Raw genomic sequence first — 72089 nt, 5'->3', positions numbered from 1 at the left:
GCAGGATATGGTTCAGTTGGAAATTCGGGCAGAAAATAGTGGATGGAATTTAATCCAATCATGTGCGAGGTATTGCATTTGGGGAGGTGAAATGCAAGAGGAAAGTATGTAGAACATGGCAGGACCCGTTGCAGCATTGATGTATAAGGAGGTATTGGGGTGCAAGTCCAGAGCTTGCTAAAAGTGGCAACACAAGTGAACAGGGCAGTAAAGAAAGCCTGTGTCATGCTTGCCTTCGTTGATTGGGACACTGAGTATAAAAGTTGGGAACTCATGTTGCAGCTGTATAATAACTTTGTGGTACAGTTCTGATCACCAGATCATAGGAAGGATGCGGGCTTTGGAGAGGAGAAATTCACTAGGATGTTGTCTGGTTTGGAGATTATTAGCTATTAGGAGACATTGGACAAACTTGGATTGGTCAGATTGCTGAAGGGATTGGGAGTTCAGGCCAGGGCCAGTGGCAAGCTATAAAAGAACTCTCAGAGGCAGCTGAGCAAAGCAGCCACTGGTTATGGATGAAGAGGAGTGACAGCAGCCAGACCCTAAAATGACCCATGGGTGGCCAGATGGGGAGGGGAGTGCACCTGGGACACTGGGTTGCACTGTTGAGCCCCCGGCAGATGTGGTGGGCTTAAACTGATGAAACATCTAAGGGGGGAGGTGCCCATCTGATGACCCCTGGGAAGCGTCTGCCACCCACCAAGCCCCAACTCAAGATCTCTATGCTATGACCTGAGTTGGGATCTGTTTGTCAAAGGGATTGAAAATCTAGTCCTATGAGCTTGAACTCTGACCCCTGTTGAAGACTGAGTGACGACCTGCTAGAAGTATATGCAATTATGTAAGGCGTCATTAGGGTAGATGATCGGGGCATGACTGCACAAGTGCGTGGACGTCAGCCAGTGAGAACAGTGAGAAGAGTTTAAAAGCCTTATAGAGCGGGTGTCAGAGGAACGGGAGGCAGAGTAGGAAGGCTTTGGCTCAATAGGGCTTCGGCTATAAGGAGTCAAGGCGAGGTAGGTTATCTGTGTAGATTACAGACAGAAAGTATGCGTGTGAGGCCGGTTTTTTGTGCTCGGTGTCGAATGTGGGATGTCCGGGAGACTCCTGGCCTCCCAGACGGCCACATCTGCGCCAGGTGCGTCGAGCCGCAGCTCCTTAGGGACTACGCTAGGGAACTGGAAATGCAGCTCGATGACCTTCGTCTGGTCAGGGAGAGTGAGGAGGTAACACAGAGGAGCTATAGGCAGGTAGTCACACTGGGGCCTCAGGAGACAGATAAGTGGGTAACAGTCAGGAGAGGGAAGGGCAGGAGTCAGAGGCTAGAGAGTACCTCTGTGGCTGTACCCCTTGACAATAAGTACTCCTCTTTGAGAACTGTTGGGGGAGATGGCCTACCTGGGGGAAGCAACAGTGGCTGTGCCTTTGACACAGAGTCTGGCCCAGTAGCTCAGAAGGGTAGGGAAAGGAAGAGGATGGCAGCAGTGATAGGGGACTCTATAGTTGGGGGGCACACAAGTGATTCTATGGACACAGGAAAGAAACATGGATGGTAGTTTGCCTCCCAGGTGCCAGGGTCCGGGATGTTTCTGATCGAGTCCACGATATCCTGAAGTGGGAAGGAGAACAGCCAGAGGCCGTGGTACATATTGGTACCAATGACAGAGGTAGGAAAAGGGAGGAGGTCCTGAAAACAGACTACAAGGGGTTAGGAAGGAAGTTGAGAAGCAGGACCTCAAAGGTAGTAATCTTGGGATTAATGCCTGTGCCACGTGACAGTGAGAATAGGAATAGAGTGAGGTGGACGATAAATGCGTGGCTGAGGGAATGGAGCAGGGGGCAGGGATTCAGATTTCCGGATCATTGGGACCTCTTTTGGGGCAAGAGTGACCTGTACAAAAAGGATGGGTTGCACTTGAATCCCAGAGGGACCAATATCCTGGTAGGGAGGTTTGCTAAGGCTATCAGGGAGAGTTTAAACTAGGATCGCTGGAGGGTGGAAACTGAACTGAAAAGACGGAGGAAGAGGTGGTTGGCTCACAAATAAAGAAAGCTTGGAGACAGGGCAAAAGGGAGGATAGGCAAGTGATCGAGAAGGGACGTCCTCAGACCAATGGATGAGATGTGTCTATTTTAATGCGAGGAGTATTATGAACAAAGCGGATGACCAGTGATTGTTACTTCAGTGGTTGGTAAGTTGATGGAGAAGATCCTGAGAGGCAGAATTTATGAACATTTGGAGAGGCATTAATATGGTTAGGACTAGTCACCATGGCTTTGTCAAAGGCAGATCATGCCTTATGAGCTTGACTGAATTTTTTGAGGATGTGACTAAACATATTGATGATGGTAGAGCAGTATGTATAATGTATATAGAATTCAGCAAGGCATTTGACAATGTACCACATGCAAGGCTTATTGATTAAATAAGGAGGCATGGGATCCAAGGGGACATTGCTTTGTGGATCCAGAACTGGCTTGCCCACAGAAGACAAAGAGTAGTTGTAGATGGGTCATATTCTGCATGGAGGTCGGTGACCAGTAGTGTGCCTCAGGGATCTGTTCTGGGACCCCTACTCTTTGTGATTTTTATAAATGACCTGGATGAAGAAGTGGAGGGATGGGTTAGTAAGTTTGCTGATGACACAAAGGATGGGGGTGTTGTGGATAGTGTGGAGAGCTGTCAGAGGTTACAGCGGGACATTGATAGGATGCAAAACTGGGCTGAGAAATGGCAGATGGAGTTTAACTCAGATAAGTGTGAGGTGATTCATTTTGATAGGTCAAATATGATGACAGAATATAGTATTAATGGTAAGACTCTTGACAGTGTGGAGGATCAGAGGGATCTTGGGGTCCGAGTCCATAGGACACTCAAGGCTGCTGTGCGGGTTGACTCTGTGGTTAAGAAAGCATACAGTACATTAGTCTTCATTAATCATGGGATTGAGTTTAGGAGCCAAGAGGTAATGTTGCAGCAATATAGGACCCTGGTCAGACCCCACGGAGTACTGTGCTCATTTCTGGTTGCCTCACTACAGGAAGGATGTGGAAACCATAGAAAGGGGGCAGAGGAGATTTACAAGGATGTTGCCTGGATTGGGAAGCATGCCTTATGAGAATAGGTTGAGTGAACTTGCCCTTTTCTCTTTGGAGCGACGGAGGATGAGAGGTGACCTGATAGAGGTGTATAAGATGATGAGAGGCATTGATCGTGTGGATTGTCAGAGGTTTTTTCCTGAGGCTGAAATGGCTAGCATGAGAGGGCACAGTTTTAAGGTGCTTGGAAGTATGTACAGAGGAGATGTCATGGGTAAATTGTTTATGCAGAGAGTGGTGAGTGCATGGAATGGGCTGCCAGCAACAGTGGTGGAGACGGATACAGTAGGATCTTTTAAGACACTTCTGGATAGGTACATGAAAAATAGAAGGCTATGGGTAACCCTAAGAAATTTCTAAGGTAAGGACCTGTTTGGTACTGCTTTGTGGGCTTAAGGGTCTGTATTGTGCTATAGGTTTTCTTTGTTTCTATGTTGCTATGATCAGTCTTTTTCCCAGTGAGGTAATGTCAAATACTAGAGAGCAGAGCTTTGAAGTCAGAAGGGTAAAGACTAAATAAGAATTGTGAGTGAAGTTTTTACACAGAGTGTGGTGGGTGCCTGCAATATGCTACAATGGAAAAGCTGCAACAGGAATGTTTGAGAGTCACATGAATAAACAAGGAATAGAGGGATAAAGAACATGTACAGGTAGAGGGAATTCACCGTGCTCTGTTCAGACATGACAGGCTGAAGAACCTGTTTCCGTGCTGTTCTCTGTTCTATAACCTGAAAGATTAACTCTTTTTTTCTCTCACCACAGACGCCACCTCACCCCGAATGCTTCTGCCATGTTCTGTTTTATTTTCCACTTACTAGAAGTGACTTGAGGAAGAGGGAAGAAGTTGTGAGGTTCTAGCACGGTGGCAGCAGAAGCCAGGGTTTTCAGCAAAGGACACTGGAATATGGAAGTTGCCAAACATTTAAGATTAGATTAGCTAGGGTGACTGGTTCAAGCAGAAATGGGGAATTAACCATCAAACTAGTTACATGTCCCCTTCAAATTTACTTGCATTATATTAGTAAAAGCTTTAAATATCTGCCAATGTAACCAGTTAAAAGTTGTATCTAATTTTGCTTTCAGATGGAGAACAGTAGACCCCGATTTTCCCTGGTGAATATTATCTACAGCTGAGAATATTGGTGTCGAGAACTTGAGTTCATCTATATGGACCTTGGACGACACAGGGCATATTGAGACTTATTAGTAAACCAGTTTGGCTTCATAGAAAGAAACCTGTTATCTGACCATTTGGAAGGCTTGATGGCTGGGCCACTGGCTCAACAGGTAATGTTTATGTAATCCTTTTCCACCATTTGTTCACAGGCCACCTTGAATCCCACACCTCCTGTCCACTTCCCAGGGCCCCAAATTTCCTTTGAAACTTCCCTGGCACTGTTTCCACATTGCCCTTAATCTTACCGGCTTCACTGAAGCATTACCGTGAAACCTCCTTAAATATAATTAAATATGTGTAACATAATTGAAAGCATAAACACGAGATATTCCGCAGATGATGAAAATTCAAAGCAACACACACAAAAGCTGGAGAAACTCAGCAGGTCAGGCAGCATCTATGGAAAAAAGTTGACATTTTGGGTCGAAACCCTTCTTTGGCACTGGAAAGGAAGGGGGAAGGTGACAGAATAAAAAGGGAGGAGAAGGAGGCCTAGCTAGAAGGTGATAGGTGAAGCCAGGTGGGTAGGAAAGGCAAAATGCTGGAGAGGAAGGAATATGATTGGAGAGGAGAGTGGAACAGATGAGAAAGGGAAATAGGAGGGGAACTAGGAGGAGGTGATAGGCAGGTGAGAAGAGGTAAGAGGCCAGAGTGTGGAATAGAAGTAGGGAGGGTGAGGGAAATTCTTTTTTTAAATGAAGGGGAAATTGATATTCATGCCAATCAGGTTACCCAGATGGAATATAAGGTGTTGCTCCTCATTGTGGCACTAGAGGAGGCCATGAACCAACATGTTGAAACTAAAATGGGAGTTGGAATTAAAATTTTTAGCCACCAGGAAGTTCCACTTTTGGCGGATGGAGTGGAGGTGCTCGATGAAGGAATCCTCAATTTTTCATTAGAAGTATGTTGCAGATTTAATAAAATAACATTTGATAACCTAGAAAATCCACTAGTCCATCACTAGAAAGTCTCAATTTTGCCAGATTAATGGAGTTTAACATTACTGAATACAAATAAGGTAAGTTATTGTGAATCTTCATAAAGGCCTGGTAGAGCACAAGGAGTATATTGTGACAAGTTTTGGTCTCCACACTTGTGGAAAGATGTGAAGGTCTTTGAAAGGTGCAGAGGAAATCTACTGGAATGGTTCCAGAGGTGAGTGATATCAGGTATAGGGTTACACTAGAGGAGCAAAGGAGATGGAGGGGAGATTTGATAGATGATAGATTTAGGTGAAGCAGACAGAGAAGAGCTGTGCCATAGAAGCACACAGGACAGAGAGTTTTGGGCAAAGAGATGCAGAGAGGTTTGAAGAAGAACATCAACCACCTTAAAGAGTTGAACCTGTAACTGTGATGGAGCAGGAGAAAAGGGCTGAAGGGATTGCTCATAGAGAGCTGCCATGATCTGGTCTTATTCTGAGCCCTGATGACTCAACAAGTGGAGCCTCCTCACATGATCCAAGGCTGGAGAAGTGGTTTCACTTCTGTCACAAAACAGGAACAGGAACTGATAGTTTGAATCAGCAATAAAAACTGATAGGTGACAAAATTCTTGGATCTGTTGAGGTAGCAAATGAGCAAAGGGCGTAAACTATCTTGATTTGTTATTTTCAAGTTCCTCTCATTTTAAGCCAGACTCGCTCAAGACCTCAGATTGCTTCTCTGTTAGCTTGAAACATATAGGAGAAGTGCAAGAGTCAAATAACAGGAAATGTCTACCATTGGTAGAGCTTTAGGCAAGATAGTTGCAAGAGGAAGATGAAAACAAGCACAGTCAATCAATTTCACAAACAAGAGAAAATCTGTTTAATTTGATTAGAATAATAGAAATCTACAGCATATTACAGGCCCTTCAGCCCACAATGCGGTGCTGACCATGTAACCTACTCTACAAACTGTCTAGAATTTCCCTACCGCATAGCCCTCTATTTTTCTAAGCTCCATGTACCTATCTAAGTGTCTCTTAAAAGACCCTATTGTATCCGCTTCCACCACTGTCGCTGGCAGTGCATTCCACACACCCACCACTCTCTCTGTGAAAAATTTACCTCTGACATCCCCTCTGTATCTACTTCCAAGCACCTTAAAACTGTGCCCCCTTGTGCTAGCTATTTCAACCCTGGGAAAAAGCCTCTGGCTATCCACATGATCAATGCCTCTCATCATCTTATACACCTCTATCTGATCATCTCTCATCCTCCATTGCTCCAAGGAGAAAAGGCCAAATTCACTCAACCTATTCTCATAAGGCATGCTTCCCAATCCAGGCAACATCCTTGTAAATCTCCTCTGCACCCTTTCTATGGCTTCCACATCCTTCCTGTAGTGAGGTGACCAGAACTGAACACAGTACTCCAAGTGGGGTCTAACTAAGGTCCTATATAGCTTTAACATTACCTATGGCTCTTGAACTCAATCCCAGGGGTGATGAAGGCCATCACACCATATGCCCTCTGAACAACACAGTCAGCCTGCGCAGCAGCTTTGAATGTCCTATGGACACAGGCCCCAAGATCTCGCTGATCCTCCACACTGCCAAGACTCTTACCATTAATATTATATTCTGTCTTCAAATTTGACCTACCGAAATGAACCACTTCACACTTATCTGGGTTGAACTCCATTTTCCACTTCTCAGCCCAGTTCTGCATCCTATCAATGTCCTGCTGTAACCTTTGACAACCCTCTAGACTATCCACAACACCCCTAACCTTTGTATCATCAGCAAACTTACCAGTCCACTCTTCTACTTCCTCATCCAGGTCATTTATAAAAATTACGAAGAGGAGGGGTCCCAAAACAGATCCCTGTAGAACACCACTCATCACCTCCTCTACGCAGAACACAAATAATCTACAACCACCCTTTACCTTCTGTGGGCAAGCCAATCCTGGATCCACAAAACAGGGTCTCCTTGGATCCCATGCCTCCTTACTTTCCGAATAAGCCTTGCACGGAGAACATTATCAAATGCCTTACTGAAATCCATATACACTACATCCACTGTTCTACCTTCATCAATGTATTTTGTTACCTCCTCAAAGAATTCAGTCAGGCTCATTAGGCATGACCAGCCCCTGACAAAGCCATGCTGACTTTCCCTAATCAGATTATGTCTTGCCAAATGCTCATAAATCTTGCCTCTTAGGACCTTTTCCAACAACTTGCCCACCACTGAACTAAGACTGACTGTTCTATAATTTCCAGGGTTATCTGTACTCCCTTTCTTGAACAAGGGAACAACATTTTCAACCTTCCAATCCTCTGGTACCTCTCCCATCCCTATTGATGATACAAAGATTATTGCCAGAGGCTCAGCAATCTCCTCCCTTGACCCTGCAAAATAGCCTGGGGTATATCTCACCGAGTCCTGGCAACTTATCTAACGTAGTATCTTTCAAGAGCTCCAGCACATCCTCTTTCTTAATGTTTATACTCTGAAGTATTTCAGTCTGCTGTAAGTCATCCCCACAATTGCCAAGGTCCTTTTTTCTGGTGAATACTGAAGCAAAGTATTCATTAAGTACCTCTGCTACCTCCTCTGACTCCATGCACATTTCCACTATCACAGCTGATTGGTCCTATTCTCAGACGACTCATCCTCTTGCTCTTCACATGCTTGTAGAATTCCTTGGGGTGTTCTTTAATCTTGCTCGCCGAGGCTTTCTCATGTTCCCTTCCAGCTCTCCTAATTCCATTCTTGAGCTCCTTCCTGGCACCTGTCATTTTCTACAACTCGTTTCAGCACCTAGTTTCTTGATCCTTTCATAACTTTTCTTTTCTTCATAACTAGATTTTCTACATCCTTTTTACACCTGGTTCTTTTACCCTACCATCCTTTCCCTGCCTTAATGGAACATATCTATGCATATGTTCCCTGAACATTTGCCACACTTCTGCCATGCAATTGCCTGAGGACATCTGCTCCCAATTTATATTTCCAAGTTCCTGCCTAATAGGATCATATTTCCCCCACCCCAATTAAATGTTTTCACAAATTGTCTGCTTCTATTCCTCTCCAGCGCTATGGTAAAGGAGATAGAATTGTGGTCACTACCTCCAAAATGCTCTCCCACCGAGAGATCTGACACCTGACCAGGTTCATTTCCCAATACCAGATCAAGTACAGCCTCTCCTCTAGTTGCCTTATCTACATATTCAGTCAGGAAACCTTCCTGAAAACACTTAACAAACTCTACCCCAACTAAACCCCTTGCTCTAAGGAGATACCAGTCAATATCAGGAGATATTAGTGGTTTGTATTCAGCTAATATAAAGATCCAAGAGACTGGCTCAAATCTAATATCAATAATGGTCAGAAAATTTGCCAGTGTATTGGTGGTTGACTTAGAGAACAGCACTTGTTTCTACAGACTCTCACGGAAAGGAACTTGACAGTGACCTTTCAGAGAATCGTTGAGGTACATATACAACAAAAAGGAAGAAAACGAACAAAGGATTTGAATGACTTGTAATGATTTTTGGGTTGTTGTAGCCCAGATGACACTGTAGGTTCAAAGTACAAAGTAAATTTATTAACAAAGTACATATATGCCACCCGTAGTGGTGGCAGGGTAGCATAGGGATGACATGGTAGTGTAGTGGTTAGCATACTGCTTTACAATGGCAGTGACAGTTGCCATTGCCAGTGACAATGGCAGTTCAATTCCCACCTCTGCCTGTAAGGAGTCTGCACATTCTCCTCAGGACCACATGGATTTCCTCCAGTTGCTCCGGTTACCTCCTGTTCAGGTTAGTAGGTTAATTGGTCACATGGGGTAATTGGGTGTCATGTGCTCATTGACTGGAAGGGCCTGTTTCTCTAAAACCAATGTCATGATACAGTACCCTGAAATTCATTCTCTTGTCAGCATTCACGGTAAATACAGAGAAGCACAATAAAATCAATGAAAAACTGCACAGAACAAAGACAACCAATGTGCAAAAACAACAAATCGTGCAAATACAAAAAAGAAAAAAAACAAAATAATAATAATAAATAAATTATTATTATTGAGAGCATGAGTTGTAGAGATATTGAAAGTGAGTCCATAGGTCCATAGTAGACAACACTCCTTGTTGATGTACTCAGTGATGGGAAAGGCTTTTCCTGTGATGGACTGGGATGTATCCATTACATTTTGTCGTATTTTCTGTTCAAGGGTATTGTTGTTTCCATACAAGGCCATGATGCAACCAGTCAATATACTCTCCACTGATGAGGACTGGCTCATGGACCTCCAGCTTCCTTCACCTATAATCAATAATCAGCTGTTTGGTTTTGCTGGTGTTGAGTAAGAGGTTGTTGTTGTTGTGGCTCCACTCAGCCGGATTTTCAATCTCTATCCTATATGCTGATTTGTCACCACCTTTGATTCAGCCAACAGCAGTGGTGTCATCAGCGTTGCAAGAGCCGGCTATTTGGTACCCTCCTTCACAAGTTTAAACATGAAATTGCTCGTTAATTAATGCATAAAGTTCAATTCCAATTGTTATTCACAATTTCCCTTCTAAGTCAAATAACATTGTGGATACGATAGGGTCTTTGAAGAGACTCTTGGATAGGTACATGGAGCTCAGAAAAATAGAGGGCTATGGGTAGCCCTAGGTAATTTCTAAAGTAAGTGCGTGTTTGGCACAGCATTGTGGGCCGAAGGGCCTGTATTGTGCTTTATGTTTTCTATGTTTCTATATTTCTATCAATGTCAGATGCCACTCCTTCCCAATCCCCTGCAACATACCGTCTGTGGGGGCAAAGACTGTTGGAGTCCATGCATGTGGCCAGCACTATCTTCTCAAAGGAAGCAAAATACTATGGAGGCTTGTGGACTTAATCAGAAAAGGGTGGGAGGGAGGTGTGGAGGAATTTTCATCTGGAATGCTGTGTTTGGTGAATTTTGTTTGCTTCAGCTCTGTCTTATGGTGAGAATGTTGGAAGCTATGGGTGAAGATGGGCTTTTGGTATATTCTACTGGGGCCTCTGCTCTTTTCTCTGTAGGTGCAATAGCCCAGGAACTAGAAAGTGCTGTTGAGAAGCCTGTTTTTTTTAAAAAACATTTTTTTATTAGTTTTTCAAAACATTTTACAAATTAAAAACCCCAAATCCCAATGAGGAGCATTAATACAGTGCAAAATTAAGCGTACAATAACAATATGCTACAAAGGAAGAGAATTTAACAAAAAAAGCACCTAAATTAAAGACAGGTAAGCTTAGTATCCTCCCCAAGCCCCAAAACACAAGATAAAAAAACAACAACAGCTCCAGACCGACCACAACACAAAATAAAGAGATAAGGTCAGGACAGTCAAACTCCCAGACTGTGAATACACTTAGCAACAGCAGATAATAATGCCTACTACCAGAAAAAAAAAGGGAGCTGAAAGCAAAGAAAAGAAAAAGAAAAGAAGAAAAAAAAAACCCTAGTCAGGATGAAGGTTATGAAAGTACTCGATAAAAGGTCCCCAGACCTTATGGAACTTTAGATCCGAATTAAGAACTGAATAATGAATTTTTTCGAGGTCCAAGCAGGCCATAATGTCGTTAAGCCATTGCGCATGAGTGGGCGGGGCAACATCTCTCCATCTAAGGAGGATCAAGCGTCTCGCCAGGAGAGAGGCAAAGGATAGTATTCGGCATTTGGTCGGACCCAGACATAAATCTGTCTCGCCCCAAAAACCAAACAGAGCAATTAAGGGGTTTGGTTCTAGGTGCTGATTCAGAATACCCGATAATGTAGTGAAGACATCTTTCCAGAATTTCTCCAAGCTAGGACAGAACCAGTACATATGGATGAGAGAGGCAACGCCCCTCTTGCATTTATCACAGAGCAGGCTAATGCCAGGGTAGAATCGAGATAGTTTAGATTTAGACATATGGGATCTATGAACAATCTTAAACTGTAAGAGGCAATGGCGCGCACAAAGAGAGGTTGAGTTAACCGATTTGAGAATTGAGTCCCAGCTCTCATCAGATAAGGAGGTATTTAAATCCTGCTCCCAGGCCATTTTAATTTTATCCACAGGGGCCCGTCGTAAGGCTGCTAATTTATCTCGAATAGTTGATATTAAATCTTTACCTAGTGGATTAATGGAAAGAAATAGGTCCATAGCATTTTTCGCAGGCATTTCAGGAAAGTTAGGAATTAAAGGAGCAATAAAGTGTCGGATTTGGAGATATCTGAAAAAGTGAGCGTTAGGCAGGTTGAACTTAACAGAGAGCTGCTGAAAAGAAGCGAAGCGGTTATCGATGAAAAGATCTTCGAAATGTCTAATGCCCTTCCTATGCCAAACATGGAATGCTGAATCGTACGTAGTAGGTAAAAAAAGGTGATTGTGTGCGACAGGGCTAGAAACGGAAAACCCCTGGAAACCATAGCATTTCCTGAACTGAGCCCATATACGCAATGTGTGTCTAACCAGAGGATTAGCTATTGATCTGGGCAGACTGCTAGGGAGTGCAGAGCCAAGAAGTGCAGATATAGATAATTCTTTAGTGGATCTCAACTCCATTGCCACCCAGTTAGGGCACTCGGGTTGGCCGTGGAAGAAAGACCAGAAGGTAGCACAACGTATATTAGCTGCCCAGTAATATAAGCGAAAGTTAGGTAAAGCCATGCCACCCTCTTTTTTAGATTTTTGGAGGTGGATTTTATTAATTCTAGAGCGCTTATTCTGCCACAGATATGACAAAATAATAGAGTCTAAGGAATCAAAAAAAGATTTAGGAATAAAAATTGGGATAGATTGAAATAGGTATAAAAATTTGGGGAGAACATACATTTTAACAACATTAATACGACCTACCAAAGACATAGATAGAGGTGACCCTTGTACCCGACTCTGTTTTATAGCATATGAAAGGTTGACAAAGTTTTCGCGAAAGAGATCTTTAAACTTCCTTGTGACTGTAATTCCAAGATAAGTAAATTGATCATGGACTACTTTAAAAGGGAGATCACGAAATATTAGTTCTTGTGCTTCTTTATTTATTGGGAAAAGTTCACTCTTATGTAAATTAAGTTTATAGCCAGAGATCTGGCTAAACTAGTCAAGAAGTGAAAACATTAGAGGTAAGGATGTAGACGGATTTGAGAGAAAGAGTAATAAGTCATCAGCATAGAGCGAAACTTTATGCTCAACACCCCCTCTCCAAATCCCGGTCAATTCAGGACAGTCTCGAAATGCTATCGCCAGAGGTTCTATAGCCAAATCAAAGAGAAAGGGACTTAAGGGGCATCCCTGACGGGTGCCACGTTTGAGATTAAATACTTGGGATTTCTGAAAATTAGTTAAAACAGAAGCAGTAGGACACAGGTACAGCAATTGGATCCAAGAGATGAAACTTTGGCCGAGGTCAAATTTTTCTAAGACCGCAAAGAGGTAGTTCCACTCTATACGATCAAATGCTTTCTCCGCATCGAGGGAAATAACACATTCAGGAGTCCCAGTTGGAGCTGAGTATAAAATATTAAATAGATGCCGAATGTTAAAAAAAGGGAGACGGTTTTTAATAAAGCCTGTCTGGTCATCAGAGATAATGGAGGGAGTAACAGTTTCTAATCTATGAGCCAACACTTTAGCTAAGATCTTGAAGCCTGTTTTTTTAACAAGAAATACACTGAACCCATGACTGGGTGAGGGAAGTGCCCCGTCTCTCATACTGTCCGATCCATGATTCCTTGTCTGTTTGGTGGGATCAGGAGCTAGATAATTCAGTGTTTGGGTAAAAACTCTTGAAAATCATGGGTGGGTTGCCTGCAGGTTAGTTGATCAAACAACAACACAAATGATTGGAGAATCAACAGAAACACCAACATAAATACTACCGTGGATATGACAGGGAGAGAGCTGTTTCTACCCCCTCAGATGCCGACTGTCTTGCTGAGAACTCACGACATTTTCTATTATTGTTTTATATTCGCTAAGCGGTTCCTGGCAACTCCTGCATGAGTCCTTGCCCGAGGTTAGCCAATAAGAACACGTCCCGGCATGGGGGAGGAAGTTCAGCAGATATTTGTTTGTTGAGAACGTTTCATGAAAGAGAAAGCTGACAGCCTTCACACGAAGTGTGGAGAGGGGGAGGAGTCAGGCCGGTAATACTCCCCCAGAGGGGTGGAACACCGCCTTATCCTTACAGCTGTCCGAACCGAGTAAAGGGCGAGGAACGAAGGATCCAGCTCCAATTACTCTTTGAAGGGTTGGGGCTGGGCATCGGATCTGAGATCCACCTGGAAGACGAGGGGAACCTGCCTGCATCTTAAGGAACTCGGAGGTCGGGAGGTGAGCCGAGGTCGGAATCTTTCACTCGAGCTGCTGAATTTCGAGTCGATAAGCTGCGCGGGATGGTTCAGCGATGCGGTTCCAGGAGCCCGCCGCAGGTTTGGGGAGGCAGGAGCTGTTAGTTTCAGTTTAATATGGTCGAAATGTAAATCACAAATTCAAGTTCTTGCTTGCAATCGGATCCCCTTGAATCCACGGTCGTCTCCGTGTATTGGCCCCTGCAATGGGGTTGGACACCTCCTCTCAACTCTGGGCGCTTTAGGGTGGAGAGAGGGGTGAATAGTGAAACCTCAATGGGGCATCTAAAACCTGCGCTGTTCACTGGTATCTACTGCCTGGGCTGGATCACTGTAGTAGGCTTTTACAGTCTAGACTAATCACTAGTATCTGTACTCTCAGATTCACCGGTTGTTTTTTCCGACCTGGCTGCCTTGCGGTACATCCGTATCTGATTTACAACCACTGTTCTGATCCCTAAGGGAGTGTAGATCTCCTCATATTAGGCTGTTAGTTCTACTTTGCATCATGTTAACCGGATATTGTGCTCCGGTTAATCACAGCTCCATTCACTCAGCGGGTGGCGCAAGAACATAGGGAAACTGGAGCAGGAGCAGGTAATTTAACACCTCGGACCCCCCGTAACGGGACATCCCCAGGCCTGTAAAGGGACACCCTTCTCTTCTCAGGTGGTAGCCTCTGGTACTACACTCTCCCACTCTTGGAAACATCTTCTACATGCTCACTCTATCTAGGCCTTTCAATAGTTGGTAGGTTTCAATGAGATCCCCCCTCATTCTTCTAAACTCCAGCAGGTACAGGCTCAGAGCCAAAAAATCATCCTCATACATTAACTCTTTCATTCCCAGGATCATTCTCATAAACCTTCTCTGGACCTTCACCAATGCCAGCACATCCTTTCCGAGATATTCTTTGGATATTGGATCAGACTGATGCTGGAGGAGTAGTAATGGGGGACAAGGAAATGGTGGATGAACTGAATATGTATTTTGCGTCAGTCTTCATTGTGGAAGACGCCAGCAGTATGGTGGAAGTTCCAGGTGTCAGGGGTCATTAAGTGTGTGAGGTTACCATTACTAAAGAGAAGGTGCTTGGGAAACTGGAAGGTCAGAAGGTAGATAAGTCACCTGGACCAGATGATGTGGCTGAAGAGATTGTGGAAGCATTAGTAATGATCTTTCAAGAATCACTAGATTCTGGAATGGTTATGGAGGACTGGAAAGTTGCAAATTTCAAGAAGGGAGACAGAAGAAAGGAAATTATAGGCCAGTTAGTCTGACCTCAGTGGTTGAGAAGATGTTGGAGTCAATTGTTAAGGATGTGGTTTCAGGATACTTGTAAGCACATGATAAAATAGTTGTCGTCAGCATAGGTTTGTCATGGTCCGATCCGTGAACTCCGCATTCTGGTTCATGGGCCGGTTCATGTTCCTAATTCCAGGTTTTCCAGTTTTCCCCAGTTTCTGTTGAGGCAGCTGATTGTCATTTGGGCTGGCTTCATGAATAGCTTCAGGATTCAGCCTTGGGTGGCTGGATTGTCTTGTCCAAACCCCCTGTCTGTATCCCTTCCCTTCCCCTTCCTCCTGGAGCCTCGCCTCGTCTGGAGCCTTGCCTTCACCGCTGTCTAGTTCTACCACCAGAGCAAGATAAGGAACTGTCTTTCATTGTTTTGAACTGTCGGTGTCCACACCTTCGCTAGGTAGGTCCAGCTATCTGCCGCTACCTTGTGTCGAGAACCGTCTCGTCATATTCTGCATTCTGTGTATGAGTCCCGGCCCTACGTCCTGTTTCCAAGGAAGGGTCCCGGCTCTGTGTTCTGTGTATGAGTCCCGGCCCTATGTCCTGTTTCCAAGGAGGGGTCCCGGCTTTGTGTTCTGTGTATGAGTCCCGGCCCTACATCCTGTACCCAAGGAAGGGTCCCGGCTCTGTGTTCTGTGTATGAGTCCCGGCCCTATGTCCTGTTTCCAAGGAGGGGTCCCGGCTTTGTGTTCTGTGTAATGAGTCCCGGCCCTATGTCCTGTTTCCAAGGAGGGGTCCCGGCTCTCTGTTCTGTGTATGAGTCCCGGCCCTACGTCCTGTACCCAAGGAGGGGTCCCGGCTCTGTGTTCTGTGTATGAGTCCCGGCCCTACATCCTGTACCCAAGGAGGGGTCCCGGCTCTGTGTTCTGTGTATGAGTCCCAGCCCTACATCCTGTACCCAAGGAGGGGTCCCGGCTCTGTGTTCTGTGTATGAGTCCCGGCCCTACATCCTGTACCCAAGGAAGGGTCCTGGCTCTGTGTTCTGTGTATGAGTCCCGGCCCTATGTCCTGTACCCAAGGAGGGTCCCGGCTCTCTGTTCTGTGTAATGAGTCCCGGCCCTACGTCCTGTTTCCAAGGAGGGGTCCCGGCTTTGTGTTCTGTGTATGAGTCCCGGCCCTATGTCCTGTTTCCAAGGAGGGGTCCCGGCTTTGTGTTCTGTGTATGAGTCCCGGCCCTATGTCCTGTTTCCAAGGAGGGGTCTCGGCTCTGTGTTCTGTGTAATGAGTCCCAGCCCTATGTCCTGTACCCAAGGAGGGGTCCCGGCTCTGTGTTCTGTGTATGAGTCCCGGCCCTACATCCTGTACCCAAGGAAGGGTCCCGGCTCTGTATTCTGTGTAATGAGTCCCAGCCCTACGTCCTGTTCCCAAGGAAGGGTCCCGGCTTTGTGTTCTGTGTATGAGTCCCAGCCCTACATCCTGTACCCAAGGAGGGTCCCGGCTCTCTGTTCTGTGTAATGAGTCCCGGCCCTACATCCTGTACCCAAGGAAGGATCCCGGCTCTGTATTCTGTGTAATGAGTCCTGGCCCTACATCCTGTACCCAAGGAGGGGTCCCGGCTCTCTGTTCTGTGTAATGAGTCCCAGCCCTATGTCCTGTACCCAAGGAGGGGTCCAGGCTTTGTGTTCCATGTTCTTGTCTCTTCCTCAACCAAGTCAAGGCTTCGGGGTCTCGTCCAGTCCTAGCCATGTCCAAGAACCTTGTCCTGTCCAAGCCACGGCTTTGTGTTCTCGTCTTGTCCATGTGCCTTGCCCAGCTCAGGAGCACCTTGCCCAGCCCGATGCTGGGGTTCCCTCGTCCTGTCCAGGAGTCTCACATCCAGTCCTGTTGCCTCTCCTCGTCCTATAGCCTCGTCATGTCCTCACCTAGTTCTGGAGTCCGAGCCTGAGTCAAGACCCATGTTCTGGGTCCTTGTCCAGTCTTTGGCTTGGAGTCCAAGCCCAGGCTCCTAGTTCCCAGTTCCATGTCCTGGTACCGCTATCCTAGTCAAGTCCTAGCCCAGGCCTGGATTCCTTGTCTCACCCAGGGCCTGTGTCATGTCCAGCGTCCTTTCATCCCCACTTTCCTTGCCTCCTTCTCACGCCTAGTCCTGTTCCTGGTAGTTCAGTGACTGTGTCTTGCGTTTGGGTCCACTCCCAACGCCCCCCCTTATGACAGGTTTCTTCAAGGAAGAACCTTGCCGAACAAATCTGTTGGAATTCTTTGACGAAATAACAAGCAGGATAGACAAAGGAGATTCAGTTGATGTTGTGCACTTGGATTTTCAGAAGGCCTTTGACAAGGTGCCACACATGAGGCTGCTTAACAAGCTATGAGCTCATGGTATTACAGGAAAGATTTTAGCATGGATGAAGCAGTGGCTGATTAACAGGAGGCAAAGAGTGGGAATAAAGGGAGTTTTTTTCTGGTTGGCTGCCGGTGACTAATGGTGTTCCCCAGATGTCTGTGCTGGGACTGATTCTTTCTATGTTATATGTCAATGATGTAGTTGATGGAATTGATGGCTTTGTTGTAAAGTTTGCAGACGATATGAAGAAAAGTGGTGGGGCACTTTATTTTGAGGAAATAAAGAGGGTACAAAAGGACTTGTACAGATTAGGAGAATGGACAAAGATGGAATACAGTGTCGGGAAATGTACGGTAATGCACTTTGGTAGAAGAAATGTAAGGGTTGACTATTTTCTAAGTGGAGAGGAAATACAGAAATCTGAGGTGCAAAGGGTTATGGGAGTCCTTGTTCAGGATTCCTTAAAGATTACTTTGCAGGTTGAGTTTGTGGTGAGGAAAGCAAATGCGATGTTAGCATTCATTTCAAGAGGACTAGAATATAAAAGCCAGGATGTAATGTTGAGACTTTATAAAGCACTGGTGAGGCCTCACTTGAGGTATTGTAGCAGTTTTGGGTCCCTTATCTTAGAAAGGATGTGCTGAAACTGGAGAAGGTTAAGGGAAGTTCACAAAAATAATTCCAGGATTAAACAGCTTGTCATATAAAGACCGTTTGATGGCTCTGGGCCTGTATTCATTGGACTTCAAAAGAATGAGGAGTGACCTAATTGAAACCTGTCAAATGGTGAAAAGCCTTAATAGAGTGGATGTGGAAAGGATATTTCCTATGGTGGGAGTACTAAAACCAGAGGACACATCCTCAGAATAGATGGGTGTCCTTTTAGAATGGAGATGAGGAGGAATTTCTTTAGCCAGAAAGTGGTGAATCTGTGTAATTCTTTGCCACAGGCATCTGTGGAGGCCAAGTCTTTATGAATATTTAAGACAGAGGTTGATAGATTCTTGATTGGTCAGGGCATGAAGGGAAAAGGCAGAAGATTGGGGCTGAGAGTAACATAGAAAACCTACAGCATAATACAGCCCTTTTGGCCCAGAAAGCTGTGCCGAACATGTCCTTACCTGAGAAATTACCTAGGGTTACTCATAGCCCTCTATTTTTCTCAACTCCATGTACCTATCCAGGAATCTCTTAAAAGACTCTATAATATCTGCCTCCACCATCGTCGCCGGCAGCCCATTCCACGCACTCACCATTCTCTGCGTAAAATCTTATCCCTGACATCTCCTTGGTACCTACTTCCAAGCACCTTAAAAGTGTGCTCTCTTGTGCTAGCCATTTCAGCCGTGGGGAAAAAGTCTCTGACTGTTCACATGATCAATGCCTCTCATCATTTTGTACACATCTATCACGTCATCCTCCATTGTTCCAAGGAGAAAAGGCTGAGTTCACTCAATCTACTCTCATAAGGCATGCTCCCTAATCTAGTCAATATCCTTGTAAATCTCCTCTGCACCCTTTCAATGGTCTCCACATCCTTCCTGTAGTGAGGCAACCAGAACTGAGCACAGTACTCCAAGTGGGGTCTAACTAAGGTCCTATATAGCTTTAACATTACCTTTTTGGCTCTTAAATTCAATCCCATGATTGATGAAGGCCAAAGCACCATATGCTTTCTTAACCACAGAGTCAACCTGCGCAGCAGCTTTGAGTATCATATGGACTTGGACCCCAAGATCCCTCTGATCCTCCACATTGTCAAGAGTCTTACCATTAATACTGTATTCTGCCATCATATTTGACATATCAAAATGAACCACTTCACACTTATCTGGGTTGAACTCCATCTGCCACTTCTCAGCCCAGTTTTGCATCCTATCAATATCCCGCTGTAACCTCTGACAGCCCTCCACACTATCCACAAAATCTCATCAGCAAATTAACTGACCTATCCCTCCACTTCTTCATCCAGGTAGTTTATAAAAATCATGAAGAGTAGGGGTCCCAGAACAGATCCCTGAGCGACACCTGTGGTCACCATGCAGAATATGACCCATCTGCTGAAATCCATATACACTACATCTACTGCTCTACCTTCATCAATGTGTTTAGTCACATTCTCAAAAAATTCAATCAGGCTTGTAAGGCACGACCTGCCGTTGACAAAGCCATGCTGACTATTCCTGATCATATTATGCCTCTCCAAATGTTCATAAATCCTGCCTCTCAGGAACTTCTCCATCAACTTGCCAACCACTAAAGTAATGATCACTGGTCAATAATTTCCTGGGCTATCTCTACTCCCTTTCTTGAATAAGGGAACAGCATCCGCAACCCTCCAATCCTCTGGAACCTCTCCCATCCCCATTGATGATGCAAAGATCATCGCCAGAGGCTCAGCAATCTCCTCCCTCACTTCCCACGGTAGCCTGGGGTACCTGTCTGATCCCGATGACTTATCCAACTTGATACTTTCCAAAAGCTCCAGTACATGCTCTTTCTTAACATCTACATGCTCAAGCTCTTTAGTCCACTGTAAGTTGTCCCTACAATTGCCAAAATGCTTTTCTGTAGTGAATACTGAAGCAAAGTACTCATTAAGTACCTTTGCTATCTGCTCCAGTTCCATAAACACTTTTCCACTGTCACGCTTTATTGGTCCTATTCTCTCACATCTTATCCTCTTCCTCTTCACATACTTGTAGAATGCTTTGGGATTTTTCTTAATCCTGTCTGCCAAGGCCTTCTCATGGCCCCTTCTGGCTCTCCTAATTTCATTCTTAAGCTCCTTCCTGCTACCCTTATAATCTTCTAGATCTCTATCATTACCTAGTTTTTTGAACCTTTTGTAAGCTCTTTTGTTCATGATTAGATTTACAACCGCCTTTGTATAGCACAGTTCCTGTACCTTACCATCCTTTCCCTGTCTCATTGGAATGTACCTATGCAGAAGTCTACGCAAATATTCCCTGAACATTTGCCACATTTCTTCCATACGTTTCCCTGAGAATATCTGTTTCTAATTTATGCTCCCAAGTTCCTGCCTGATAGCCTCATATTTCCCCTTACTCCAATTAAACGCTTTCCTAACTTATCTGTTCCTATCCCTCTGCAATGCTATGGTAAACGAGATAGAATTGTGATCGCCATCTCCAAAATGCTCTCCCACTGAGAGATCTGACACCTGACCAGGTTCATTTCCCAATACCAGATCAAGTACAGCCTCTCCTCTTGTAGGCTTACTTACATATTGTGTCAGGAAACCTTCCTGAACACACCTAACAAACTCCACCCCATCTAAACCCCTCGCTCTAGGAATATGCTGATCAATATTTGGGAAATTAAAATCTCCCTCCACAACAACCCTGTTATTATTACTCCTTTCCAGAATCTATCTCCCCATCTTCTCCTCGATGTCCCTGCTACTATTGAGTGGTCTATAAAAAAACACCCAGTAGAGTTATAGACCCCTTCTTGTTCCTAACTTCCACCCACAGATATTCCGTAGATAATCCCTCCATGACCTCTTTTTTTTTTGCAACTGTGACACCATCTCTGATCAGCAGTGCCATGCCCCCACCTCTTTTGCCTCCCTCCCTGTCCTTCCTGAAACATCTAAAGCTTGGCACTCGTAGTAACCATTCCTGCCCCTGAGCCATCCAAGTCTCTGTAATGGCCACAACATCATATCTCCAAGTACTGATCCATGCTCTAAGCTCATCCACTTTGTTCATAATACTCCTTGCATTAAAATAGACACATCTCAAACCATCGGTCTGAGCGTGTCCCTTCTCTATCACCCGCCTATCCTTCCTCGCGCACTGTCTCCAAGCTTTCCCTATTTGTGAGCTAACTGCCTTAGCTAAGCTAAGGTAACCTAACTTAGCTAACCTAACTTCATCTCTTCAGTTTGGTTCCCACTCCCAGCAATTCTAGTTTAAACTCTCCCCAATAGCCTTTGCAAACGTCCCCAACAGGATATTGGTCCCCCTGGGATTCAAGTGCAACCCGTCCTTTTTGGACAGGTCATGTCTGCCTCCAGACTCTGCTCCAATCTCTCAGCCATGTATTCATCCTCCACATCATTCTATTCTTATACTCGCTGTCATGTGGCACAGGCAGTAATCCTGAGATTACTACCTTTGAGGTCCTGCTTCTCAACTTCCTTCCTAACTTCCGGTAGTAAAAATGGATCAGCTATGATGAAATGGTGGAGCAGACTTGATTGCGAATGCCCTAATTTTGCTCCTATATTTTATGGTCTTATATAGGCCCAACAGTGTTCACAATACTCCAAATGTGGTCTGACCAATGCCTTATAAAGCCTCAGCATTACATCCTTGCTTTTATATTCTAGTTCTCTTGAAATGAATGTTAATATTGCATTTGCCTTCCTTACTACTGACTCAACCTGCAAGTTAACGTTTAGAGAATCCCATAATAGGACTCCCAATTCCCTTTGCACCTCTGGTTTCTGAAATCACTCTCAATTTAGAAAATAGTTTATGCCTTTAGTCTTACCAAAGTGTATGACCATACACTTCCCCACACTATATTCCATCTGTCAATTATTTCCCCATTTCTCCAATCTGTCCAAGTCCTTCTGCAGACCCCTGCTTCCTCAACTCTACCTGCCCCTCCACCTATCCTCGTATCATCTGCAAACTTGGCCTCAAAACCATCAATTTCATCATCCAGATTTTCAACATATTATTATTATTATTGTTACTAGATTGAGGAAAGCTTTAAACATCTATGGAGAATTTGAATAATGTCAGATTTCTGTAGGTTATGCCATTTCTATCTTGGGAAGCCACTGTATAAATGAATGACTTAAACCTTAACATGGGAACAGATAAGGTTGCAGATAATATAGATGTTAAGCACGAGTTTGGCAGTGAGGAAAGCTGTAGACTGCAGTGAGGTATTGATGGTCGGGACCATTGGGCAGATGGCATTTAATCATGTGAAGTGCGAGGTCATACAATTAGAGAGGTGCAACAGGCAAGGGAATTAATTGAAATACAGGCTATTGAGTTTACGGGGATCAGAGGAACCTTGGAATGTGTGTCCATAAATGTTTACTGATCTAAGGACAAATCAGTAAGGCGGTTAAAAATCCACACAGAATGTTTTACTGGTGGAACAGTCTATTAACTGAAGCATAGAATCTAAAAGCAGGAAGCAGTTAGGAAACTGAAAAAGGATCTAGTGCTTTCCTGGCATGTATGACTCTTCTCAGGCTTCTCACCTGGTCCATGTGTCAATTTTAACTGACATTTCGATGATAAACTCTGCCATCTTTATCAGGGATGATGTCTAGACATGTCTAGTCTGGGATATTTGTACTCCATTGTCCATCCCTCCTGATTGCTTAGTCCTCAATTAAAATCAGGTTTCTTCTGTCCCACCTTGTTTAAAATTGTATTCCTGATCTTACTTAGAATGAGTCCTTCGTCTTCGTTAAAATGTTTATTCTCTAGTCTTATTTCAATGGTTTCCTTCACCAGGCAGTCCCAAAAGCCATTGGTGTGGAACAGTGGTTTTGTGCCATCAAAGTCAATACTTGGGAAACTTTGAGCATTGCATAAAATTTCAGTCACCAGATTACGGGAAGAGTCTGGATGCAGAGGATATTTGCACAGATATTGCTGGGGATATGAGAAAAGTTTGGATAAATTCTGATTGTTTTCTTTGTGTTGTGTATGGACTTAATTGTGTATATAATTATGAAAGATTTAGATGACAGAAATAGAAGGATCTATTCCCTCAGCAGGATGGTCTGTGGTAATTTGTAGAAGGAATAAAGAAGGATAAGCAAGAATCTTTTCATGCAGAGGTGGTGTGAGTGTGTAACTCACTGCTGAAAAGCTGATGGGTACAGAAAGCCACATCACACTTAAGCAGTGTACACTGATAGAAGAGTGACCTGTAGGAAGTGGTTACTTTTTTTTTGTCCCAGTATATAGCTTATTCATCCAAAGTGAGTCTCTTAACAGGTAAAAAATAATCCATTATTGATCTATCCCCCACCAAGATATCCCACAGACTGAAAACATCCCACTCGTTTACTGCTCTGCTCCACCTTGCTGTACTCGATCCCATATCTCCTTAATTCCTTTACTTCCTCCAATTTGTAGATATAGCAGTCTCCTTGTGGGATGCTCAGGACAGTCCTTGTTTCACACTTGTCCAGGGCCCTTCTATTATCCCTTTTACCAATACATTGATGACTTTACGGAGATCTCACTCAGAACTCCAAAGTTCTGCCACCTTTTCTTCTGTTTGTTCTTCTATCTCTGATACTTCTCTTCTTACTCAGCTTCTCTATCTCTGCCTCCATCTCAGGAGGTAGATTAGTGACCAAGATCCATTAAAACCCTACAGACTCCCACAGTTGTGTTGACTACATCTTCTCCCACCCTTGACTCTATTCCATTCCCCCGATTCTCTTTGCTGGTGTTTTGATAATGCAACCTTCCACACCTGTACTTTCAATAAGTTTTCCTTTTCCCCTAACTGTACATTCTCCTGAATGATAAGATAACTTAATTTCTGCTCTTACCCCCTCTGCTTCTACCCCAGAGGAAAGACAAGGTTCCCTTTGTCCTCATGCCCACCCACCAGTCTCCATGTCAGATGGACCATCTTCTTTAACCAGGTACAGGAATGGGCAGAGAGCGGAGGGATATAGACAATTTGCAGGCAGATGGGATTAGTTTAATTTAGCATCATGGTTGTCATGGACATTGTGGGCTGAAGGGCCTGTTCCTGTTCTTTGTAATTACCAACATGTTCAATGTGATAACATCACCAGATATAGTTTCCCCTTTGCTCTCCTTTTGTTGTGAAAAAGACTAAGGAGCTGGTGGTGGACCTGAGGAGGGCTAAGGCACCGGTGACCCCTGTTTCCATCCAAGGGGTCAGTGTGGACATGGTGGAGGATTACAAATACCTGGGGATACGAATTGACAACAAACTGGACTGGTCAAAGAACACTGAGGCTGTCTACAAGAAGAGTCAGAGCTGTCTCTATTTCCCGAGGAGACTGAGGTCCTTTAACATCTGCCAGACGATGCTGAGGATGTTCTATGAGTCTGTGGTGGCCAGTGCTATCATGTTTGCTGTTGTGTGCTGGGGCAGCAGGCTGAGGGTAGCAGACACCAACAGAATCAACAAACTCATTTGTAAGGCCAGTGATGTTGTGGGGGTGGAACTGGACTCTGACGGTGGTGTCTGAAAAGAGGATGGCAAGTTTCATGCCATCTTGGACAATGTCTCCCATCCACTCCATAATGTACTGGTTAGGCACAGTAGTACATTCAGCCAGAGACTCATTTCACCGAGATGCAACACTGAGCGTCATAGGAAGTCATTCCTGCCTGTGGCCATCAAACTTTACAGTTTCTCCCTCGGAGTGTCAGACACCCTGAGTCAATAGGCTGGTCCTGGACTTATTTCCACTTGGCATAATTTACTTATTATTATTTAATTATTTATGGTTTTATATTGCTATATTTCTACACTATTCTTGGTTGGTGCGACTGTAACGAAACCCAATTTCCCTCGGGATCAATAAATTATGTCTGTCTCTCTGTTGTTCTGAAGGAACTTTATCTGCTGTGACTTCCTGCTTTCATCTAACATCTCTGTGAACAGCCACTGCCCTTCACAGAGCTCCTTCCAACATAACCACAGGAGAAGATCCTTCTTACCACCCAGGGCCTCACGCACCCCTTTCCCAGGTAAAACAGTGGTTCACCTGTAATTTTTCTGATGGAGTACACACCATTCAGTGCTTGAACTGTGGTCCCCTGTGTAGAAACCATATGTGGAATAGACCACCACTTTGCCGGACACCTCTGTCTAGCTCACAGTGCTGCCCCTAAGCTTTCAGTCAGCTTCATCCCACTCATCCTGTTCCAATGAATCCCAAAGTAAGCATGCTGGAGACACAGTAGCTTCAGCAGCTGATCCCCCGTCCCAGACCGACATCCCCCCCACCCCCGTCCCAGACCGACATCCCCCCCATCCCCGTCCCAGACCAACATCCCCCCCACCGTCCCAGACTGACATCCTTGGGAATTTAACAATTTCAGAAAAGTTGCCTTTTGTGTCAGAAACGTGTTGTCAGCCTGTAAAGTAAAGTTAGTTTCTCTCTCTGCCTGACCTACTGGGAATTTCCCACATTCTCTTTTTCTTTCAGATCTTTAGTGACTGTATCTCATCATTTCCTCTGTCCATATTGAACCTGTTTTCATACAGAGAACAATGCTGGGAAACCTCAGCATTGTCAGGCAACATCTCTAGAGACAAAAGGTGTCTGTTGACATTTTGGATTGGGCCTCTGGATCAGGCCTCTGTCCTGATGCACAATCTGAACCCACTCTTCGAGGTACGACCATGCACAGTTTGTGGGAAGCAGAGGAGAGATTTCTAGGCGACCTTGTTCCAGGGTGAAGGGAGTTTAGTGAGAGCAAATGGAAGTGTCTCATTTAGGGTGAAGCAACTAGCTCTTGTTCTCCCATTCTAAGACACTCCCTTTGTTCCTTCCAGCCCTCCCCCTTCCCTGTCCCATCAGCCCTGTTATTTCTCTACGATGACTGTCCACCAACATGTAAGAAATCCTAACCCTTGGGTCTATGGCTTTCCTACTCTGGTTCTGTTTGATCTTCTCAGCAGCTGCTGCTACACTCAAATTGTGCAGCCCCACACTTCTGCACCACTGGCAGCCATGCCTTCAGCCCTCTCATCCTGTCTTCCTCTAAACTGCTGCTTAGAAACCTCTTGATGAAGTGTTTGGTTGAATTTAGTCGTCTCAGTTTTTATTTAAACATAGTCCTGTGAAGTGCCTGGGAGTGATAAAAGGCAAATTCAAGCTGCAGGAAACACTTAAACTGTTGTAAACTCAGCTTAAATGTCCCTTACAGACAATCTGGTTTTCTGCTGTAACAATGGATGTATGGTGTTTAGGCAGTGTTACACCGCAGTGAGATAGCTCTTACGATAAGTGAGAGCCGAGATATCCTACAGTGAGTCAGCCTCTAGTATAAGTTGTTCAAACCTTTGTAGAGGAAATGAGTATCTGAGAGGTTTCTTTCCTTGTTATCTTGTATTAAAATCACCTTTGAAAGAAATCACCAGTGGTAAAAATAGACATGGCTTTTAATGACTCCTGTGGTTAAACCGAAGTTAACCACTCAGTGTAATAATGGCTGCTTAGTTGTTTAAGGATTGTCACCACTTTTGAAAGTGTTAATTTATCTGACTGCCTTGCATGCTATAACAGACAGAACATTTATATGTAAGGATTTTGGTTATTGGTGTATGGTATGGAAACATTTATATGAAAATTTATGTGGATGTATAAGGATTTTTTTTAAAAAAGATGTTGTTTGGGTGCATCATTATTTCTAATCTTTTTTTGTTTAAGAACACATTTTATGTCAAGTTGAGTTTATTGTCATATGCATGAGCATGGTACAGGCAGTGTCAGGAATCAAACTCTGACCTTGCAGCTGGCACTGTAAACCAGTACACCAGAGTGGCACGCTTTACTACAAATGCTGAAGACAGGTCTCTGACCTCTCCTCTGCAAACATGAAGAAGTGTGTGTGGTCTCACCTGTTCAGAAACATCTCAAGTACGTAATTCCAGTGAGTTGTTCATCATCCTTCATTGACCCTAGGTTGTTTATTCGTTGGGTGCCACATGATGACATTTTCGTTCGTTTCCATCTGCGTGCTGGTGCCCTTTCTGGCTGCTGTCTTTGCGCACGTGCACAATCCTGCATTGGATGAGGCCTGGCTCAACTGGAGGTCGTTTCACAAGAAGGAGTATGTGGGGGTAAGTTGTTCAAGCAAGCAAACTCAAGTCAGGAAGTGTCCACGTCACCACTTGTAACCATTAACTGTGTACAGTTCCCATTGTTTCTTACATGGCCATTGATGGTGTCAGATTATTGAAGCTTTTATATAAACCTGTATATTCCACTTATGTTGTTTTAGATTATTATTTTAGATATGTCCAAGTTTCCTATGGCCGAGAGAGTATCCGTGTGGATACAATATTCTTTGGGCCAAACCAGTTCCCAACATGGCTGGTTCTCACTGTGGGAATCCAATTTCATTGCTCTCATTCAGAGAATTGGTGTGCCATCGTACATTTGATAAGCTTCCCACACAGCTAGGGTTTGTGTGGCCCACTCTACTATCAGTCAGTTAATACACATGGAAGAATTATCACCTTAACACTCTGTACAATTCACAAATGAGAAAATTTGCAGATCCTCGAAATCCAAGCAACACACACAAAATGAGTTCTTATGAAGGGTCTCGGCCTGAAATGTTGACTGTCCAGGCAGTCCCCGGGTTACGTACGAGTTCTGTTTCTGAGTCTGTCTTTAAGTCGGATTTGTATGTAAGTTGGAACAAGTACATCTGGTATTATTTAGCGTCAGTTAGTCAAACGTTTGTCTTTATATATAGTATATATTTTACCTTTCAATGCATATAAAACACTTAAGAAATGTATGTATTCCAATAATTAAACCACTGCGTTGCTTAGTAATAATTGTAGCTTTAATCGGGGTAGGGCGTTTCACATGCTCCATTATTCTCACTTTATCCGTTATCCTTTAAAATTGTTCCGATCATTGACCACCTGTAGCCTAACGCTTTTCCAATGACCGATGGCGCTTCACCTCTTTCCAAACGCTTTATTATTGCCACTTTATTTTCAATTGCGTTTGCTTCCTGTCAATGGAACAGAAACACTGCAGGCGGTGGGTCCTGAGCTCCGCCGGCTCCCTGGGTGCTAAACTGCACTGCACTGAGACAGGTTAAATGGGACAAGTGGGGGCTGTGCTGGGTTTGGGTATTTGATCCTCCACAATATTCCGCGTGGGAATTTAGACTGGAGGTGGCAGAGTTTTTTTACGAGGTCGAGTTGCGAGCTCAACGTCAACCCGGCATGGATGGTACGGGAGTCACTGGATCGACATCAACCTGGCACAGGAGTGGACTGTCACTAAATCGAACTTGGGAACCTCTGTTTTCTAACCCAGTACTGATCTGACTACGCCACCAGCTGACTGGCATGGGTGGGGGGGGGGGGGGAGGCGGGGTCAGGGTGAATCTTACTAAGAAAAATTTAAGCCAAATACCAAGTTAAACACTCAACACAGTGACAACGGCAACGGCTTAAAATGGCAGACGGCGTTCTCCTTCCTCAGTTCGTAAGTACGAGTTGTCCGTAAGTCGGACGTTCGTAACTCGGGGACTGACTGTACTCTTTTCCATAGATGCTGCCTGGCCTGCTGAGTTCCACCAGCATTTTGTGTGTGTTACTCTAGAAATTTATAGTTTTAGTCTTTTTCTTGATCTGGATGATAATATAAAGAATTCAAACTTTGCCATAGCAGTCTTTAATTCTCAGTTCTTTAAAGAGAATGCAACCTTACCATGGCACATTATCAAATTTTGCTGTGACAATTGATAGAACCATAGAACATCACATCATAGAAAAAGGCCTTTTGGCCCTTCTTGGCTGTGCCGAACCATTTTTCTGCCTAGTCCCACTGACCTGCACCTGGACCATATCCCTCCATACATCTCTCATCCATGTACCTGTCCAAGTTTTTCTTAAATGTTAAAAGAGAGCCCACATTTACCACTTCATCTGACAGCTCATTCCACACTCCCGCCACACTGTGAAGAAGCCCCCCTCAATGTTCCCTTTAAACTTTCCCCCCTTCACCCTTAACCCATGTCTTCTGGTTTTTTTCTCACCTAGCCTCAATGGAAAAAGCCTGCTTGCATTCACCCTATCTATATCCATCATAATTTTATATACCTCTATCAAATCTCCCCTCATTCTTCTACGCTCCAGGGAATAAAGTCCTAACCTATTCAACCTTACTCTGTAACTCAGTTTCTCAAGTCCCAACAACAACCTTGTAAACCTTCTCTGCACTCTTTCAACCTTATTAATATCCTTCCTGTAATTTGGTGACCGAAACTCCCCACAATGATATTAATAAAAATTCATTTATCTTGGATAATGGGAATTGTTTCAGCACATATCTGCAAGATTTAAGTTAGTTCATCTAGTTGACATGTTGTACATATTGTTTTTTTTAAAGCAATGTGATTTTAAATTTAGGTTGCTTTATGGATCTCACAGATCTCATCCACTCATTTGAACTTGCTTTTCGAAATTTATTGATACCTGCGGGAGATTTAAGCAAATACTGAACACTATTTCTCCAAATTGCATAACTGCTGCTCAAGTGATACGGGACTATACAGTTCTGAATAGAATCAACTGCCTTTCCCAGCTCAGGTCATCTGTTGCCTGTAAGTGATCGGGTTCTAAAATTTGTTGTTTCTGGCAAGAAAATTTATGCCAATAGACCTTTGAGTAACTCTGGAAAACCCTGAAGTTGGTTGTTTCACAAGACTGCAGGAGAAGGAATAAATCCTTGTTGGCCAAGAAACTCATAAAGCAACTTCGCTAGTTAGAGCCATGATCTTGGAGTAGGTAAGCTTCATGTCACATTAATACTTGTGACCTACAGAATACAAGCTTGTCCTTTGCAATGCCAGTGCCAGTTCATTATTGTCTGTTAATTCTCAGGATGCACTGAGAACACAAGTATTTACTGGCCGTTCCTAGTTGACCAGCTGAATTACTCCCCAGTTCTACAGTGGTTAAAGACCAACCCTGTACCCCCCAGCTTCTTGGGAGACTAATGTCATACAGGCCAGTTATTTCTGTTCCTTAAGAGTGCAGTGGTTTTTACTGCAGTCCAATTCAAAATGGAACTCAAGTTCTTAAAATACCATGTGAAGAGTTAAACTCACATTCTCACAGTCATTTATTGAATCCAGTGTCTAGTAAACTACCACAAAACTACTGTACCTGTGTCAATATATAATACACCAATAATCTTCTGAAATTAATACATTACATCCACCTATTTGCTTACTTATTCATTAAATGTATGAGGAAACACGAGGGGTAACGGGGAGGGGATGTTTCTCCTCAGGTATTGGATGTTGGGTAAGTTGAGAGAGATTTGTTATCTGGGATTGCTGTCCCGCCAGTTGCCCTGGGCTGTCCCGGTAGTTGCCCTGGGCTGTCCCGCCAGTTGCCCTGGGCTGTCCCGCCAGTTGCCCTGGGCTGTTCTTCAACAAGTACTTGAGTATCCCATCCCCCTTCTCTCTTCATCAGTGTGACATGGAGGCTGCACCCAGGAGCCCAGCAATGCCTCATCCCAGATCCATGATCTTTGCTACCAAGGTGAGGGTAACAGGTCCGTGCAGATAACACCGCTGAATCTTTGCTTCCCCGGCGGACAGTATTCTGATTCAGAAATCGTTGCTGTTGGTACCTCACCCTGGAGCTGGCTCTCCACAGTGGCACTGCTCAGTTCAGTCCTGACCTCCAGCGCTGTCTGTGTGCAGCTTGCTCATCTTTCCTGTGGAGTTACCTCAGAGTTACCTGCTTCCTCATCCCAGGGACGCGCAGTTTGGTAGGTTAATTGGCCACTGTAAATTGCCTGCAAGTTGTAGAACAACGTGGGGGGTGGCGGGGGGACAGAATATGATAACATTAATGCAGGTGGGTGGTTAATGGTTGGTGAGGACTCTGTGGGCCGGTAGGCCTGTCTTCATACTGCATCTCTGACCTGTGGTTCGGGATGACGATAAAGATATTGAATGCTGGCTTCTCAGCAAAGCAACTGAGAAAAAAGTCTTTTCACCTCTCCTATGGACAGTACCGGAACTAAAAGGTGTCAGAGTGTTTTCGTGTGAATCACTGCTTGTTCCTGTTTGCCCACAGTCGATAACAAGTGACCAGCATAGTCACGTCATCTTCTGAACAGTTTCACTTCCCTGTCCCCACTGGGTTTGTGCCACAGAACCCCTGATGTATGTTTCAAGCTCCCCACAACAGGGGCGTTGCCAAAAAGAACACTGTTTGTGTTCAGAGTAAAGTGAATTGTTGCTTTTTTCCCTCCGCTGCTGGTGAAGCCTCCCAGTGCCTCAGGCTGGGATCCGAATGTTGACAGCGGTTAGCATATAACGAGGGCAAGTTAGACCTGTGTTCCCAGGAGAGCGTGCCAGTTATGTGTGCTCAGCCTGTTCCAGCTTCCAGAGCAGTGCGTATTGCATGTCAATAGGGGAATGGGTGTGAAAAGAAATGGGATGTAAAAGGAAGATATTAAAAAGTTAAAATAACATGTCACAGTGCAGTGCCAAGCAGGAAGTTGGCACCTCACCTGAGTCCTGAGGGTGGTATCAGCCAATCCTTCCTCAATGATAGAATGACTGCAGTCAATGATTGTGATTGTGTTCAATAGTTGCTTTTAATCAGAGTTTATGAGCAAATCCTTTGATGTAGCAGCAGTGTTTGTATGTCTGTGCACAGGATGCCCTGTCTGAAACTTGCTCCAGATTGATCAGATTTCTGGGTGGATGTTCCAGATGTTTGGGTTGTGGTATCTGGAACCAGGAATCCAGGTTGTTCTTGGCCTTGGGAGAAGTCTAATGCCACTGTCCATTAGGCTCATATAAAAACTAGGAGCAGGACTGAGCCAACCCGTCCCTCCAGCGTGCAATAAGATCTTATGTGATCTGACCCACACCTTGAATGTATTTCTGCCTTTCACCCCTTGCTCAATAACTTCCACTTTAAAGATATTCACAGACTTTTCCACTGCCCAAGGAAGAGAGTTCCAGAGACTCTCCACCCTCAGAAAGAAGGAATGTTGCCACATTTCTGTCCTAAATAGATTGGCCTCTGCCTCGGTGTTGTCTTACCCAAGGAAGCGCCCCACCCACCCCATCTCAGGATTTTACAGTCTTCTGTCAATTTCTCTCCTTTCATAAACAGTGGCTGTTCCAAGAACGGTAATGATAATTTTCAAGATAAGTTTACATGTGACATGTAATATGTGTCTAATTTATGTTCTTTTTCTCATTCTAAGGATGAAGGCAATTACAGGAGGACGGTGTGGGAGAAAAACTTGAAATTAATCGAGCTCCACAACCTGGAATACTCCATGGGAAAGCACTCATTTCAGATGGGAATGAATCACTTTGGGGACCTTGTGAGTGGGATGAAGTGTTGCTTACAGTTCAAATCATGCTCTGTTGTGGGTACCTGATGGTCGGTATAGATTCAGTGGGCTGAAGGGCCTGTTCCCACACTGTGTGCAAGCTCCATGTTAGACTAAACTAACAATCATCTTCTATCGGATCATTTGGAAACCCTGGTTTAAATTCACCAGAGTCTTTTTCCCATGCTCCATAAGACCATAAGACATAGGAGCAGAATTAGGCCATTCAGCCCATCAAGTCTGCTGTGCCATTCCATCATGGCTGATCCCGGATCCCACTCAACCCCTTACACCTGCATTCTCACCATATCCTTTGATGCCTTGAACAATTAGGAAACGATCAACTTCCACCTTAAATGTACCCATGGACTTGGCCTGTACTGCAGTCTGTGGCAGAGCATTCCACAGATTCACTACTCTCAGGCTAAAAAAGAATCCTTCTTACCTCTGTTCTAAAGGGTCACCCTCAATTTTGAGGCTGTGCCCTCTAGTTCTGGATACCCTCACCATAGGAAACATCCTCTCTATATCCACCTTATCTAGTCCTTTCAACATTCAGTACAGTTCAATGAGATCCCCCTGCATTCTTCTAAATCCCAGTGAGTACAGGTCCAAAGCTGCCAAATACTCCTCATATGTTAACCCCTTCATTCCCAGACTCATCCTCTGGACTGTCTCCAATGACAACGCATCCTTTCTGAGATATGGGGCCCAAAACTGTTGACAATACTCCAAGTGTGGCCTGACTGGTGTCTTATAAAGCCTCAGCATTATCTCCTTGCTTTTATATTCTATTCTTGTTGAAATAAATGCCAATCTCCTTATGTTAACCAGAGTCTGATGCCCATATTCCTTATAAACCCATGAGTCCCGGTTTCCAACATTCGTATAAATTCACCATTGCTCCTTATAATCCCAGCAGGGCCCCATTTTGCATTCCTTCAAACTCAATAAATTGCTCCTCCATCTACAGCGTTGAAGCAGGTTCACGGGTCTGGTGAGTGAGACAGAAAATACTGACTGCGAATCATTTATTTATAAGCAGTAAAAATTCGACCAGAGATTCATGTGCCCCAAGTTACAGAAACTACAAAGTCGAATGTTCAACAAGCATATGCAGAGTAGACCTTCCCAATGGGTAGGTGCATTGTGCCTTAGACAAAAGGGAGAGAGAGAGATTCCTTGTGCGATTTTATACCCGGATATTTGAAACTGGACACCAGGCGGCTAACCTATGGGAAAAGCAGCTGCAATTTCTAAACTAACCAATCACAAGAGAAGCAGCTTTCGACAAACAGAATAAGCCACACCCCCCACAGGACACCTTCACTCTGTTTAACCTCACTAGGGTCACTGAATAACTTACTGCATTCCTGCATAGCATCTTTAAAAAAGTGAATTAAATGTGTGTTGGGTACAAGTAGGGATGATGTCGATAGTCCAGTCAAAAGTCCCAGGGCTGCAGCGCTATCACAGTAAGGTGCAAGGACCAAACCCCAAACTAAACTGGGAAGATCAGCTTGTTAGGGAGGTTATGGCCCTGGTGTAATTGACCTCAGAGTCCTTGGGCTCAGCAAGATAGAAATCCAACTGATCCACTGGCCAGTCATCTCTCTAAAGAGTGCTCATGTTTGGCACCCACCTGAGTGTTGATCTGCCTGGTGATGGTGTTGACTGACCTCGTGGTTTGACTGTACTTAGATATAGCTGGCGTGCTGGTGGATACAGAGTTTGACTGTGGTGGGAGTGAGGTGCTATTCCGTGACAGGACAGGTGGCTGATACAGGAAGGAGCTGGCGAGTGAAGTGGAACAGTCAGCCACTGAAGTGAAACTCAGAGAAGTTTTAAAACATGCTCAGAAACTCAAGGGAGTAAAGACAAACTTCTCCTGCCCTTCTCTGACTGCAGCTGAGATTTCAGTGTCAGGCATGAACTTCGAAATAGAACAAAAGTGGGAAATCTAGTGCTGGGTGGAATAACAGCTGCCTTCCTCATTTCAACAGCTGAATGTGGATGAAGTGGTTCTAGGTTTTATTCAGCCTGATATTCCTGTTCCAGGTCCTGTTGCCATTTGTGGGCTGACCAATCACAAGCTGAGAAACCATAAGAGATTTTTCTGTTTTTAATTTTCTGATTTGGTTTGTAGGTGTAAGGACTCTTCTGGGAAGGGTGGTGTGGGTGAAGTCGTTGGTCCTAATATTAATTATCTGCTGCTTATTAAAGACAGCCGAGGAGTTCAGTGAACTTTGGAAACAATTCCGCACATTTGAAATGAAGAACTCATCTGGGAAAGAGCCGGCTTCAGGTGCACCCAAACTTTTCAAACTCCCTCAGAGTGTTGACTGGAGGACCAAAGGTTACGTGACAAAAGTAAAAGATCAGGTAAGGTGATAGATAGATAGATACTTTATTGATCCCAAAGGAAATTACAGTGTCACAGTAGCATTACCAGTGCACAGATATACAGATATTAGAAGAGAAGTAGGAAAATACAAAAAATAAGTTACCTCAAGTAGTCTAACAGGAGGGGCTATAGGTTGACTCATTATAGAGCCTAATGGCTGAGGGTAAGAATGACCTCATATAGCGCTCTTTGGAGCAGTGCAGTTGACTTAGTCTGTTACTAAAAATGCTCCTCTTTTCAGTCAAGGTGATGAGAATAGTGGTTAAGGTATCCGAAGAAACCATCAACGGTGTAGTAAACCAGGGATCTGAAACAGCATTTGTTGATGGTTTGCTTTTCCTTGTGAGGACTGGAACTCAGCTCTGAAGTTACTGATTCCTCCTCTTCAAACTGGGCCTCCCCTGAATATAAACCATCACAACCCCCAAAGCCATAAAGACATAGAATAATATAGCATGGAGACAGGCCATTTGGCCCAACTCACCCATGCTGACCAAAATGCTCATTTAAGCTAGTCCCATTTTCTCACCTTTTGCTGTGCATCACTCTAAACCATTCTGTTTATGTACTTAAGCCCATCCACACACTCATCCACAGATCAACCCGTCACCAATCCAATGACTCAGCAGCAGCTCTGCAATTACAAACGTTTCTCTGCCCTTCAGCCCCTAACTTTCTCTAGGAGCATCTTTGTCCCAATATGCCTGAGATTCTGGCTAAAACAAACATCAGATGAACTGCTTGTCAGTTCTTGTATCCATTATCTTAGACTCTTTCAATAGCTTATCATTTCAAACTATATAATTGCTGTAAATCACCTTCAAGTTGGACGTGTGGTGTAAGTGTTACTCTATTAACACGGGTTGTTGTCACTCCTAGGGACATTGTGGCTCTTGCTGGGCTTTCAGTGCTGTCGGTTCCCTTGAAGGACAAACATTCAAGAAGACAGGAAAACTAATCTCGTTGAGTGAGCAGAACTTGGTTGATTGCTCCAACTCAGAAGGGAACCATGGATGCAATGGTGGACTGATGCATTTTGCTTTCAATTATGTACAATCTAACAATGGGATTGACACTGAGGAATGTTATCCATATACTGCTTATGTAAGTTTAATTTCTCACAATACTCACTTTTATTGAAAATATTTCTTCATGTTAAAGTCCAGTTAGCTGACCATTAGTGTAGTAATTCCAGATAGCAATAGCATTAGTGTGGCCCTATTAGTTCTTCATCCCTAAGCCCATTCAAGCCAAAAGGCAGCAGAGTCAAGTTTATTCCTTGAATTAGAGTCAAGCAAGGATTTATGGCTGCTTTCCTTTCAGTAGCCCAGATAAAGTGGGTGGCGGTAGCAGAATCCATCGTTTTGCCAGCTTGGCCAAGGAAAAACAATATGGGCAAAGGTCCTATCAGATCAGTATGGGTCTGTGTGAATCAGTAACACATGACATGATTCAATGGTTTACTGACTTTAAAATCCCCAACTCCTCCAAAATAGTAGAGCAAAGAAATCCAACAAAAATCCTCACTCTGAGTTCATATGCTAGGATTTATGGTTTTACAGGAATAGTTTTAACTGAGCAGTGTCATTGTCATAGAATTATACAGCACAGAAATGTGCCCTGTGGTTCACAAAGTCCACGCCAACCTCCTTGCCCAAATAGAGAGTCCCATTTGTTGTGCCAGGCTGCATAGTAGATAATGTTGCCCAGAAACTGAGAACATAGGCAAAACCCACAAAATGCTGAAGGAACTCAGCAGGTGAGGCAGCCTTTATGGAGGGGAGTAAACTGTCGATGTTCTGGGCTGAGAGTAGAGCCTTCATCAGGAGTAGAAAGGAAAATGCAGAATCTAGAAAGAGGTGGGTAGAAGGGAAGGTGTACAAGGTGGCAGGTGATAGGTGAGACACGGGTGAGGGAGGAGGTATGATGTAAGAAGCTGAGAGGTGATAGGTGGAAGAGTGAAGGGGCTGAAAAAAGGAATCTAATAGAAGAGAACTGTAGACAATGCAAGAAAAGGAAGGAAAAGGGCACCAGAGGGAGCTAAAGGACAGATGAGGTGAAGAAAAGAGAACTAGAATGGGGAATGGAAAAAGAGAGAGAGGAGAGGGGAGAGAAATTACTGGAAGTTAGAGAAATCGATGTTCATGCCATCAGGTTGGAGGCTGTTCAGACAGAATATGAGGTGTTGCTCCTTCAAACTGAGTCTGGCCTCGTCATGGGAGTAGAGGAGGTCATGGACAGACAAGTTAGTTTAGGAGGGGGAAGATAATGGGAGATCCTGCCTTTTGCAGTGGATAGATTGCAGGCACTCAATGAAACAATCTACCTCACAACACAGCACTGTAGAGGAGGCTGGACCAGGAGCACTGGATACAACAGATGACCCAACAGTCACTTGGAAGGCCTCTTTTGGGCCCTGAATGATGATGCGGGAGGAGGTGTTGGTGTAGCACTTGTCACGCTTGCAGAGATAAGTGGCAGGGGGGAGCTGGGTGAGGGGGGCTGAGTGGGCAAGGGAGTCACGTAGAGAGCAATCCCTGTGGAAAGTGGAGAGTAGGGGGAAGAGAAGATGTGCTTAGTGATAAGATCCTGTTTTAGAAGGTGGCAGTAACAGAGAATCATGGAGGCTGGCGAGGTGGTGGGTAAGGACAAGGGGAACACTATCCCTGTTATGGTGGCAGGAGGATGGGGCGAGGCAGATGTGTGGGAATAGGAAGAGATATGGGTGAGGGCAGCATCAAAGGTGGTAAATTGAGAACACAAGGAGGGAGAGAGTGGCTCTGTGGAGTTGAGTCGAGTAGCCATTCCTCTCAGTTTCAATAGGTACATTTAATGTCAGAGAAATGTACACAATATACATCCTGAAATGCTTTTTCTTCCCAACCATCCATGAAAATAGAGGAGTGCTCCAAAGAATGAGCGACAGTTAAATGTTGGAACCCCAAAGCCCCTCCAGCTCCCCCACCTATGCATAAGCAGCAGCAAAGTAATTATCCCCCTCCCCCAACGGCATAAAAGCATCGGCCCCCCCACTGAGCACTCAAGCCTGCAGCAAAGCATCAATAAAGACACAGACTTGCAATACCCCCAAGACTACCCGTTCACCTGGTATTCGACATAGCACAGGCCCTCTCTCTCTCTAATAAGGGGAAAAGAGGTGTCCCCGTTTCACAGCGAGAGGGGAGACATAACAAACAACTCACCAACTTACAATGTTAAAAGTCTGTTGTGCCGCTTTTTCCGAGCTCTGTGCCCAAAGAACAGGGGTCTGTGGGCACACGGCTAGCAGCCAGCTCACTGCTTTCCATCTTCTGTCTCCCACGACACACCGATTTTCTGCGGAGGCACTGACCTCGAGACCGCCAGCCTCCAGAGCCATGAAATCCCAGAATGCCAAAGGCGAGCTAATCTTCTAGCCCGCGTCCTTGGTATATCGAATTACGGCCACTCCTGAGACTCCAAGAACGGGTCCCATTCCCGCAAAGAACCGAAGTCAGCATGTAACTCCAGGTCAGGGTCCTCAAAAGAACCCTGAAAGGGAAAAACAGAAATATTAAAGATAGAAGTAGAGCTGTTTTCGAAGATGCAAGAAAAGGAGACGCCATTAGGCGCCACTGTCTCCTTAGATCCTTAGTTCTCCAGTTCCCAACGACAGGAGGTTTGGTAGCTTAAATGGCCACTCTGTGCAGTAGAACCTGGGTGGAATTGATGGGGAGAGGAAAAGGAATTGGTGTAGACTAGTGTGTAGCATAATTAGCTGTCATTTTTACTTGTTTTGTTATTTTTAAAATGAATAATGCATTTAAACATGGCATCAGTCTTCAGTTGACAGCTGTAATCTGCCCTCAGTGATCAGTGGCTTTAACAGTCTTGTTACCACAAGCCAAAGTTCTGTGATTCAAAAATCATGGCTACAGAGTTAAATGTTTTCTTTATAATTTCCTCTCTTATAGGAAAGCACCTGTAAATATGATGCCAAATGTCGTGGGACCACTTGCTCTGGTTATAGATTTGTAAGCCATGGTAACGAGACAGCACTGGCAGAGGCTGTGGCCACAGTCGGACCAATTTCTGTTGCTATTGATGCAAAACATTCATCGTTCCAGTTTTATAGATCAGGTAAAAAGCGACGATCAATGATCTGCCATCTTACATCTGTCAATCTCTTACTTCCCGGCTGCATTACCCCTGGCAATATTATCCAAAGACATGGAGTCTGGTTCACATGTCTGGCAAAGATAGAACTGGAGAAATAGAGGTCATCATTTAAAATAAGACTGAAAAGAGGCAAAGTTTATTCCCGCCAGGTGTTCAGTTTTTATATATCTCTCTAACGACAGCGGAAGTGGAATGACTATGTTTAAGGTAGAGGTAGAGAGATTCATGATGTGTGAAGAGTGGAGGCAGGACTGTGGAGATGAGGTTACATGGTTTAAGGGTTGAGGGCCTTACTCTTGCTCTTTATTTGTTTGTGAGGAATGGCTCAGGCTTCCTGCCTCAGGATGGGGATGGACCTTCAACAATTTTGTGAACTGCAGCAGAATCCCATCACTTGTCACTCCTTCCTCTCCTTTCTGCTCTCGGCAGGGGTCACTCTCTCTGTGACTCACTGAGCTGCTCACCCCTCTCCACACACCCCTCCCTGTCATGTGGCACTTTCTCCTGCCACTGTAACGTGTTCCTACGTCACCTCCCTCACCACTATCCAACCTAAACAGCTCTCAAAGGTGATTCATGTGCTCCTCCTCCAACCTCATCTACTGCACCAGGCATAGGCTGGGTCACCAGTTTGCAGGACCCCTGCCCTTTGTCTGTAGCAGCCATCCTGAGCTCCTGGCTTCATAATATTTCAGCCCTTCTTCCCATTCCCGCACTGACCTATCCATCCAGCCATCTCCAGCTCCAGGATGAGACCAAAAGTGAAATAGAATAAACCCCATATTCTGGCTAGGAAGTGTTGGCCAGAAAGAACTACCATCAGTGAACAGGAATGAAGGCAGCCATTTTATGGAACTGTCCTTGCAGCCACCATTTGGTTTGAGCTGATTTTTGCTCTGGGATAACTTAATCAGAGCAATTGAATATAGGCACAAGGGTTTTCTGTGAATGATCTTTTAAACTTGAGACTGTTTTCAGATAAGAAGCTATTTATTTGGGAACCTGGCAGGGTTTGTAGAAGTAATCTTGTCATCTGGGCCCAGTATCTAGGTAACCCAGTTTGAACCATTCAGAGCTGAACAGAAAAAAAACAAAGTTAAGTCGGGCATGGAGCTGAAGGTGAAGGCTATAAAACTATTGCTTGTGGGCTACATCCAATGGGAATTGGACACACTTCAATCACATGACCTCAAGCCAACAAATTTGAAACACCATAGATTGACATGAGGAGGAAATGTATAGAGTATTTTGGGAGCTCAGGCAACAACTGTCTGGGGTACAACCATTGTGGATGTGCAGGACCCCACGTCAGACATGTGGAGATGATATTGGGATCATGAGGAACGTCTGACCAGCATGACACTTCCCACATTTTACCTTTCCTATTCTTTGACTGTTTGGGGAGAGTCAGGGAAACTCAGAAGGTGTGCTCACAGGCATCGGTTGTGTAAATGCACGTGCTTGTTAACTGAACCAATGCAGGTACTTGTCAGTAAATACAAATTCTCTCTGTGCCCAATTCATCATTATTATAAAACAATAATCCTTGTAACAGTAGGGTACAACCCAATGATATCAACATTACATGTTCCAATTGTGGTAGCGCGCGTGCCCACACACACACACACACACACACACACACACACACACACACACACACACACACACACACACACACACACACACACACACACACACACACACACACACACACACACACACACACACACACACACACGTCAGGTGAGTTAAACTACACCGCTTTTCCTGGAATTTTCTATATGCTTCATGACAGCAAGAGCAAACATTTCTTCACCTGCTCAGAATACATGTTTTACTGGAACCAGTCAATGTTTCATTAAAATGCCACATTACAATACACACTCGACGGCCACGTTTTTTGGATACCTCCTCTCCCCAATAAAGTGGGTGTCGAGTGTGTTGTCTTCTGCTGGTGTAGCCCATCTACTTAAAAGCTTTGCATGTTGTGTGTTCCAAGATGCAAAGTAACAAACCCTGAGGGACCACAAAATAAGAGGACAGATACTTAACTCAACAAAGCAGCAGATAACTGAAGGCTAGGAGCAACTGATTGAGGCTGTGATGCACCATCAATAACTCTCGGAGACAGGAAACAAATGATAGGCTTTTATTAGCAGCAAGAGACCACCACACAACATCCTGAAGACTAAGGGTCACCTTTATACAGGGGTCTGTGGGAGGAGCCACAGGAGCAGTCAGCAGGGGGGGGGGGGGCGTGTCCAGACAGGTAAATATAGTTTACCACATTCACCCCCCACTTTGTTTTAAAAGAGAGTCCCCATGGGGCGAAGTTTCTTACAAGTATATTTACAGGTTAAGTCTATCAGGCGGTCGAATCGGTCCCTGCGATCTACGTAGCACCGGTGGTGATTGCACCGGTGACGGTGGTTGTGCTGGCTCCGGCCTGACTTGAGGTGCCAGCCCGTTAGGCATCAGTAACCCCTCATGCGTGTGCGAGGCACCCGGTATGGGAGTGTCGTGAGGAGTCTGTGTAGGGCTTGGTGTGCGCGGTGTCTCGTGGGTATATACATCAGTGGGTACGGGGTTCATAGTCACCGTGGAGTGTTCGGGGTAGGGGTCTGGTGCTCCTGCGGGCGCCAGGTCGCGGACGGAGACCGTGTCCTCCCGCCCATCAGGTAAGACCACGTAAGCATACTGGGGGTTCGCATGTAGAAGGTGAACCTTCTCGACCATTGGGGAGTATTTATTGCTTCTCGCATGTTTCCAGAGCAGCACTGGTCCTGGGGACGTCAGCCAAGCCGGTAGGGTGGTCTCAGTGGCAGACTTCCTGGGAAAAGAAAAGAGGCGCTCATGAGGGGTGGCATTGGTGGACGTGCATAACAGGGAGCGGATGGAGTGGAGCGCCTCGGGGAGGACCTCCTGCCAACGAGAGACCAGCAATCCCTTTGACTTAAGGGCTAAGAGTGTGGCCTTCCACACAGTGGCATTCTCCCTCTCCACCTGTCCATTCCCCCAGAGATTATAGCTTGTGGTCCTACTAGTAGCAATACCCCTAGCCAGCAGGTACTGGCGCAGCTCGTCACTCATAAAGGAGGACCCTCTATCACTGTGGATATAGCAGGGATATCCGAACAGAGTGAAGAGCTGGCGCAGGGCTTTTATGACGGATGTGGCAGTGGTATCGGGGCAGGGGATGGCAAAGGGGAACCGCGAGTACTCGTCGATTATGTTAAGAAAGTACACATTGCGGTTGGTGGAAGGAAGGGGGCCCTTAAAGTTGACACTCAGTCACTCAAAGGGGCGGGTGGCCTTGATGAGTTGTGCTTTTTCAGGACGGTAGAAGTGCGGTTTGCACTCAGCGCAGACTTGGCAGTCCCTGGTCATCGTCCTGATCTCCTCAAAGGAGTACGGCAGGTTCCGGGCTTTCACGAAATGGTAAAGTCGGGTGATCCCCGGGTGGCAAAGATCTGCATGGAGGGCGTATAGCTGGTCGAGCTGTGCGCTGGCACATGTTCCCCGGGATAGGGCATCAGGGGGCTCATTGAGCCTTCCAGGCTGGTACAGGATATCATAGTTGTAGGTGGAGAGTTCCATTCTCCACCGCAAAATTTTATCATTTTTGATTTTGCCCCGCTGTTGGTGGCTGAACATGAACGCAACTGAGCACTGGTCGGTCAGCAAGGTGAACCTTTTGCTGGCGAGATAGTGCCTCCAGTGCCTAATAGCTTCCACTATGGCCTGGGCTTCTTTCTCCACTGCGGAGTGCCGAATTTCAGGGCCTTGAAGGATACGAGAGAAGAATGCTACTGGCCTTCCTGCCTGATTGAGGGTAACAGCCAGCGCGAAATCGGAGGCGTCACTCTCTACTTGGAAGGGAATGGTCTCGTCCACCGCATGCATTGTTGCTTTGGCAATATCCCCTTTAATGCGGCTGAAGGCCGCGCAGGCCTCGGCTGAGAGGGGAAATGCAGTGGACTTGCCCAGGGGGCGGGCCTTGTCTGCGTAGTGAGGGACCCATTGGGCATAATAGGAAAAGAAGCCCAGGCACCGTTTGAGGGCTCTGAGGGTGGTGGGAAGAGGGAGTTTCAATAGGGGACGCATATGGTCGGGGTCAGGGCCAATGACCCCGTTCTCCACGACATACCCAAGGATAGCAAGTTGGGTGGTCCCAAACACACACTTGTCCCTGTTATGGGTAAGGTTAAGAGCTTTGGCCGCTTGGAAAAATCGTTGAAGGTTGGTGTCGTGATCCTGCCAGTCGTGACCGCAGATGGTGATGTTATCCAGATATGGGGACGTGGCCTTCAGTTGGCACTGGTCCACCATCCGGTCCATTTCCCTCTGGAAGACAGAGACACCATTTGTGACACCGAAGGGGACGTGCAGGAAGTGATAGAGCCTGCCGCCTGCCTCGAAGGCGGTGTAGGGGCGGTCCTTCTGGCGGATGGGGAGCTGATGGTAAGCGGATTTCAGGTCTATGATCGAGTACACCTTGTACTGAGCTATCTGATTGACCATATCCGCGATGCGGGGTAGGGGGTATGCGTCAAGCTGCGTGAACCTATTGATGGTCTGGCTATAGTCCACGACCATCCTATTTTTCTGCCTGGTCTGAACAACGACCACCTGGGCCCTCCAAGTACTTGTGCTTAGCTCAATGATCCCCTCCCTGAGCAGCCGCTGCACCTCCGACTGAATGAAGGCCCTGTCCCCCGCGCTGTACCTCCTGCTTTTGGTTGCCACAGGTTTACGGTCGGGGGTCAGGTTGGCGAACAGCAGTGGGGGAGGGATCTTGAGGGTGGAGAGGCTGCAAGTGGTGTCAGTAGCGCGGCTGTTGGCATGGAGTTGGGTGGGATGTGCGGGTCGGTGTGTGTGTGTGGTCAGTAGCGGTGTATATGATGAAGCCCCACAAAACTGAGGATTCCTGACAGTGATTGGTGGGAGGGGCCCGTCATACTCCATTGTCACACTTTTCAGGTGGCTCTGGAAGTCGAGCCCCAATAGCACAGGGGCACACAGTTGAGGCATGACCAGTAACGCAAAGTTCCGATATTCTGTGCCCTGCACCACCAATGTCGCTACACAACCCCCTCCGGATGTCTGTGGAATGCGATTCAGAAGCCATGGTGACCCTCTGGCTTACCGGCCGTGTCACGAGTCCTCAGCGTTGCACCGTGTCCGGGTGAATAAAACTCTCAGTGCTGCCTGTGTCAAACAGGCAGCTATTCCTGTGCCCCTCCACCAGGATGTCCATCATTGACCTTGCAAGCTGGTGTGGAGTGCTTTGGTTGAGGGTTACGGAGGCCAGAGTTGAATCGCTGTCTTGGTGCCCGTTAAGCACCTGTGGGTCGGAGGTGGGGCGAGGTGGTGCCGACAAAGATGGCCGCCCCCATATCTCGCACGAGGCGGGCAGGCAAGATGGCTGTGACCAAGATGGCGACCCCCATACCTTGCATGCGGCGCTGTTCGACCCTGCTCGTGGTTTGGACTTAAAGGCCTTGGCGAAGTGGCTCTTCTTTCCGCAGCTGGAGCAGGTAGCTTCTTGGGCCGGGCAGCGTTTTCGGAGGTGCTTTTCGAGTCAGCAGAAGTAACACTGCGCAGACTTGCGACTGGCAGCAGCTGTGGTCGCTTCGCCGGAGGGTTGCGGGGAGTTCACGGACTTGCGACTGGCAGCAGCTGTGGTCGCTTCGCCGGAGGGTTTCGGGGAGTTCACGGACTTGCGACTGGCAGCAGCTGTGGTCGCTTCGCCGGAGGGTTGCGGGGAGTTCACAGACTGGCGACTGGCAGCAGCTGTGGTCGCTTCGCCGGAGGGTTGCGGGGAGTTCACGGACTTGCGACTGGCAGCAGCTGTGGTCGCTTCGCCGGAGGGTTGCGGGGAGTTCACGGACTGGCGACTGGCAGCAGCTGTGGTCGCTTCGCCGGAGGGTTGCAGGGAGTTCACGGTCTTGCGACTGGCAGCAGCTGTGGTTGATTCTCCGGAGGGTTGCGGGGAGTTCACGGACTTGCGAGTGGCAGCGGCTGTGGTCGATTCGCCGGAGGGTGGCGGGGAGTTCACGGACTGGCGACTGGCAGCGGCTGTGGTTGATTCTCCGGAGGGTTGCAGGGAGTTCACGGACTTGCGACTGGCAGCGGCTGTGGTTGATTCTCCGGAGGGTTGCGGGGAGTTCACGGACTTGCGAGTGGCAGCGGCTGTGGTCGATTCGCCGGAGGGTGGCGGGGAGTTCACGGACTCGCGAGTGGCAGCGGCTGTGGTCGCTTCGCCGGAGGGTTGCGGGGAGTTCACGGACTCGCGACTGGCAGCAGCTGTGGTCGATTTGCTGGCGGGTTGCGGGGTCTGCAGCGTCCATGGGACCGGTGGGAGATCGCGCGGCTGGACAGCATCAGCGTTGTGCAGAGCAGCCTCCAGCATGTCGGCCATCTCGATCGCCGACTGTAAGGTAAGATCGGCGTTTTCCAGCAGCCGCTGGCGCACGTACACTGACCTGATTCCCGTAACGAAGGCGTCTCGTACCAGGAGCTCCACATGCTGTTCTGCCGTCGGTCCCCTGCAGTCGCAGGCCCGCACGAGTGTCTGTAGGGCCCAGACAAACTCAGCGCTCGACTCTCCGGCCCGCTGCTGCCGTGTCGCTAAGCGATGTCTTGCGTAGACTGTGTTCACCGGCCACAGGTACTGTCTTTTGAGGGTGTCCAGTGCCCCTTGGTAGGTCGGCAGGTCTCTGATTAGGGAGTATACCCGCGGACTGACTCTGGAGAGGAGGATTTTGTGCATGATAGCAGGCTCAGTCACTGGAATCTCTTCCCGGTATGATTGGAAGCATGCAAGCCAGAGTTCAAAGGCAATGGCTGCTTCAGGAGCTTGAGGATCAATGTCCAATTTATCTGGTCGTGAAATGCTCTCCATGTTTTAAAATTGCAGCTAATAAAATTGATGCACCATCAATAACTCTCGGAGACGGGAGGCGAACAATAGGCTTTTATTAGCTGCAAGAGACCTCGATTAGCAGCAAGAGACCACCACACAACATCCTGGAGACTGAGGGAGGAGCAGTGCCTCCAATCGCCTTTATACAGGGGTCTGTGGGAGGAGCCACAGGAGCAGTCAGCAGAGGGGCGTGCCCAGACAGGTATATGTAGTTTACCACAGGCTGACTAGTTCGATGGGTGAACAAGGACTGTGAATGAGAGCTGGGTTTAGATGGGCTGCCGGTGAGCAGCGGGTGATTCCTGTTAAGTGGGTGGAGACTGGAATGTGCTTCCCTGTGCAGGCCTGACAGGACCCTTAACGTCTGGCACCTGATGGCCCATCACAATCTGGATGGGTCCAATGGAACTCTTCGATGAAGAATAGATCCAAGATGAAAATGGATGGCACCCAAGACCTCTCCCCTGGGCCTCCCCCCCCCCCCCATTTGAAGAGGTACTGCACACCCCATCCATGACGTTGTGAATCCACCAACTGGTGAACTGTATACACTGGACCACCTTCCACCATCCTTGGTTCCAGAGGTGCAGGTTCAGGTGGGTTGAATGGGCCATGGTCAATAAGCTTGAGGCAGGGCATCTGGAAGGTAGGTGAGATCCTGAGGGATGGTGGCATCTGGAAAGTGACTGGGTTGATGTGATGGGTAATCTTACACGGACTAATGAACAGGGGTGAGAGCTTGCGAGAGTTGGTGCTCAGGGGCAGATCTTGGGTGGATAGCCGGACATGGACCCCAGGCCAGAATAGTCTGGCTGGACACCAGGGGTGGTAAGACCGGTGACAGTAGGTGTAGTTGGTTGCGAGGGATGGTCCTCCATGCCCTCTTCCAAACATTCTGGCATTGATGAACCAGGACCCTGGTGGATGGCACTTCCATTGTTGGCTCCTCCGTGGGGAACAATGGGAGTAGTTTAGCCATGAAGCACTTTGAAGGGTGATGTACCTGTAGCAGAGGACAGGTGTAGATTGTGGGACAGTTTGGCCCAGAACAGATACTTCTTCTGTGTGGAAGGGTCAGAGATGGCAAAGCATCACAGGAACATCCCCGCTTGCTGAATGGCTCTTTCTGACTGACCATTTCTCTGTGGACAGTAGCTAGAGGACAAACTCACTGCAGAGCAGAGAGGCAGAAGTGGGAGATGAATTGTGGACTCGGGTCCAACAATGTCCTGAGCGAAGTCATGGAGGTCAAGTATATGTTGGAGAACCAGGCCCGCCGTCTCAGCAGCTGCTGGAAGTTTGGGGAGGGCAGTCAAGTGGGCATCCTTGGAGAACCGGTCCTGCACTGTCATGATCACTGTAGCCCAAGCTGAAGGTGGGAAGCCTGTGATGATATCCATGGCGATGTGGGACCATGGGTGTCAAGGAACTGGTAGCAGCCTCAGGAGCCTAGAAGGCTGCTGGTTTGAGGAATTGGACTGGGCACATTGAGGGTAGGCAGTAATGAACTGATGTACACCTGCGATCATTGTGGACTGCCAGAACTGGCATCACAGAGAATCTGGAGCCTGTCATGCATCTGGATTGCCAGACAAGGGTGAGGAGTGGGCCCACTGGAGTGCCTCAGAGTGCACGGTCGCTGGCACGGACTTGCGGTTTTTAGGTTTGTTGACCGATGCAGGCTTGTGTTGTAGTGCCTGGCAGATCTGGTTCTCAAGATCCCAGGAGATTCGGACGAGGATCTGGGAGGATGGAATGATGGGCTGAGGTTCGATCTCCGTTTCATCTGGGTCAAACTGTTGTGGCAGGGCATCCTCCTTAAAGTTCTTGAGCCAGGTCGGTAGGAGATGATGAAGTTGAATTGCTCGAAGACGATGGCCCAGCGAGCCTGAAGTGGGTTGAGTTGTGGGTCTGTTGTATGGATATGAAGTTCTGGTGGTCAGTCTAGATTAGGAGGGCCTCAGTGCTCTTCATCAGCCAATGTCACCATTCCTCCAAGGCCCATTAATGGCATGTGGCTCTCAGTCTCTTCTCCAGAATGGCCCTGTATAGAGTTGAACTTGCACGAGAAAAAGACACAAGGGTGTGTCTCTTCATCTGATCCTCGCTGGATGGTGCCCACTTCTGATGCATCAACCTCTGGAGGACTTCAGATGGCAGAGCATGGGAGTGGTGGAGGCCCTGCAACGTGTGGTCCTTGGCAGCAGGCTAGATTATCCAAGAGGTAGGTGAAATGAGAGAAGTTGTGATTTAGCTGTAGTTTCTCTGATGGAAGTTGGAAAGCCCAGGAAACTCTGTATCTGTTTGACGGAGCATGGTTGGGGTGTGTGGAACTAGCATTTCTCCAGCTTGCAGAAGAATTGATTTTCGAGTAGACATTGCAGGGTTGAGTGGACATGATGGATGTGATCTTGAGGGTTCTTGGAGAAGATGTGGATGTCATTGAGGTCGACGAACACATCCCTGTGTAGCATGTCTTGGAGGATCTTGTCAATGAAGGTTTGGGAAACAGCTAGACTGTTGAAAAGTCCAAAAGGCATCACCAAGTACCTGTAGAAGCCAATGTGGGTTGTGAATCCCATCCTCCACTTATCCCCCTGGCAGATGCAGATCAGATTGTCCCCACTCTATGGATTCAGCTTGGTGAAGATCTGGGCTCTGCAGAGTGTTTTGAATACACTATCCACCAAGGAAATAAGGTAGCAGTTCTTAATGGTGGTTTTGTTGAGTTGACAGTCATCAATGCAGGGATGAAGAACCCCAACCTTATTTTTGGCACCAGCAGGGCTGGGATGGCCAATTGAAGCTGTGCTGCACTGCTTCAGTGATGTAGTCATTCATGGCTTGGGTCACAGGAGCAGAGGGGGAGATCAGATGACCTCAGGGAAGTGGGGTGCCTGGGATAAGGTCAATCACGCAGTTTGTGGGGTCTGTGACATGACGAGGTGCTGAAGGCAACTCCTCGTGGGAGTTTGGTGAGGTCGAGGGTTTCCTCCATCAGATTCATGCTGTGAAATCAACTGAGTTTGCAGGCAGCTGTGTCCTCAGCTCAGCAGTGAACTGATGGCCAGATGAAATGAGGATCTTCAGTGGAGAGCCAGAGGTAACCCAAAATTAGAAGAGCATTGGGTGAGTCAATAAGAAGGAAATGGATGGACTCCTGGTGCTCTCTGATGCTCGTACACACAAACTGTGTGCACGCTTTGACCATCCTAGACCCCAAGGGATGTCTGTCAATGGCTATGATGCAGAAATGGTGAAAGACAGGCTCAGTAGGGAGTCCAAGCAGCACACAGAGTCCGGTCCAAGAAGTTGCCTGCTGCACCAGAATCCACCGGATCCACAGGGTGTGGAGGAGGATGGAGAGTGAGTTAACTGTGGTGCTGGAATAAAGGGCTGGAGGGAGTTTACCAAGAAGGCTCTTCATCTCTGCCCGGATGCAGTGGGGAAATATTTGATGAGTCGGTGATCAACGACTCCGCAGTGAACACAAGTTGTTTCTCACTGATGCTCACACTTTTGGAGGCTTAAGGTAGATCCACGGAGGATTTGATGATGAGAGTCCTGCAGCTGGAAATGGTTTTGGGAATGGAACTGGCTGATGACCTGGAGTGTCGCTCTTTAAGATGCTTGTCAAGCGTGATGAGGCTTTCGAGGTAATTGGACATCTGTGCACATAGCTCTTCTTTGAAGCCTCTGAGATGGTAGTGGGACAGCAGCACTTCCAAGCCTCTGACAGGCCATGATGGTAGTGGGACAGCATTGCAGCTGCACTCTGCTGTGAGGGTCCTGAATTCCACGCGCTAATCCAACACTGAGCCTTGACTGAGGCAAACTTTCCAATGCACATCCTCCCTTCCACTTCCCGGTGGTCAAAAACCCAATGCACCTTGGAGGTAAAATCTTCATGTTGGTTGCAACTGGGGGGTTTTATTGTCCCAGTTAGAGGCAGCCCGGGTCAGAGCCTGCCCAGTCAAGAGAGAACTGATGAAGGCAGTATTGGCTCAGTCCATAACATACAGAGATAGCTGGAGCTCGAAGTGTAAGACACACTGGAACAGGAAGCTGCAGCGTTGGACTGGGTACCTGTCAAAACATTCAGGAACTGAAATCCAGGGCTCAAAGGATAAGATGCAGGGTTGCTGTATGGAGACTGAGAGTGGTGAACAGATGGTCAATAGCTTCCTGCTGCTCCTGGATCACGTGCTCCTGTTGATGGACGACTTCCTTTAGCCAAGCAAACCTTGCTGGGTCAATTGTGGGTTCATCCATCCCATAAGGAAACATAGTGGAGGCTTGAACCAAAAGCAGTGGAGATGACTTAATGGTGAGCAAGAATTATAGTAAACTGCAAAATAGAAAGCCACAAGGGGGCACAAAACCGATACTTAACTCAACAAGGTAACTGGTCTGGTTGATGCTGCATGGTTAAATGGGTGAACAAGGACTGTAGATAACAGCTGGTTTTAAATAGGCTGCAGGTGATGAGTTGGAAATGAATGGCAGGTGACACCTGTTAGCTGAGTGGAGGCTGGGAAGTGCCTGCATCTGCAGGGCTGACAGAAAGTACCAGAATGAAATAATTGGATAATTCCTCTGAAGAACCAACACAGGCATGGTGTGCTGAGTGGGTTCCTTCTCTGCTGTTTCCATAAGACTAGGAGCAGAATTAAGCCATCCAGACCATAGAGTCTGCTCCACCATTCTATCATGACTGATTTATTTTCCCTCTCTCCTTAAAATCTCCTTATTTTAGACTATGTAGAGGAACCCGTCAGGGTTGTCCTTTTAGTCCTTTGTTATTTAATTTGGTTTTAGAACCACTTGCTATCGCTCTTAGGGATTCCAACTCTGTTCAGGGTATTAAGAGAGGGGATAAAGTACATAAGGTTTTGTTATACGCAGATGATTTATTAGTATACATTTCAGACCCTAGGAAATCTATTCTCCCTGTGTTATCCATATTTACTGAATTTAGTACTTTCTCTAAGTTAAATTTACATAAAAGTAAATTATTTCCTATTAATAATTATTCTGATCAGTATGATCAAATACCTTTTAATATTGCTAAAAATTATTTTGCTTATTTTGGTATTAAAATTACTAAAATTTTTAAAGATTTATATAAATATAATTTTCTTCCTTTAATTGAATATACACAACAAACGCTTTCCAAATGGTCGCCTATGACAATGTCATTAATTGGTCAAATAAATGCTATAAAAATGACAATTTTGGCAACACTTTTATATATGTTTCAAGCTGTTCCATCCTTTGTCTCGAAAAAGTTTTTTGATAGAATAGATTCCATGATCTTGTCATATATCTGGAATAATAAGGGTTCTAGAGTGAGTGAACCTTTACTGCAAAAATTAAAAAAAGATGGAGGCTTGGTTTTACCAAACTTTAGATTCTATTACTGGGCAATTAATATTCATTATATTACTTTTTAGATTCACTGTATAGATAACCATGGTTGGACTTGAAGGAGAACTCGGTAGAGGAGTTCTCTTTGGCTTCTTTACTAGGAGCTCCTCTTCCCTTTTTGTTTTCTAGGATTGGTAGACAAGATCTTAGTCCCATTGTTAGACATACATTAAAAATTTGGTTTCAGTTTCGCAGATTTTTTGACTTAAGTAACTTTGTTCTTTCTAGTAATATCAATCTTAACTTTTTTTTTAAACCATCAATTTTAGATAAGGCCTTTTTAACATGGAAAACTAAGGGAATAAAAACTTTTCTATATTTGTTTTTAGAAGATTGTTTATTGTCTTTTTCGCAGCTAGTGGACAAATACGATTTATCTAATGCACAATTTTTTAGATTCAGGAATTTTTTACGTGATTTGTTACCGAATTGTCCATTTGCTCATTTACCAAATATGATAGATGTTACCTTTCAGCTTAATCCATTTCAAAAAGGATTGATAGCCATTATATATAAACGGCTCTCGAATTTACGAATGATGTCTAACGTTATGGTTAAACGTGCTTGGGAAATGGAACTTCAAGAGTGACTTTCAGATGATCAATGGAATAAAATTTGTCATTTAGTTAACAATTCATCTATCTGTGCCTGTCACTCCTTGATCCAGTTCAAGGTAGTGCACAGGGCGCATATGTCAAAAGATAAACTAGCGCATATGTTTTCTAATATAAATCCCACCTGTGACAGATGCAACACTGAGGTGGCTACCTAAACTCATATGTTTTGGTCTTACATAAAGTTAAATAATTTTTGGAGATATGTTTTTAGAACATTATCAAAAGTCATAGGTTTGGACCTACAACCTAATTCATTTACGGTAATCTTTGGGATTATTCCAACGGAAGCAGGAAATATTTCTCAACTTTATTGGCTAGGAGAGCTATTCTATTGTACTGGAAGGATCCCGATCCACTGACTGTTTTTCTGGCTCTCCTCCATTATGTCGTGTTTAAGTTTGGAGAAAATTAGAAGTCAGACATTTGATTCATCTTTTAAATTTGAGCAAACTTGGCGACCTTTTATTCAATATTTTCATATGATCTAATTCTTTTTACTTTTTCAGTTAATTTTTTTTCTTCACCGTGAAGTTTTAGATTTGACCAGAAGGGTTTTTTCCTTTTTTTTTACTGTATCCTCCAAATGGACTGCCCAGTCGCTTTTTTGTTTTAGGTTGGTTTAGTGTTTTTTTTTCTCAATAACCGAAATGTTGAGTCTTTTTTTTCTATGAACTGTTAAGAGGAGATGTGGTTTTTTTCTTTATATTAGTTTAATACTATATATGATTTTGACAGTGTATATTCCTTTGTTTATACTATTATTGAAATATGTATTTGAGGTAATCTCTCCTCTGATTTGTATTTATCCTTATTCTTTTAAATTTATTAAAAAAAAAGACTGAAAGAGAAAAGAAACTATAACTTGTAATAAGAAACATGTAGTGCAGAAATAGTGAGGTAGTAGTTCATGGGTTCATTATCCATTCAGAAATCTGACGGTGGATGGGATGAAGCGGTTTCTAAAATGTTGTATGTGTCTTCACCCTCCTGTACCTCTCTCTGATGGAAGGGATGAGGAGAGGGCATGTCCTGGGTGGTGGAGGCTGCTTTTTGAGGCATTTCCTTTTGAAGGTGTCCTTGATGGTGTGGAGGCTAGTGCCCTTGATGGTGTGGAGGCTAGTGTCCTTGATGGTGTGGAGGCTAGTGCCCTTGATGGTGTGGAGGCTAGTGCCCATGATGGAGTTGGCTGAGCAGTGCAGTAGCCCCTCCATACCACTTGTGATCCAACCAGTTAGAATGCTGCCCTTGATACATCTATAGAAATCTGCTGAAATCTTTAGTGACATACCAAATTTCCTCAGACTCCTAATGAAATATAGCCTGACCATAGCTGTATTGATATTTCAGGCTCAGGATAACCCTTTTGAGATGTTGACAATAGAATATGAACAGCTGCAAGTGGGGGTGCTGTGCAGTTATGGACTAACGTGGTAGCGTGCCATCATTCTGTGTCGCAGTCTACTTCAGCTTCTTGAGGGAGTGGCCATCAGAAGCAGCGTGTTCAAGCACAGCAGTGCAATAAACGTGCTGGTATCCGAGCCAGACAAAGCGGATTCCTGCAGACCAATGCTCCCAACAATACTACTCGTTAATGTTCAATCGCTAGAGAATATAATAGATTACCTGTATCTGCGTCTGAACCAGTGGGAGATGAGGGACTGCTGCACACTTGTCCTGACAGAAACATAGCTCCAGGATATCATTCCAGACTTGGCCATCCAGGTAGTGGGGTTAATCTCCTTTCAGGTGGACAGGAGCACAGCAACCTTCGACAAGGTCCACAAAGGAGGTCTGTGCGATCATTAGGTTAACTGTGGAATTGGTGACTGGCTGCTTAGGAGAATGCATTGAGGATGTTACTGCCAGGGAAACCAGAAACCATGGCTGACTGCAAATTCATGCATCTCTTGGGGATCGGGGCACTGCCTTCTGATGGGGGGGGGGGGGGGGGAACAGGACAACTCTAAGGTCAGCAAGAGCCGTGCTCTCCCATGCCATCAGGAAAGTAAAGCGTTCCTCACAGAAACCCACAGACACCTTTGTCGCACCAGGGACACGCAGTGCATGTGGCAAGGTGTACAATTCATAATTGATAACAAGTACACCCTGCACATCACCTCCATTCCTGATAGGCAAAATTCCTCTTATGCATGATTTGATGCGATAGATAATGTGACATCGAGGAAAGCCCCCTCTTCTCCTGCAGCTTTGGTAGATTTACCCTGTCTGGATGCAGCTGAGGTGAGGAAGATCCTAGCCTGGGTAAGTCCACCAAAACTGCAGGGCCAGGTACTGAAGGACTGTGACACATCACAGACGTCTTTAATATCTCTCTTAAACAGTCCACTGTCCCTGCAGGCTTCAAGGCAGTCACCATCATTCTGGTGTCCAAGAGAACAGCAGTAACTGGCCCAAACTATTACTGCCCAGTGGCTCTGACTTCAACAATCATGAATTGTTTTGAGCAGCTGGTAATGGATCATGTAAAACCCCACCTTCCAGCTACATTGAACCCTTTCCAGTTCGCCTATTCAAACCGGTCCACTGATTTGCCACAGCCTTGGCCCTGCACTCTGTCCTGTCCCACCTCGAAAACAATGCCTCACATGCCAGGGTGTTGTTTATCGACTTCAGCTTGGCATTTAACATAATCATCTCTCAGAGGCTGGAGGGTAAACTGAGCTTGTTGGGACTCAACAACCCACTCTGTTACCAGACTTCTTGATAGAAAGTGCAAGTTGGCAGCAATTTCTCAACTCCATCACTCTCAGCACTGGTGCCCCCCAACCAGGGCTGTGTGCTCAGCCTGCTGCTGACTTGTGACTGCACTGTCAGATCCAGCTCGAACCGCATCATCAAACTTGCTGATAATACAACAGTGGACAGTGAGTCAACATACAGAGAGACCGTATAGAGGCTTGTCAAATGATGTGAGACAACAATCTGACTGTCAGTGTAGCAAGACAAAAGAGATGATTGTGGACTTCAGGGAGGTGCAGGTCAACCACTGTCCTTTGCACATCAGTGGCTGTGCCATGGAGAGAGTTCCTTGGTGTGTAGATCATGGCTGATCTAACCTGGTTCCACAACACCACCTCACTAGTCAAGAAAGCAAAGCAGCGTCTACACTTTTTGAGGAGATGGAGATGTGCAAGGATCCCGTCCCCATTCTAACAACAGGAGCACCATCGAGAGTGCTCTGTCCAGCCACATCATTGTGTGGTACGGAAGCTGCAAGGCATCAGACCGCAAGACTCTACAGAGGACAGTAAAACCTGTGTCATATGGGGATAGGGGGCTGGACCCAAGTGCAGGATGCAGGCACTGAAGTACTAGGGACAGGACAGGAGCAAGATGTGGTGACCATGGTGTGCATGAGGGATGTGACATTCAAGGTGATTCTGGGGCTCTGGGAGAGTCTTAGAGTTCAGGTAAGACAGGATCCCAGAGTTCACTGGGCAGGCCACATAACTCCTAGGCAAGGCCCAGAACTCCCAGGCAGGAATACAGGGGCCTGAGCAGGTCACAGGGCACCTGGGTAGGTTGCAGGGCACAACCCGTCAGCAGCAAGGGATGGAAAGGGGCAGAGTCCCTCACCAGGCAACAGCCGTCCAGCCAGGCTTGCCCAACAGAGGCAAGGGATAGGAAGGGAACTAGGTCCAGGGTGACTGCCAGACTTCCTCAAAGAACTCATCTTTAACAAGGAACACTCCAAGCCAGGACAACCTACAACTCCACTCCGTCCCAGAGCCTTCTATATACACCGCCAGCCGATGGGCATCAGGTGTGTCTCCTTGAGCCTCAACAAGCCACGATGATCCACAGGCGTGACAAATTGGGCTCAAGGGCGAAAGGAGTGATGGCTACAAGACCTGGAGTCCGGAGTCCGCGGACCGGATCGTGACCCGGAATGCGGGCTCCGGACCGGACCATAACATCCCGAGAGGATCATCAATATCTCTTCCCCCTCCCCCCACCCATTTGTGACATTTACGTGGAGTGTTGCAGATGAGGGCCCAAAGCATTGTTGAGGATCCCTACCACCTGCCCACACTCTCTCTGACCCACTACCATCAGGAAGGAGGCCCAGAAACATCATGACTGGGACTACCCGACTGGTAAGAGCTTCTTCCCTCAGGCTGTGAGCGTAATGAATACCTCGCCATTTCTGCGGTCTCATCACTAGGACAGGAAGCTGTTTACAAGTGCTGTACACTACATGCATCTTTAGATGATTTATTTTATATTAGCAGTACAGTGCAGAGTAGGCCCTTGCAGCCTCACTGGCCCAGCAACTCCGCAACCCCGATGAACTAACCCAATCACAGAACAATTTACAGTGACCTGGGCTGTCTTTGGACTGTGGGAGGAAACTGGAACACCCAGGAAAACCTGGGCAGGACTGCTTACAGAGTGGCGCTGGAAATGAACTTCGAACCCTGGATTGCTCCAAGCTATATTAGTGTTGCGCTAAAGGCTATGCTACCGTGTAATATTTTGATTTATGTGCTGTGTGTGATATATGTTTTGTGGGTGCACTGTGATCTGGAGGAATGTTGTTTCGTTTGACTGTGTATGTGTAGTCAGATGACAATAAACTTGTACTAGAACTTGAGGAACCTGGAGCTGCTCACCTTTCCCACTGCTGACCCATCGATAAGGACTGGTGTATGTTGTCTTGACTTCCCCTTCCTGGAGTCTACAATCAATCCCTTGGTCTTACTAACATCGAGTACAAAGTTGTTGCTGTGACACCATTCAACTAGCTGATCTATCTGACTCCTTTATGCCCCCTTACCACCATCTGACATTCTGCCAACAACTGTTGTGTCATCAGTGAATTTACCGATCAGTAATTATCAGTCAATAGTTTCATTTAATATCGGAGAATGTATACAACACACATCCTGAAATTCCTGTTCTCTGAGACATCCACAAAAACAGAAGGGTACCCCAAGGGATGAGTGACAGTACAAACACTAGAACCCCAGACCCCCTCCCACACACAAGCATCAACCATCCCCTCCCCCCCTTACTACAGCTAAAAGCATCAGCACCCTGCACCCATTTGAGCCACACAGTCGTGGGTGTAGAGAGGGTAGAGAGGCCGGCTAAGCACACAAGTTTAAGGTGCAACAGTGTTGATTCTCAGCAAGGAGGAGGTGTTTTTTTTGCTCCGCATTTGTGGTGGTCTCCTGATGAGGAACTCAAGGATCAATTGTACAGGGATGATCAACCTCCGTTGTAAATATACCAACTAACTCGGCTGTCACAGCCTTTATTCGATCTGCCACTCAATGGAAGTCTTGCATTTAAGAATATTTATTTGAGTTTAGACTTGGTTCTGCTGTTAAAATACTTAGGCCATGAGACAATAAGACATAGGTGTAAATTAGGCCATTTGGCCCATCGAGACTGCTCTGCCATTTCATCATGGCTGATCTATTTCTCTCTTAACCCCATTCTCATGCCTTCTCTCCATAAACTTTCATGATGTGTCTAATCACCTGCACCACCATTAAAGCATCCAGTGACCTGGCCTCCACAACGAACTCCACAGATTCAGCACTCTCTGGATAAAGAAATCCCCCCTCATCTCTGTCCTTCTATTTTGAGGTTGTGCCTCTGGTTCGAGACTCCCCCACCAAAGGAAACATTCCCTGCATCCACTCTATCTAAAACTTCCCACATGTTTCAATGAGATCTCCTCACATTCTTCTAAATTTCAGTGAGTACAGACCCAGAGCTAGTATCTTTCCTGTAATACCCTGCAAAGCAACAAAGATGTATTTGCTCCTTGGGGTGCATTTGACTGCTGATCAATTGGTTTTCTCTTAAGGCAGTGTACACACTGCCGCCTGCGTGGGATGATGAATCTACCGGGACCCTGAGGACTTGTGGTCGTTTCTTTCGAACTTATAGTCTTTTAACATCTTTGGACTATTTTTACTGTGTCCATAGTCTGTTTTTTGTTATCAATTATGGTATTGTCTGCACTGTTGTAACTACAAATATTTGTATATGTTAATTATAACTATATGTAACTATGTGGTTTTGTGTAGGTCTTGTAGCTTTAGTTTTTGGTTTGTTGGGTGGTAGAGTTGGTATCCTGACTTGGTGTGTCTGGATAGTCTTGTTTTGTCTGGTGGATTTGGAGCTTCTTTCCGGGGAACGCACTAAGATTGTAGCGCGATATTAACACGCAGCAGCCTCTCCGGACTCTGGATTGGGGATTGACAAACGTTATGTGGATTTTCTGGTGTAGTCTGCTTTATCGTGTGCTTTTGTGATATCATTCTGGAGAATGTTGTCTCATTTTTTAACTGCATTGCATTTGTGGTTTCTAAATGACAATAAACTGAAACTGAGCTGAACTAAACACTGAGGACTAACATAACACATGCTGAGATTGTGACGTCGAATAATTACCTTGTGATTTAAACTCTTTATCACTACAGGTGTTTACTATGAGCCGAAGTGCAATAGTTTTGCGTATAACCACGGAGTCCTGGTAGTGGGATACGGAAGGGAAAATGGAGAGAACTATTGGATTGTTAAAAACAGGTATATATATCTGAACAGCACACGTCAAATCCTAAACATGTGAACAATTGCAGCCACTGCATAGAGAGGATAAACTATTCAAACAGTTCTTAGATTTGTCAAATGTACTTCAATGTACCAGAGCAAAAAGAAATATTTCAATATCTCCAATGTATATTTCCTCCTTAAAACTCTCATTATTTCAGACTCGATGTAAATATCCCTTATCTGCACTCCTGAGACATGCTGCCTAGACTCTGCAGGGCGGCCTAGTGAGTGGTGGCATCTTCTGGGTTATCAAGTGGGCGTCCTCTTTCCTTAGTGTTTTGCTGATAGGCCCACGACACTTCCAGAGGGTTAAGCAGTGAATCCCGGCGTCCCGGGCTCACCCCTTAGATGCCATTCACTCACTTGGAGGCCCAGATGGAATCCTTTCTCTTCATCCAGAGCCACTGACTACCCTTTTCAGCAGCTCTGGAGAGGTCTTTGACTGCTTGTCGATGTGTCTTCCCTCGCACTCCCAGCTCCCGGAGTAGCCTTGATGTTGATGTGGCTACAAATCCTCTGCAGCCTGCTTCGACCGGTCGCACCCTTGCTTTTCAGCCTCGTTACTGCACGTCGGCTGCAAGCTCAGCGTACCTCAGCCTCCTGCGCTCATAGGCCTCCTCCACTGCATCCTCCCAGGGCACTGTAAGCTCGATGATGTAAACAAGATGGAGTGAGGCCGACCATAGCACTAGGTCTGGTCTGAGGTTGGTTTCAGCGATTTCAGTTGGGAAGCAGAGCCTCTGGCCTAAGTCTGCCACCATCTTCCAATCATGTGCCCCGCCTAGCTGCCCGGTGTCTGGTCTTGATGTGGCGAGTCTGGCTTGAGCCTCACCTTCCCAGACAAATATTAACGGCTAGCGGTATGAGGGGGGAGGGAGAGCATTGTCGCTCATCCGCCGACTTTCCAGCACTGCTGCAAGACACCGTAGCACCAGGTTGTGGTACCAGGTGTATCGGCCTTGAGTGAGGCCGGTCTTGCAGCCCACCAGAATGTGTTCTAGTGTTGCTGAAGTGGGGCAGAGGGAGCACGTGGGGTCCTCTCCATACCACTGGCTGAGGTTCATGGGAGACGGCAAGACATTGTAGGCAGCCCTGATGGTGAAGCTCGCTCTGAATGTCTCCATTTCCCACAGCTCTCTCCAGGAGATCTCTCTTTTCTCCACTCCCTCCCAGCTCATCCATTACCTTTGCCTGAGTGACGGCCTTCGTGCACCTTGCCGCCTCCTCCTGCTGACGTATCTCCTGCGTCTCTGAGACTGAGCAGCCTTGTTCCAGGCTGGTGTCATTACAAAATGAAGCCCATTTGGAAAAGGATGAGGTTACTTTTCAGGCAGGTGGACATGGGCAACAGTGAATTATACAAATATAAAATCTCGTAACAAAATCAGGCCATTCAGCCCACTGAGTCACTCTGGCATACAGTGATGGCTGAATTTGTTTCAGTTTAATTCCTCTGGCTTCACTCCATGAACCTTAACCCCTTCTTACCAATCAAAAGCTTATAAATCCCTGTCTTAAGTACACCCAATGATCGGCCTCCATAGCCGACTGTGGCAATGGATTCAGTTGAGGTCTATCCACACTGCCATTGATTTTTGCCACAGTTTGGTTTCAATCTTCCAGATTGAAGTAGAAAATGATCTGTGATGTATTTTCTCTCTCAGACAACTCCCCTTCAAGGTTCCTTTCTGAAACTGTTCTTGTTCCGGATACTCAAATAACCTCTGGGTTTGGTCGTTCTGATGTTCACATTTCCCATGAGCAACACCGTTGACTCTAGTATCATGATTAAATTCGAGAACTCAGCCTGAATTGGGATTGTGAAGTTCAATGTCCATTCTGTGAAATAACAAGTAAATTGGAATCAAAGTCTCCATGTCCATGATTACCAAAGAAACATCATCAGCCTATCAGTCTTGTGGAGTCCCACCTACTAAATCCTTTCATCCTCAGTATTTCCATGTCCATGCTATGGGGGAGAGCGGCCTTGATCCTGAAACAGATCCGTTCATTGGCATGGGAGCCAGTTCCATTGTGAAGGGCACAAACTGAGACAGAGTGACTTGAACAAGTCCTTCCCCAGTGATTACTCCTCAGATTTGGACATTTCAGGAAGCTTTGTATGGATTGTTTTGTAAATAACAAATGTAATCTAACTAGATTTGACTCAAATTTTAATTTATTTTATCCCCAGCTTTGGAATCTGGTGGGGAGACCATGGGTACATCAAGATGGCCAAGGACAGGAACAACAACTGTGCAATTGCTAACTATGCAGTTTATCCTCTGGTTTAGGACAGAGGGATTATCATCTTTGCAAAACAAAACATATAAGACTTTCTGCAACATTAAATGCTTCTACACAATGTTGTTTGGGTGTTCTTTTATTGCTGTGAATCATGAGTAAATTCTAGTTTCCAGCACATAGTCTTTGAATTATACTTTGTCGTTGCATCTGAATTATTTGTTTCAGTTTTGCTGTCACTGATATTGAGCCCATAATTAATTATGATATTAATTATTGACAGGCTGAGAACCAAATGACAATTAAATGCACAGTTACAGTATATAATAATTCTACCTCAGACACCATTCTACCTGATGAAAAAAGTGCATCAGATGCCATTTTGATTGTAACTTTGACTTTGGGTTTTACATTGACAACACTATTCCCAGACACATTGGAGATGTTGGGTTATCCAACCATCCACAAGGTCCACTGGACTCACCGTCGTCAGTAACTGAGATAATTTTATCTGCATAGTTGTCAGGAGCTATCCTCCACTTGTGAAGCTTGTGGAGAAATTATCCTGATTTTCTCGAAATCATTGCAAATTGTTTTTGCTTTTACCCTGTTTTCTCTAATCTTTCACTAGACCAAGTTCTCAGTGTAAATTGTCTGAGGTTACTGTGCAATTATCTGCTTTCTGTGAACCTATTTGAAAAACTTGCCCTATCTTCGACTCTGTGGCTGATACTAATTGATCCATATTCAACCCCTTGTATTCCTTGATGGAATTTACCTCTCGTCCTGTGTCATTACTTTCAATAAGCTGTGTATGTACCGAGAATAAAATGGGTTATTTGTCAAATACTTTCGAGCCAAAGTGCTTAGCTAGGGATTCGGTAATGCATTTAAATGCATTAAAATACTGGTGTTTCATAAGATTCCACTAATATTCTTCACCGGTTTAAATTTATTAATACATTATGGGGCTTCATAAACTGATGAGAAATGTTGAGGAGATTGTCAGTTGTCCAGTAGAGCTCTGTAAAAAAATGTTTGAAAACCTGTGAATTAGGTCCTTTATGGGAAATTAGTATTGTAATGCAACATGCAGAGTAGCCTGACAGCTGATTGCTTGCCTATCCCACTGCTGACTGTGGGATCGGGCTATATACAGTATGAGTTACTAACGACAGGAGAAGGGGGCAAATGTGAGTTAGTGATGCTGTAAAACCGTCACTTTGGGCAGATTGGGGCTTCTCAGCAATGTTCGTCAGCTCATCAATGTTACGGTCATCAATGCACCGGAAATATCGAGTGAGGACCTGGAGGTAATGGTATTGAGAATGGGGATGAAATGAATGATAATTGTAAAGAGCAAAGGAGTGTCATGGGTGAGGGTACACAGTTGTGACAAACTTCTCAATTGAGCCAAACTGAGGTTGTTGGATCAAGGGTTCATGGTTTTCAAGAAGCCAATTTTGAACTAATGTCCTGCTCTGGTCTGCTCTTTTACCCAACTTTCATCTTTGTTAATGATTTTGTTGTTTTCAGTGTAATCTGAAATTAAAAAAACATCAAAGAATATAAATTTCATACTTAGAATTTTTAAACAAAATCCTGAACAAAAGATCTTCCAAAATTGAAGATTATCTTCTCCCCTCCTTTGAGTTATTTTTCTACATTCGGTCATGAGACTCCCTCACTGATTTAAAGTCCGTAGTCTGAGCTGCTGTTATTTTGGTATAAGACAATAAGACACAGGAGCTGAATTAGGCCACATGACCCATCAAGTCTGCTCCACCATTCCATCAGGGCTGATCCACATCCCTCTCAACCACATTCTCCAACCTTCTCCCCATAAACTGTCATTCCCTGCCTGATGAAGAATCTATCAACCTCTGCCTTAAGCACACCCAGTAAGCTGGTCTCCACAGTTGCAACGAATTTCTCAGAATCACCACCCTATGACTAAAGAAGTTCCTCTTCATGTCTGTTCTAAATTGACATGACTCTGTCCTCTGGTCCTAGATTCCCCACTAAAGGAAACATCCTCTTCACATGTACTCTATCTAGGTCTTTGAACATTCAATAAGTTTCAGAGAGATCCTTCTACAGTTTTCTACTTCCTCACGCTACATCCTTAACAATCGACTCCAACATCTTCTCAACCACTGAGGTCAGACTAACTGGCCTGTAATTTCCTTTCTTCTGCCCCCCTCCCTTTTTGAAGAATGAAATGGTATTTGAAATTTTTCAGTCCTCTGGAAAGATAGCAGAATCTACTGGGGCTTGAAGGATCATTACTAATGCCTCTACAGTTTCTTCAGCTACTTCTTTTAGAAAACGGGGGTGTAGTTCATCAAGTCCAGATGACTTATCTACCTTCAGACCTTACAGTTTCCTAAGCACCATTTCCTAGTAATACCAACTGCAATCACTTCTGTCCCCGACACTCTTGAACTTCAGGCATTGTGAACACTGATGTGAAATACTTATTCAGTTTGTCTGCTATTTCCCTGTCCCCCAGTAATATCTTTCCAGTGTTCCTGCAGATCAATATCTACTTTTGCCTGTCTTTTATTCATTATAAATCTGAATTAACTTTTGGTATCATTTTTGATATTATTGTCCCCCCAGCCCTTGAACTTCCTTCTAAAGTTTTGCTCTGTTACATGCTCCCTTGTTTGCTGTTCTGTTGTCTTTGACATCCCTTGTCAGCCAGGGTACATAATCCTGTTTTTAGAATGCTTCCTCTACTTTGGCATGTCTTTGTCCTAAACCTGATGCACTGCTCCCAGAAACTCCTGCCTTGCTGCACTGCTGTCATCCCTGCCTGTGATTCCACCCTGTGATCTGGCTCGCACGGCCACAACAATTTCCATAGGTTCCCCATCCTCTCATCTCGTCACCTCTGTTTTAAGTTGATGTCCCTCGATTTGGAGGTTGTGTCCCCGGCCCTAGATTTCCCAGCTAAGGGAAACAACATCTACACGTCCACCCTATCTCGGCCTTTGAACATTCGATGTGTTTCATGGTTTCATGATCCAGGATCCTCTTCAGTTTGCGTATAAGGAGAAGGTGGGAGTGGAGGATGCTATCACGTATTTGCTGCACAAATCACTCTCTCACCTAGATGGGGTCAGTTGTGCTGTGAGGATTACATTCCTTGACTTCTCTAGTGCCTTTAACACCATCCAGCCCAAGATCTTAAGGCACAAGCTAACGGAGATGGGAGTAGACTCTCACATGGTGGATTGGATAGTGGACTACTTGACAGATAGACCTCAGTATGTGCGGTTGGGAGACTGTAGGTCTGACACGGTGGTCAGCAGCACAGGAGCGCCGCAGGGAACCGTACTCTCTCCGGTCCTGTTCACCCTGTACACATCAGACTTCCAATATAACTCGGAGTCCTGCCATGTGCAGAAGTTCGCTGATGACACGGCCATAGTGGGGTGTGTCAGGAATGGACAGGAGGAGGAGTATAGGAAACTGATACAGGACTTTGTGATATGGTGCAACTCAAACTACCTGCGTCTCAATATCACCAAGACCAAGGAGATGGTGGTGGACTTTAGGAGATCTAGGCCTCATATGGAGCCAGTGATCATTAATGGAGAATGTGTGGAGCAGGTTAAGACCTACAAGTATCTGGGAGTACAGTTAGACGAGAAGCTAGACTGGACTGCCAACACAGATGCCTTGTGCAGGAAGGCACAGAGTCGACTGTACTTCCTTAGAAGGTTGGCGTCATTCAATGTCTGTAGTGAAATGCTGAAGATGTTCTATAGGTCAGTTGTGGAGAGCGCCCTCTTCTTTGTGGTGGCGTGTTGGGGAGGAAGCATTAAGAAGAGGGACGCCTCACGTCTTAATAAGCTGGTAAGGAAGGCGGGCTCTGTCGTGGGCAAAGTACTGGAGAGTTTAACATCGGTAGCTGAGCGAAGGGCGCTGAGTAGGCTACGGTCAATTATGGAAAACTCTGAACATCCTCTACATAGCACCATCCAGAGACAGAGAAGCAGTTTCAGCGACAGGTTACTATCGATGCAATGCTCCTCAGACAGGATGAAGAGGTCAATACTCCCCAATGCCATTAGGCTTTACAATTCAACCGCCAGGACTTAAGAACTTTTTAAAAGCTATTATTAATGCTTTTTGAGATAGTGATTTAGATGCATATCATATTTTTTTACTGAGTTAAGTATTGTATGTAATTAGTTTTGCTACAACAAGTGTATGGGACATTGGAAAAAAAGTTGAATTTCCCCATGGGGATGAATAAAGTATCTATCTATCTATCTATCTATCTATCTATCTAGATTCCAGTGAGTGCAGGCTCATAGCTTTCAATCGCTGCTCATTTATATCAGCACATCCTTTCTTAAATAAGTGGCCCAGAAATGCCCACAGTACTCCAAGTGAGGCTTCACCAGTGCCTTATACAGTCTCAGCATTATGTCTTTACTTTTATATTCTAGTCCTCTTGAAATGAATGCTAATGTTGCTTTTGCTTTCCTTAACAACAATTCCACCTACAAATTAACCTTTAGGGAATCTTGCAGGATGACACCCAAGTCCCTTTGCAGCTCAGATTTTTAAATTTTCTTTCCATTCAGGAAAGAGTCTATGCTTTTATTCCTTCTACCAAAATGCATGATGATACACTTCCAGATATTGTTTTTCATCTGCTACTTCATTGACCATTCTCCTAATCTGTCTAAGTCCTTCTGCAGCCTCTCTGCTTCCTCAATATTACCTGCTCCTCCACTTATCATGGTATCCTCAGCAAACGTGGCCACAAAGCCATCAATTTCAATATCCAAATTGTTGTCATACAACATAAAAGGAAGTGGTCCCAACACAGACCCCTGAGAAACTCCACTAGTCACCAGCAACAAATCCGAAAAACATTAAGTGGTATAGATCAAAAGACGATAAGTCACAGGAGCAGAATTAGGCTATTTCATCATGATTGATCCATTTGCCTCTCAACTCCATTCTCCTGCCTTCTCCCCATTTTCTTTCATACCCTGACTAGTCAAGAACCTTTCAACCTCTGGTTTAAATGCACCCTGTGACGTGGCATGCACGGCCACAACAATTTCCACAGGTTACCCATCCTCTGGCTAAAGAAATTCCTCCTCATCTTTGTTCTCAATTGATGTCCCTTGATTTTGAGGCTGAGCCCTCTGGTCCTAAATTCCCCAGCTAAAGAAAAGCACCTCTACACATCCACCCTATCTCGGCCTTTGAACATTCGATGGGTTTCAGAGTCTTCTAGATTCCAGTGAGTGCAGGCTCATAGTCTTCAATCGCTGCTCACTTGAGAACCTTTTCATTTCCTGTATCATTCCCGTGAACCTTTCTGAACCCTCTTCAATATCAGCACATCCTTTCTTAAATAAGGGGTCAAGACCTGCTCGCAGTACTCCAAGTGAGGCTTCACCAGTGCCTTATACAGTCTCAGCATTATGTCTTTGCTTTTATATTCTAGACCTCTTGAAATGAATGCTAACATTGCATTTCCCTTCCTTACCCCAAAATCAACCTGCAAATTAATCTTTAGGGAATCCTGCAAAAGGACTCCCAAATCCCTTTGCACCTCAGATTTTTGAGTTTCTCTCAGTTTAGAAAAGTGTCTGTGCTTTTATTCTGTCTACCCAAGTGCACGACCATAAGTCTGACACTGTATTCCATTTGCCATCTCTTTGCCGATTCTCCTCATCTGTCTAAGTACTTCTACAGCCTCTAATTCCTCACACTACCTCTTGCTCCACCTGTCTTCATATTATACACTAATGTGGCCCCAGTGCCATCAATTTCATCATCCAAATCATTGAGATAGAATGTAAGAAGAAGCGGGCCCAACACAGATCAGTGTGGAACACCACTAGTCACCGGCAGCCAATACAAAAACGATCCCTGCCAATCAGCCAATGCTCTATGATGCTAATATCTGCCCAGTAAAGTAGCAAAGAAATATTTGTTCCTTGGGATGCATTTGACTTCTGATCCATTAGTTTTCTCTTAAGGCAGTGTACACACTGAGGACTAACATAATACATGCTGAGATTGTGATGTCTATTAATTACCTTGTGATTTAAACTCTTTATCACTACAGGTGTTTACTATGAGCCGAATTGCAATGATTTTCTGCCTAACCATGGAGTCCTAGTCGTGGGATACGGAAGCGAAAATGGAGAGAACTATTGGATTGTTAAAAACAGGTATATATATCTGAACAGCACACGTCAAATCCTAAACATGTGAACAATTGCAGCCACTGCATAGAGAAGATGAACTATTCAAACAGTTCTTAGATTTGTCAAATGTACTTCAATGTTTCAGAGCAAAAGAAATATTTCAAAATCTCCAACGTATATTTTCTCCTTATTACACAGATTGCAAAATAAATGTTAATTAATTACAAAATGAAGTCCATTTGCAAAAGGATGAGGTTAATTTTAAAGCAGGTGCAATGAATTTCACAGATTCACCCCCCCCACCAAAGAAATCTCTCCTCATCTCTTACCTATCAAAAACTTATAAATCTCTGTCTTAAGTACACCCAATGATTGGCCTCCATAGCCGCCTGTGGCAATGGACTCAGTTAAAGTCTATCCACACTGCCATTGATTTTTGCCACAGTTTGGTTTCGATCTGCCAGTTTGAAGTAGAAAATGATCTGTGATGTATTTTCTCCCTCAGACACCGTCGTATGAGCAACAGCTACTGTATAACACCATTGACTCTTGTATCATGGTTAAATTGGAGAACTCAGCCCGAATTGGGATTGTGAAGTTCAATGTCCATTCTGTGAAATAACAAGTAAATTGGAATCAAAGTCCCCATGTCTGTAATTACCAAAGAAACATTATCATTCTATCAGCCTTGTGGAGTTCCACCAAGTAAATCCTTTCATCCTCAGTATTTCCATGTCCATCCTATGGGGGAGAGCGGCCTTGATCCTGAAACAGAACCGTTCAGTGGCATGGGAGCCAGTTCCATTGTGAAGGGCACAAACTGAGACAGAGTGACTTGAACAAGTCCTTCCCTGGTGATTACTCCTCAGATTTGGACATTTCAGGAAGCTTTGTATCAATTGTTCTGTAAATAACAAATGTAATCTGACTAGATTTGACACAAATTTTAATTTATTTTATCTTCAGCTTTGGAATCTGGTGGGGAGACCATGGGTACATCAAGATGGCCAAGGACAGGAACAACAACTGTGCAATTGCTGACTATGCAATTTATCCTCTGGTTTAGGACAGAGGGATGATCATCTTTGCAAAACAAAACATATAAGACTTACTGCAACTTTAAATGCTTCTACACAATGTTGTTTGGGTGTTCTTTTATTGCCGTGAATCATGAGTAAATTCTAGTTTCCAGCACATAGTCTTTGAATTATACTTTGTCATTGCATCTGAATTATTTGTTTCAGTTTTGCTGTCACTGATATTGAGCCCATAATTAATTATGATATTAATTATCGATAGGCCGAGAACCAAACGACAATTAAATACTCTTATATAATAATTCTACCTTGGACACCATTCTACCTATTCTGTGATGAAAAAGTGTATCAGATGCCATTTTGATTGTAACTTTGACTTTGGGTTTTACATTGACAACACTATTCCCAGGCACATTGGAGATGTCGGGTTATCCAACCATCCACAAAGTCCACTGGACTCACCGTCGTCAGTAACTGAGATAATTTTATCTGCATAGTTGTCAGGAGCTATCCTCCACTTGTGAAGCTTGTGGAGAAATTATCCTGATTTTCTCAAAATCTTTGCAAATTGTTTTTGCTTTTACTTCTGTTTTCTCTAATCGTTCACTAGACCAAGTTCTCAGTGTAAATTGTCTGAGGTTACTGTGCAATTATCTGCTTTCTGTGAACCCATTCAAATGATTTCCCCTATCTTCAACTCCGTGGCTTATCACTAATTGGTCCGTATTCCTTGATGGAATTTACCTCTCCTCCTGTGTAGTTACTTTCAATGAACTGTGTATGTACAGAGAATAAAATGGGTTATTTGTCAAATACTTTCGAACCAAAGTGCTTAGCTTGGGATAAGGTAATGCATTTAAATACATTAAAATATTGGTGTTTCATGAGATTCCCCCAATATCCTTTACTGGTTTAATTTTTATTTTTAAATCCACTAACACGTTACGGGGCTACAAAATCTGGTGAGAAATGTAGAGGAGATCGTCAGTTGTCCAGTAGAGCTCTATAAAAATGTTTAAAAACCTGTGAATAGGTCCTTTATGGGAAATTTAATATTGTGATCAAACAAGCAGAGTAGCCCAAAAGCTGATTACCTGTTGACTGTGCGATGTGGTTATATATGAGTTACTTTTGCACAAGGGTAGTTCTAGTTACACAATTAATTGAATGCTATATATTTTAGGACTTTTGACAAAATAGTCGATAGAAATTCAAGTTGTATTCCATTTGTCTTATTGAATATCAGGTTTGTACCTGGTGACATACAGTCCTACAAAAAGTATTTACCCCCAACCCCCTTGAAGTTTTCTTGTTTTATTGTTTTGTAGAATTGAAATACAGTGGATTTAATTCGACTTTTTATGGACACAGATCAACAGAAAAATACTCTTTTGGGTCAAAGTGAAAAGAAATCTCTACAAGTGATCTAAATTAATTACAAATATACAACACAACATAATTGATTGCATACGTATTCACCCCTTCCAAGTCAGTATTCAGTAGATGCACATTTGGCAGCAATTACAGCCTTCGGTCTGTGTGAATAGGTCTCTATCAGCTTTGCACATCTGGACACTCCAATTTTTCTCCATTCTTCTTTACAAAACTGCTTAAGCTCTGTCAGATTACATGGGGATCGTGAGTGAACAGCCCTTTTCAAGTCCAGCCACAAACTCTCAGTTGGGTTGAGGTCTGGACTCTGACTTGGCCATTCTAGGATATTAATTTTTTGTTTTGAAGCCATTCCTGTGTAGCTTTGGCTTTATGCTAGGTGTCATTGTCTTGCTGGAAAACAGATCTTCTCCCAAGTTGCAATTCTCTTGCCGACTGCAACAGGTTTTCCGCCAGGATTCCCCTGTATTTTGCTGCATTTGTTTTACCCTCTACCTTTACAAGCTTTCCAGGGCCTGTTGCAGTGAAACATCTTCACAGCATGGTGCAGCCACCACCATGTTTCACGGCAAGGATGGTGTGTTTTTGATGAAGCGATGTATTCGGCTTATGCCAAATATAGCACTTAATCTGATGGCCAAAATATTCAATTTTGGTTTCATCAGATCATAGAAACTTCTTCCAGTTGTCTTCAGAGTCTCCCACATGCCTTCTGGCAGACTCCAGCTGAGATTTTATCTGAGTTTTTTTCAACAGTGACTTGCTCTTTGCTACTCTCCTATAGAGCTATGACTGGTGAAGCACCCAGGCAACAGTTGTTGTACGAGCAGTCTTTGCCATCTCAGCCACTGAAGCTTGTAAATCCTCCAGAGTTGTCATAGTGGCCTCCCTCACTAGTCCCCTTCTTGCACGGTCACTCAGTTTTTGAGGATGATGGAACAAATTATCAGAACACAACTTCCACATAATCCAATATTATTTTTATTAGGTGATATTGAAGGGTTAAAACTGAAACCTAAATTGAACAAATATCAGAAAAAATTTGTAAAAATTGCATTGGCAGTAGCCAAAAAGACTGTTGCAGTTATTTGGAAATCGGATTCATACTTAAGTATGGATCGTTGGAATAATGAAATTTTTAGCTGCATTCCACTTGGAAAAATTACTTATATTTAAGAAATAAATATGACATATTTCTGAAAATTTGGCACCCTTACTAACAAAAGATAGGATTAAATATATAGGTGCTCCAAAGATAAAGTTATTAATCATCTGGGGAAAGAAACAAATATATATATTAAAGCTATTTTGAATTCCATGGAGCATGTGGGGATCTTCCGAAATCCAGGCAATCTTTCTTTCTTCTTTCTTTCTTTCTTTTTAGATAGGGATGTCAAGGGGGGAAGGGTTAAGGGGAGGGGGGGGTGGGCTGATATATATATATATATATATATATAATTTTTCTACTATTCTTTTTTCTTTTTAAATCTTTTTATTAATTTTTAAGCAAACATAAATGAAACATGAATACAAGGAGTTTGAGAGTATATAGTTAATAGTTTAAGTAGACATTCAAATATATAATAATCAATATATATAACCTCCCAAACTCATAGTATTTATGAACAAAAGGAATAAACCCCCCCCCCAAAAAAAGAGAAAAAAACCACTAACCAACATGGGCCATTGCATAATGTCAAATATATACAGTAGTGCCAATAACTCCGAACCTCCATCCAAATAATTAAGGATAATAAAAGTGAGGTTTAGGAAAAGACAATTTAACTCATATGAAAATGTTGAATAAATGGTCTCCAAGTTTCTTCAAATTTAACTGAAGGATCAAAAACAACACTTCTAATTTTTTCTAAGCTCAAACAAGAGATAGTTTGAGAAAACCACTGAAATATAGTTGGAGGATTAATTTCTTTCCAATTCAATAAAATACATCTTCTAGCCATTAATGTAACAAATGCAATCATTCGTCGAGATGAGGGGGATAAACGACTATTATCCACCATTGGTACACCGAAAATTGCAGTAATAGGATGTGGTTGGAAATTGATGTTCAGAACTGTTGAAATAATACTGAAAATATCTTTCCAGTAATTTTGCAAACAAGGGCAAGACCAAAACATATGGGTCAATGAAGCAACATCAGAATGACATCTGTCACAGATTGGATTAACATAAGAATAAAATCGAGCAAGTTTATCCTTAGATATATGAGCTCTATGTACAACCTTAAGTTGTATTAGGGCATGTTTAGCACAAATAGAAGACTTTTCATTGTTTTCAATTTTAGGATTTTCACTTCCTTTTTCTTTATCTAAATTGAATAAACAAATAACTAATCCTATAGTCAAACATACATTGCGAGTTTGGTTTCAATTTCGTAAATTTTTTGGCTTGAGTAAGTTCATCTTATCAAGCCCTATAATATCTAACTTTTTTTTTCAGCCCTCTTTTATGGATAAAGCCTTTGTTTTATGGAAAACAAAAGGTATAACATGTTTTCGTGATCTATTTTTAGATGATAGCTTTATGTCCTTTGAACAGCTATCTAATAAATATAATTTACCTAAAACTCATTCTTTTAGATATTTGCAAGTCAGAAATTTTTTGAATAATGAGTTACAGTCTTTTCTGAAACTATGTCCATTGGACATTACGGAAAGAATTTTAGCTCTGAATCCTTGTCAGAAGGGTTTAGTAGCTGTCGTTTATAATATGATCATGAAAATACAGCCAGAAGTATCAGAAAAAATTAAGAAGGAATGGGGAAAAGAATTTCATTGTCTTATACCCACTGAGCAATG

The 72089-nt window shown here is 44.8% G+C and overlaps 1 protein-coding gene across 4 annotated transcripts; it reads left to right on the top strand.

The window, feature by feature from the left end:
* The first annotated feature begins 13359 nt into the window (after window positions 1-13359).
* On the top strand, window positions 13360-68693 carry LOC140740016 (procathepsin L-like). Of its 4 annotated transcripts, none has more exons than XM_073068800.1 (8): window positions 13360-13563; window positions 26852-27009; window positions 32156-32278; window positions 34511-34669; window positions 35571-35795; window positions 38645-38810; window positions 66760-66865; window positions 67808-68693. In XM_073068800.1, the coding sequence occupies exons 2-8, from the start codon at window positions 26875-26877 to the stop codon at window positions 67905-67907; spliced, it is 1014 nt and encodes a 337-aa protein (XP_072924901.1). In that variant the 5' UTR covers window positions 13360-13563; window positions 26852-26874; the 3' UTR covers window positions 67908-68693. The 4 variants fall into 4 exon arrangements, with proteins under 4 accessions (XP_072924901.1, XP_072924900.1, XP_072924899.1 ...); XM_073068799.1 differs by lacking the exons at window positions 66760-66865; window positions 67808-68693 and adding exons at window positions 58277-58382; window positions 60604-60774 and having other exon boundaries at window positions 13360-13573; XM_073068798.1 differs by lacking the exons at window positions 66760-66865; window positions 67808-68693 and adding exons at window positions 58277-58382; window positions 60604-60774 and having other exon boundaries at window positions 13362-13563.
* The last annotated feature ends 3396 nt before the right edge of the window (window positions 68694-72089 follow it).

This window comes from Hemitrygon akajei, chromosome 16 (assembly GCF_048418815.1).
Source record: "Hemitrygon akajei chromosome 16, sHemAka1.3, whole genome shotgun sequence".
NCBI classification, from domain to species: domain Eukaryota; kingdom Metazoa; phylum Chordata; class Chondrichthyes; order Myliobatiformes; family Dasyatidae; genus Hemitrygon; species Hemitrygon akajei.
Note: the sequence above shows the minus strand (reverse complement) of the source record. Positions and strands in the feature narration are given on the sequence as shown.

Bases quoted from the DNA above. Each gene is read 5' to 3' on its own strand.
- LOC140740016 (XM_073068800.1), top strand. From the start codon at position 26,875: ATGATGACATTTTCGTTCGTTTCCATCTGCGTGCTGGTGCCCTTTCTG. The intron at 34,670-35,570 runs GTAAGGTGATAG...TGTCACTCCTAG, and splicing joins TGACAAAAGTAAAAGATCAG to GGACATTGTGGCTCTTGCTG. The intron at 35,796-38,644 runs GTAAGTTTAATT...CCTCTCTTATAG, and splicing joins GTTATCCATATACTGCTTAT to GAAAGCACCTGTAAATATGA.